Consider the following 72,089-nt stretch of genomic DNA (forward strand, 5'->3'; position numbering starts at 1 on the left):
TGGAAAAATTCTACAAATTGTTTGCTTAAGGCCACTCAATTTTCTCATTAAATTTATAAACAAGTTTAGTTAAAAGAAACACTAAACCATTTGTGAAATAGAAATATGTGTTTGAACCATTTAATCCTCCAACATTTTTTCAGGGTATGAATACCTGATTTAGAAATTAAGATAATCTCTGTGGTGTGTCTTCTCTCCCTGGGTACAAGTGAGACAAATGAAAAACCCTATGTTTCTTACAGAAAGCATGCTAGTTTAGCTCCAAAGAGATACAATAGCACATTTCTGTATTGAAGTAAATATGTTTTTTATTATGAAAGAACTGACCATTTGTGGCCCGCTGATGCAGTTCTCAGTTTTGCACTGGAGGTCTCGCTGATGTTTAATGGGCCTGGTCCTCTTGGGTGTCAGGATGCTGTGCCTGGGTTGTAACCAGCTCAGCCTCTCTCTCCTTCTGCCTACTGGAATTCTTCAGGAAGAAACAGCAGCTAATATGGAACATACCCTGAGGAGAGGGATAAGTCCCACCTCTGGAGGATCCTGGGAAGATTTGTGGTTATGTAATCAATGGTGAGGAGCAGATTCCCTGCAGGATGGTACTTGATGAGAGATTTTGTGGCTGGTTCTCTGGTAGAGGAGCCCTGTGGAGAAACACAATGTGCCCCATGGCATTTTAATGTTTCAGAAGTTCTTGATATTTCTCAAAACCTAAGTTGCAGTGGCACAGTCATATATCTGGAAAGCAGAGATGCTTCTTGATATTTTTGCCTCCATACTGTCTGATGTAAGTGGATATTGTGAAATAAGTCTATGTACAGACTGAGGTACATCAGGGCTGCTGCAGTGACAAGCACAGGAAACTTACATGTCAGTTTGGAAGTCTGTGTTTGACAGGTTTGAGGTAGAAAAGGCCTGGGTTGAATGCTAATTAAAAGTGGAGGGAAAAAAACAAAACAAAAGCCTCCCCATCAAACTACCAAAAAGCTTGTTTTTCTGCAAGTATACCTATGTATCACTCTTTTGTGAAGGGGAGAAAAACCAAAGCTCCTCTCCAACACAGATTTAATGTCCTGCCCATTTACCTCTACTTTCTGTGTTCTTGAGCATCCTGTTGGTCTGGTAGCAGCTGCCCTGCAGTGAAGTGGGTTGTTGCTTCCTCTGGAGGGAAATGGCTGTCAGGGTAATAAAGCAAAACATGTTCCTGTTTTCTCAGAGATGCTGCAAAATATCTTCCCTTCAGAGCAGTGAGTCACAAGATAAATCTTGTCCTGTTGGTGAGTTACCCTTTTCTTTTCCTACTAAATTTAAATTAATGCCTGGAAACTTAGTTGAATACAACTGACTGGTGAACTTCATACTTCACTGAATCTGGACTGATTGACAAAATGAGTTTGGGGCACCTCTTCTGGGATAGCTGAAAAACTTTGATCATTCCTTCCCAGTTTGCTTCAAATTTCTAAATGACAAGGACTTTGTAATTTGCATCTAATGACTTGTAATGTGGCTTGCATTTTCCATTTATTAATGTATATAAAAATTTTAATAAGGTATTAATATACATATATTTAATTAATATAGAGTCTACTTCCTATCTGATTCTTTAGGTGCTGTGTGCCTCTTTTAATACCACCCATGTCCATTTATTTCAAGAAGAGCTGTATGATATTTGCATGAGGTCATTGTATTGTGTTTTTATTGCCATGAATTCTCTTTGCATGTCTCATCAAATTATTTTGTTCTTTTTGTAATCTTCTGTTATTCCGAGAAACTCTGGTGGATAGTACTCTACCACTGACTGAAAAAATTGTGTTCCCTCCTGGGTAAGAGAAACACAGGTGAGATGAGTATTTTTCATGACATTATCTAATAGAGCTTTTCCTGTGGGCACAGACAGCTGTTTGCTTTTGGGTTTGGGAGGGCTGAAGCATCATGAGGGCTGGGTGTCAAAAGCCAAGTCAAAAACAATCAAAAAAGACTGGCTTATATCTTTCCTGTGAAATTGCAAATTGCTTTCTGATTTTTCAGAAATATTTCCTTAAAAATGTCTTTAAGCATTACCAAGAATGAGGTCAGAAAGGTAATTTTAGTTTATGTGAAGCTGCACAAAGATTTAAAAAAGGAAATGCTGTGAAGAAGACAAACTTGGATTGTTTTTTTTCATTATTTGCTCTTTGCCAAGCTGAATACAAAGAAAAAGCACAACAATTCTATACCTAACTTTTTGAAATCAAGTCAAATAAAATTTCTTCCAGTTTCAAACCTAGTAAACATGAACTCGTCTGAAGCCTGAGTCAGAGCAAGTGCCATACTCTGTAGAAGAGTTTAAAACTCAGTCTTGGCACTGATATGTCATTTCAGTTGTTCCTTAAAAAAAAAAAAATAGTAGTAATCCCCTAAAATAAGAGATCATTTGATAAGGAAGATAAAAAAACCCAAAAACTGCCCGAGGAGGAGGATATAAATTCTCTCAAACAATTCTAAGGTTTGAGCTGTGGATAAAGACACAAATGACTCCATTCTTCACAAGATACTCTTTTTAATATGATACAGCCTGTGAGGTTAGAACACATTACTAGCAGTCACATGACGCTAGCTAGACAACATTTGAAAAACGTTATCCAAGGTGGTGTGGTTCCTAGGGCATTCCTGCAGAGAGCTCCCAAGGCCCCAGGAGGGCTTCTGCTCACTACCAGGGAGCAGCAGCGCCAGAGGCCCAAACAGTGCCTGGCTCCTTTCTGGCTTTTCTTGCCTTGGCAACTGCTGTTTGCACAGCAGTTAATTTAGAACAAATGAAATTTCAAAGTGCAAATTTCTTGTTCTCCCCCTTCTGCCATGTAAAGGGCTAGAGTAAGAGGAAATGATTGATAGAGGAGAGACCCTCTGGAAGAGGGGAAAAGCATGAAAATTCTCTCCACTGTTCCCAGACAAGGTAATACTCATACAAGAAAAGCAAGACTGCTGTTCCCTTCACCATCTTTTGTTCCCTCCACCCTACTTTCGCATGTCCAGGGGAAGGACAAGAGCTTTTAGCTGCTCCATGGCAGTAACCAAGTGCTTCATGGTGATGTTCTCTGCTTCATTCTAGATCTTTTGCAGGGAAAAGTTAAGAGCTGTGCCGTTCTGCTGATTTTATGCTCTGTGTCCCTGTATACCTTCCTGTTTCTGAAACACACCGTTTTGGTGGTGCAGCGAGGTGATGCGTTGGATGGTGTGGGTGTAGTTCGTAGCACTGGGCGTTTTATTACAGTTGGATTTGTGCTCACGTCAAGGAAAATGGAGAGGGTGGATGCGGAGAACGTGTCTTGGGTTGATGGTGGCACTCTGGCACTGAGAAGGGTCAGGTGTGGGAGAGTGCAGCGCAGCCTTCTCGACTGGACGTGCCTTTAACTTGGGCGGCGGACATCGCTGGCTCGGGCAGCAGGTTCGGCAGGATTCGATGGCCGGCCCCACGCCCTCCGAGCTCTGCAGGAATGACGGACTTTGCCCGTCCGAGCGTTTCGGAGAGCTGGAGCACCTCGACAGCACCTCCCAGTGCGGCAGCCCGGTGTGGGGAGGGGGCACGGTGGGGCTGAACCCCCGAGCGGGGCTGGGCACGGCAGGAGCCGCAGCCGGGAGCGGCGCACGCCCGGGCCGGGCTGACCCCACCCGAGAGAGGGGGAACCTGCCAGGCTGGGGGGAAGCGGGGACGGAGGGGACGGAACTCTGCGCGCCGTGTGGCCCCCGGGGATGGGGATTGCGGGCTGCGGAGGGGCCAGCGAGAGACTTAGAGATCACCGAGTGCGAGGGGCAGCAGCGCAGGAAGCCCGACGGGGGCTCTGCCTACCTCGCGGATCTCGGCGCTCCCGCCGCCAGAGGGGCCGGTCCGGGGCTCCCCCGCCGCCAGATGCCCGGAACCCCTCGCCCCACATCGGCCGGGCTGCAGGAGGAGGAGAGGAGGAGGAGGAGGAGGAAGAGTAGGAGGAGACCAGGCGCTTTCACTCCTGCTGACTGTAGACGCTAAGGCAAAAGACAGAAAAAGGAGGAGGGGAATAAAAAGTAAAGAGGGGGGAGAGAGAGTGAAAGAAAACTAAGCCCAGCTTTTGCCGGTGCTGCTTGGATTGGATCTGGTTTGAGTTTCCTCTCTGCTGGCTTGAGCAGCAAGAGAAGGAGGAGTGGGGGGCAGTAACTCGCTCACTCTTCCTCTGAAACTTTAGCAAACGTGCCGGTGCCTGGACTGGCGGGGAGCTGCCTGGGTGCAGTTTCCTCGCAGCTTATTGCTCTCAGTTTCTAGAGAACTGCCTGGACTTCTCGAGGACCTGGAGGAAAGACATCACAGACCGGACAGTTGCTCACTGCCTATAGACTTGACACTTTTTTTTTTTTCCTCCTAGGGGATTCTTTTTTAAAAATATTTTTCTCCCTTGTCTCAGAACAGCAGTTCCTTGAGTGGCTTTGAAATCCATTGCTTCCTTAACACCTTCAGGAGATATTTTTAAAACTTTTCCCCCCTCTCTTCTGTTTTCATTGCCAAAAAAAAAAAAAAAAAAAAAAAAGAAGAAAAAGGAGAAAAAAGATAATCCTTTTGGGGGAGGGGAGATGATTGTGGTGATGTGGAATAAGTGCTCCTGCTGTCTCCTCTTACTAGCCGCGGTCCTGATCGTGGAGAGCTCCCAGCTAGACAGCTCCAGCTCCAAGGTGAACTCCATCAAGTCCACCCTGATGGGGGAGGCTCCAACTCAGGCAACCAACAGATCTGCAGGCATCCACCAGGGACTGATGCTTGCTAGCAGTAAGAAGGGCAAAATGCTAGAGCAGATGGGAAAACCTCCCAAGCACTATCACCGGCAAGGAGAGGTAGGACATCGCTTCATTGCTCGAGTGTCTGTCCATCTGTGTGCTGTGTGTAAATAACTGCTAGTCCTCTCTCTCACATTGTTTTCAGAGCTTTAATGTGCTGAATTCATTTATTTACTTCATTTGGCTTGCCTGAGACAATATCATCTCATAATAGGTGTTAAGAACTGGGCAAGTAAGAGGTTTAAACCATTCATTTTTTTCTGTAGGGTTAATAACTGATGAAAGAAAGAGCAATCTAAAAAACTATCATCTTCAGCATTTCTTTGTTTGACTCCTTCAAAAGGCTGTGAGAAGCAAATGAAATTTCTTATTAACTCTCAAGACAGTAAATGAGTTTAATTTGAATAGGTGAGGAAAACATGAAGTAAAAGTTCACAGCAGTTTAACAAACTTGGTTTTAGAAATCACACCTCACAAGTTGATCTCTGGTATCTTGATCCTTGGTGAGAATAAAAAAGCATGCTATCCCTGTGATATAGTTTAAGGTACAGTCATTTGTTTAAGAAGACAGAAAACAAATTCTAGGTTCCTTGTCCATAATATGCTCCAGTGGTTGTGGAAGTTTTGTTTGGCTATGAGAGTATGTAATGAAGATAGAAAAGGTTATAGAAAAAAAAAGGTTAAGGGAAAAAAAAAAGACCCTGACTTGCTTATGCACTCTTCTTTCCTCTCTACCCTGGCTGGGAACTTGGAAGTCTGATGGAAAATAATATTCATTTGACTATCTTTTTGCTAAAGTCTAAAGCAGAATTTTAAGCCATCAGTCCTGTTCTTCCCTCTCAAGTCTTAACTTGGATGGTAAGAATGTTGTGTGTTGTGATGTTGAAAGACGTAGACTTCTTCAGAAAATATAGATTTTATTGGGTATTATTAGTATCTCTAAATACAGCTGCTTTTCATAAGCAACAGTGTAGCAGCAAGAGAGCTGCCAACATTCATCGCTAAAAAGGCAAAATACTCAATGCCTGAAGGGTCTGTATTTGCTTAAATTTTCCTTATAGCAGCAGAGAAGCTGAAAATTCAAGTAATCCACTGAATTTGCTAAAGTGTTTCACATCAGCTTCTTAATCATTGAATGTTATAATTTGGTTTTGTGTGCTGGCATGTTAACAGTAGTGGTAAGTTTTGTTTTCTGTGTGTGAGAAATTTGTTTTTAAACTCCTCCAAGCTTTCATTCCCTAGCCACTCAACTGCTTTATAATTTACACAGAATTTGGTTGCCTCTCCTTACCTCTAAGCAAAGTTTAGCAGGAGATGCTGTGATGATTATAAATTATATTATTAATATAATTTATTATATAATTTAATATTAATAAAGTGCTGTGCTCTTCTCTAGTTCACATTTTACTAATTACTATTACATTACAATGTTGAATCATCTTGAGGAGATAGAGGTGCCCGATGCACCTTCTTTTGTGTTCTCCTTGGATTATTTTTTTGTTTCCAATGTATTTGCAGAATGTCAAAATACAGGTCCTATTTTCCCACTGAGTATTATCAGTCTCGTGAGTTTTGTGAGTCTGTGCTGCCCAGCCCTTGTCTTTTGGGGAAGTCTTGCCACCTTCCACTATGTACAACATCCTCAGTGCTTCACTGTTTACTCAGAGCAATGTTGAAAATAATTGATTGTAATTCACCCAGTTCCTGAAAAATAACTTGTGCTGCCCACCAGTTGTATTTGCAAGATTTGCCCCTAACATGCCAGCCTGGACTGGGATTTCTGGATGCTTCTAGTTACTGGCATGAACTCACAAGGCACACTTCAAGCGAGATACAGCACTGTAAGTATCTGTAGTAGCAGAGGATGCATCATGCATGTTAAGATTTCATGTTTGTAGCATAAGCAAAGACCCCTGGAGAATTGGTGGCTGTGACTCCCAGGGAGTGAAGCCTGACCTCTCATCAAGGGCTGTCAGCGCTGAATTTACCCTCTCTCCCTGAGATTCTGTCCCCAGATCCTGCATGACCTCACACAGATGTATGTGAAAATGACACAGATTCGCTCCCAGTAATTCTAGATACTACTACTGGCCATCCCCCTGAAGCAACACAGTTAATTTAGAATTGCTATAAAAAGAAGAAAATAAGGGAAAAGACAAGGAAAAGAAAATGAAAGAGAGAAAAAAAAATGAGAGGAGAAGAAAAGAGAGGAAAGAAAAAAGGAAAATAATAAAGTAAAGAAAAAAGAAAAGAAAACAAGGGAAGAAAAGAGAAAAAGGAGTATCTTCTGTGAAAATATTTTCTCTTTGGTGATACTTCCAGCTGTTGGGCTGGTAAACCGCTGTGTTTTTTAACAGCAGTGTCACGCATATCAACCAATTAAGACATGACCTTTTCATATTCTTTTTTAAAGTACTCTCTTATTAGGGTAGTGCCTAATTTGTTTAGATTATGGGACTTTGCACTGAAGTTTACCATGCCACTTGCAAAATAGCAGGCCTATGCTTTTCTTTCTAGAACAATCTGTTGAATTAGTGGAATTTGTAATGTCTCAAAAGTAAGAGTATCTTTTATATCTTGGCAACATTAGATGGTGAGTTGAATGTCTTGTTTACAACTGGGAAATAGTTTTAGTAAGGACCAAGGATATGCAAGTTAAAGAAAAATTTATAGAATTTTGCTGTTGTGAGGGCTCTGAGCTGTGTTGTCAGCTCTGCACGTACACATGGTGGAAATCACCAAAACTTATGAAAGGACCATCAGCCTACAACCTATTTGCTTTTCAATTATGTTAATTCTCAGGACTAGGAGCAACTTGGGAGTGTTTAATCAGCAATAAATCAACCGATACAATAGTTCATGGCTTATCTGGAGTGTTGATGTTTTTCAGCTGGTAGTTACAGTGCTTCTGCCCAGAAAGGGAAGATCCAGCACTTTTGTCAGGCAAAGTTCCAGTTTAAATTAATGAAAATACTCACATGAGCAAAGCAGGCTGATCCAACTTGAAGAGAGAGTGGCGGGGCAAATGTGGATTTCAGTAAGACTTAACATTTTTATGTCTTTCTGAGGAATATTATTTATTTTCTGTTCTTATTCCCTTTACTGCCTTGGATCAGCAGACAATGAGAAGCACTGATGTGCTAAATCGGTGAGATTTCATTCTCTTCACTGTTCTTTACTGTCACTGTAGCTTTTCCTTTTCTGTGAACTGTTAATGTTTCCCCAATTTCACAGAGAATCAGAAAGTATCTACAACATTTGCTCAAGGGAAAAATATACTGAAAAATAGTACTGTGCAGTGCATGCTAATCTAGGTTACTTTGGGGGGATCAAAATTATATACTGTCAGCTATTTGTTTCCTTTCAAAATTGGATTTAGATAAATGTTTCTAGGGACATCCAACACCTCAGTCCCGTGACCTGTCTGTGAAAGTGTTCTGGATATATACCCTCTCCAGGTAAAATGATACAGCGAACAGGGTCATAACTGACAGTGAAGATAAATTAACTTTTCTCTGTGCTAGCTATAGCTTCCACTGTGGGCAAGGTCTCCCATGTGAGTGGGAGCACTCTAGCTCAACCATAGAAATGCAACCTGAAAGGAAAAATACAACATATTGTACAGTGCTTGAAAAGCATAGCCATTCCACTGATTTCTGGCTGATGACTTTGTAGTTTCTTTAATTCACTTCATCACCCTTTAGACTTCTTTCCTCTGGGTTTTAGTTCCCTCTCTCTTCTGAGACGTGTCTCCTCCATCAATGCTGGGTTTTGCACGCCTTCACACTCAACCACCTTTAATGATCTGGTAGGCTGTGACCTACCAAGCTTTATTTCCAGCTGTTTTCCTTTTTTAGTCTATGGGTGCTATTATCTTCTCCCCTTCCCACCTCCTGGCCACAAGCTGTTTTTTCAGCTTATTCCCCAGTAAGATGTGTCTCTCATTCCCTTTGTCCCTTTGCTGCTGCATAGCTGTTTGAGACTGTCCCTTCCCCATGAACATGATGGGAGCAGTAGCAATGAAGGGAAGAAATGGGACATCCAGCAGAGGGAACCGGCACATCTGTGTGGCTGACAAAGAGATAATGAGGTCTGGAAAAGGGAGAGAGGAGTGAAAAGCTGGGATGAGTTTTAGTGCTGTAGAGGCATAACAGAGAGCTCTCAGATAAGCCTTAGTATTCGAAATGCACTTTGTTTAATGTTAAAGAGGTGCTTATTTTTTTAAATTCTATTGCAGCTTGAGCTACGAGTTTTGAGACCACAGAAGCCAAACCAAAGAGGCATTTATTCAAATTGATTCTAATTTGATACTGATCTCATACCTATTAACACATGGACATACATGTGTTTCTTGGACAGGACGTAGTTACCCACAAGGACTTGCTAGAAAATGTTTCGATGATGCTTTGTAGCAAGTAAAACAGCATGAGATGTAGTAATTGAATGCAGTGCCCTGACAATGTTACAATAAAATGTACAAAAGACACCAAAAATGTAACCACAATATCTTAAATAGCTAGCAACCAAGACTGTAAAAAAAATTTCTTCATGGGATTAAAAATAAATTAATTAAAATAACTAGAAATTACATCCAGAAATAGCTGTCTTTTATTTTTTTTTTAATTAAAAATAAATACAGAATTGCTAAATCTGCACAGGCCACCAGAGAATTAATTCTTTGCTTTTGCTGTTTGGTGTTAGAAATCTGGGTGACATACTGGTTTACTGGCACCAGTCTTGCTAAATAACCTACTGGCTTCTCTCTTAATTGCAAAAAATGGAGTCCAGAGTATTATCTCCTTCCTGGGTCCTTAGTGTCCCCTTCAAATTGTATTATTAACTGATGTCATAATATAGAGCAAAAGCTCCTTTGAAGTAGCTTTACTATAAATATTTTCTATTAGCTTTGCAGCAACGCCTAGAAAATTTCTAGAACTCTGATGTGCTGCTGGGTGTGCAAGTACTTAGGAAGAGTCAGTTCTGTATGGAAAATCTGTCAGAGCTTAATGACAACACAGAAGATGATGAAGCATGATCACATTTTCCCCTCAGAAAAGTGAGTCTGATTAACTCATTATGTTTGATTAACTGATGCTTTGCAGATGCAAATATAGCACAAGTTTAATTTTGATCTTAATTATCTCAACACCGGATGTATCTTGCAAGCACCTCGTATCTCATGGCTTGTCAATAGAGCCTTTGGTCCTTTTACACTTGTACTGACAAATGCCTCACCCTGGAAATGTCATTCAGGAGGAATTTAGCTCTGCAGAGGAGGAGTCCCATGAAGCTTCTGCTTCTGTTTGGTTTTCCAGCATGGCTTTCCTCTTCAGGTTTTGCATATGTGCTAATTTTTGAAGTATGTCCAAACAAGTTTTATATATATGCAAAAATATTAATTTGGAGAACACCTTCAAAGCAGAGAGCTTCCCCTCCTGCGTGTGCTTGCCAAGGTCCCTACCAAGTTCATGCTACCGCCTGCATGCATGCACTGGTTGTGGCTGGCAGGAATCAGGGTGTGGTGGGACACACCTGGAGCCAGCAGCCCCTGCTTGGCCCATCATTGCTATGGGGCTTGTCACCATGTCCTGTCCTGGTGCTGCAGAGCTTTGTGTTGGTTTTGGCACAGCAGTTGTGAAATGTTTATGGGCACCGCAGTCGTGAAATGTTTATGATGGATTTAAGGAGCTGAAGTTTGCGTGACACTGCAGACATGGTGGAGAAAGCTAGAAGCCACCATTCTGCTTTTCCTGCACTGGTAAAATTCCAAGTGTATTAGGAATTTTTTTTTTTTTTTTTTTTTTTTTTTTTTTTCTTCTTCTAGTGAACTGAAGATAATTCTTTTGAAATCTTCGTCTTTTACTGCTGTGTTCTAGGTAGTGTTTCTGGTACTTTTAGGTTGAAACCTATAGGAATCTACTATGAGCCTTGTATCCATGGATGTGAAAAGCCAATACAGAAGCTAAGAAGATCAAAAGGTTTGCTTTGCTACTCTTCTTAAATGAATTTTGCCTGCAAAAGTTTTTATTTTTATTAGAGACCATGAACTTTATCTCGTCTTTTTTTCACCAAGTATAGGATGTGCATTGGCAGTGTGTGTCCCCATCACTTTTCTTCAGTGTAAGTTTTTTCCTTTTTGGTTGAAAGTCAGATTTATTCTAATGGAAATTGTAATGAACATCAAGTAATTTTCAAATTGTAATGAAATGTGAAAATAGATTATTTATGGTTCTTCCAAGCTAATTGCAGAATCCTTTGCTATAGAATGGGCTACAGAAAGTTGTGTTAGAGAGAGAGCAGGATGGCTTAGAAGGATACATATGTTTGTACTAAAGGACAGCATAATACTAAATCACAGCAATCTTCAAATAAAATAATGAGGTTTTTTTCATCTTGGTTACATTTTTTTGGGGATTGGCCTTAAATCCATCTAAGTTTTATATATTTGTGTTCACACAAACAGAACTTGAGTTATGAAAATAAATGGATATAAACTCACAGTGGGAACATGGAGTTCACTCATTCAGCAGCTATTTTGTTCTTACTAACGGAAAGAGCAGAGCAGTGCTAGAAAAAAGGAAAAAAGCTTAAAAGTTGTTGGGTTTTCCCCCCTCAAAGCACATAAGCACACGGTTCAGCCCCTTGGGACTTTCTTAAAGCTAAGCTTTGATATGATTGAATTTTCATATGCATAGTAATGAATCTTTGAGACATGCATGTTGCACATGTGTAGTGCAAATGGCACTGGTTTAGCATTTTTAGCAGTAAGCAAAGGCAGACTGCTCTGCACATGCTTGGGAATGAGGTGTTGCTTCACTCTGCAAGCCCTCTGCCTCATTCTCTGTGCATCATGTAAGTGTGAACCAGGCTGTGCATGCTTTTAAAACCATATTTATCGGTCCAGTGAATGAGAGGACAGGGTTCAGTTCTGCATGTTTTGGCAGCTTGCCTTGGGTAAAGCAGTGACTTGCTGTCAGCATGATCTCCTCTCTACAATCTAAAATGACTACAGTGGAGATCTCTTAAAGGAACTGTGAACACAATACATTGTTGTTGCAGCAGGAAACTTTTTTTCTTGGAATCTCATTCTTAACTGGAACAGCATCAGGGAAAGAAGTGCATCTGATGGGGGAAGATCTTTACTTTTCCTTTTGCATAGAGCAAGGTAGCTTCCTGAACCGGGTTTGTTTTTGGAGTTTTTTGCTATATGTTCCTACAGAAAGTGGTGCATCTCTTCTTGATAGTAGGAAAAGATACTAAACTGGACATTCTGCTATGGCCTGACCTGTCAGAATTAGTACATACTGCAGTGTACTTGCCATATTTCTTTGCTTCTTTTCTTTTGGGTTGAAAATGAGAGTGCAGAGCCCTCCTAACCAGTTTGTTGTGGACTCAGGATGCTGTTTTCTACCTCAAAAAATAAAAGTTTGTGTTTCTCTCTTCTAGGATTTTAGGTTTTAGGTTGCCCACACAGTGACTGAGCTATGAGTCTTTTAGTCTCCCCTTGGTAGGAGTACTGGGTGTGTGCTTCCTTTCTTTCTTTTTCAAACATCATCTCCTGTCATTCTTGAGGAGGGAGAGAAAACAGGACATGTCAATGGTCACATTTTGCCAGACCTGCCTGATTCTTAAATTTCAGTTTATCATCCACTCAGGTAGCAATAATGGCATCATCTGACTCACATAACCAGCCACTCTGTGTGAGCTGAACACCATGGGGTTGCCCAGCAAGACTGAAAGTTGTTCTTTCAAACCAATTGCTGTTACTTCCAACAAAACTAAACTTCCATTTGTATGTTATTCATAGCCAATTCCTGTGGTAGGGTGAGAGAGTGAGTGTAGGTCAAATTGAGGAATGGAAATTTTGAGAACCAAGGAGGGACCATGAGAACAGGAGGTTGACATCCACTGTCCACACTTTCTCTGTGTGGAGCCAAATATTGATACTGTCTCATATCATCTTACAGGTAAAGAGGAAAACTGCCTGGGCTTAAAAGTCTAATTATAGTTTGGTGGTAGTACTAAACTGCTGAGCTGCATACAATGTTTTGTAATTGTTTAAATAAATACAGAGTTTTTAAAATGCTCTGTAGGAATGCTTGTAAACTTCTGTGCTTGGATTTGTCCCCATTGCTATCATCCAGACATCCCACTCCTCGCCAGGAAAATGGCTTTTTAACAAGTAGAATCCTCTGGAAATTACTTTCTGAGGGGGTCCTGGCCACAGCAGCTGCAACAAATTGCCACTGAACTGCAGTCCCACTTGTTTTTTATTGCTAAAAGGATAAGTGACCAAGTGAATACTTGTATTGTAGCTTCACAGCACTTTATTAAGTATCAAATTGAAGTGTGTGATGTTGTCTAACCAGAAGATTAAGGTTTTCTCTGCAGAAAAAAATCTCTCTCAGACTTTCTACCGATGCTTAAGCTGCAAGAGGGTGGGAAAGTCCTGCCAGTCCCAAACTATTCTGTGGTTAGGCTGGCTTGGGGTTTTCCTCTGCTGGGGCTGGTCAGTGATGTCAGCACAAGCAGAGCTATAACAGCATGAGGCAGCTGAGAAGTCACGGCACTGCAATCCATTGCGTGTTGGTCCACCTCCTGCTGAGGAAACAAGTCCATGGGGGGCATTTCCTGAGCAAGAGGGTTTTGAGTAGCAGCACAGCTTCATCATTGCTCAGATTATGGTAACTGGGAAGCATTTTTGGCATGGTTTTTCAAATAAGCAACACTGAGCCCAGGAAGGTCACTAAAGGATGGAGCAAAACCTTGAGATAGTACAGGAGGTGTGCTTGTGTCTCTGAGCAGGATTTGCCACCTGGAAAGGAGATGCAGGTCTGCTTGCCCTCCTCTTAGCCTCTCTGCTCTAACTCTGAGGATCTCTCCTTCCCCAGACATGCTGGCCTCACTGTCACTGCTGTGGTTTTGGTTTTGTCCTTTGTTACAAGGATGATGCCTTTTCTTAAGCACTATACTCTCAAGTTATCAGTGAAGAATAGATAAGAGAATCTTTATTTCAGGCACACATGTGCACTGCAGGTGTGAAGAGAACTCTTAAACTGTTTATGAGTGCACAAAGCCCCACGAACAAAGAGGGCAGAAAAGAACGTTGTCGTTTTAAGGAAAAATATGTTTTAAGGCCCTATTAAAAAATAAAGCCAAAACAGAACAGCAAATGGGCTGCAGATTGTCTGTGTAAGAGGGATTAGCACTCTGAAAATCTCTGACTTTTCTGAACAAGCTTGTGCCACAGACAGTCCCAGTTAGCCAAGATGCCATTTGACAATGGAGATGGAATCCACTGTCCGGCTCTTGTCTTAGAGAATTACCCAAAAACCCTCTTCCAGTAGGCACACACAGGCGAGTGGGATAGCGCTGCTTTAAAGGTGCTCCTTAAACTCTATTTTAAAGGTTTTAGATGACTAGAAGTCAATGGAGACGTTGTATAAACAGGTGTGATAGTGGAGCATGAGTTCCAGATCTGGAGTGCCCTTGTCACTTTTAAGTTTGGTGAGATTGAAGTCTGTTTTACTGTTAAAGGGTCAGAAGGGTCAAGGATGGCTAAAATGAGAGAAAACACATTACTTTCCTTAACAGACATGTGAAGATATCCTAATTTGTTTGGAACAGCTTTCATATACGGTGAGGGTAGAATCCATAATGGTGGTGACAATTCAGTACCCAAGCAAAAGTGATGTAACTCATTCCCCTCCAGCACTGTTTCCCAGCAGATGCACCAAAGAAATTTGCCCATAGCTGCAAGTTCGTGCTGCCCAAAATGCTACACTTCAGTTCTTTGCTCTGCAAAATGTGCTGTTTTATTGCCCTTCTTATCCAAGAAGTGCCGCACACCTCTGCACAGAAAGCCATCTCAAAGCTTGGCCCTGTTTACCGATGAGTCTGAAATGTATTTATGTACCAAATTCCCTGAATGTTTTCAGTGGGAATTAGGCTCTGCATGCATTTAGGGAGTAGGGTCGTGATCTTTTCTAAGAGGAATTCAGAGGAAGTCATTTGTCTGACACTCAGTGCAAGGCATGCTTGAGGACAAGGACCTCTCTTCCCTATCATCACCTATGTAAGGTAGTTCAAGTTTGGTTATCAGAATAATTTTTTATAATTATTATTACAGAAAAGTTTAATCAGAATCATTTATGCTGTTCTCCCAATGATGAAATAATTATATAAAAGATCAGTTACAGATCATATTTAATGCAGCAGACACGGTTAAGCTGGCACTTATCTCTGGGGTTACAGAGTAACTTTTTTTTTTTTTTTTTTTTTTTTTTTTTTTTTTTTTTTTTTTTTTTTCTGTAATACTGGACAAGGACGCAGAGATGTTGCAAGGAGAGCTGTAGTGCTTGTCTTAATGAGCCTCTTCCTGACCCACCCTTTGTAAAGCAGTTGACACATCATGTGTTGTGCAGCTGGGACAGCTACCCTGTCACGTCTCTGATATGTGAACGTATTGACTTTGGCCTTCTGGAAGCACTGGTCCCATGCTGTTCTCCAGAGTCGTGTTTAAGTCATTTCCCAGATACCGTGGATATAGGATTGAGAGGAGCAAAAGCTGAAGAGGAATTCATGAGTTCAGATTTAGCTGATTCTGTGAAAACAGATTGCACAACATAGACTGACATAGTTTCTGGATTTGATTTTCTCTCTTTCCTTGGTTTGACCTCCAGTGCTCCTTCTGTCAGCTGGTCAGTGTTTGGTTCTGAAGTTGTAGAGTTTGTTAGTTTGTGTGTGTATGTATGAATGGGTTCTATTTGTTTCAGGTTTTTTGTGGGGTTGTTGTTTTACTTTTTCAATGTAGCCTTTTAAATTTGAATTTTACCCCTTGATCAAAGGGCAGGCCGGTTTCTGAGACATCAGGTGGAGTGTTTCAAGGATGCTGAGGTGGCGCAGGGGTGAAATTCAGGCAGGGTGATCCACACTGCTGAACAGTCTGAGGAGAGAAGAGCAGCCACAGACAAAGTTCATGACCTGTCAGTGGTACAAGTCCTGTCTCTGTCCCTGCAGCACAGGGAGCTCAGCTACTCCTGATGCTGTTGACTTCACTAGAAATGTTTGTTCTTGTGTGCTTTGACCATTTGCTAGTAAAATGATACCCAGTTTTACTTTTGATCCCCTTCTGCCCTAAGTGACCCCATTGCTGGGATATCAATTCAAAGAGTAGCTACTAGAGGACATTTTGTGAACATCTTCTTTCTCTATAGTTAATTTTAAGGGTATGTTTTACCTGAAGATTTTTCAGAACAAAAAAAATCTCTCGTGCTCTTCTGTCCTGACAACATGTGTGAGGTTGAGGCTTCTTTCTTCATCCCAGCCTACCTTAGAAAACAATCTCTCAATACACAATCTTAATTGTACTTACGAGTACAATATCAAACTTAATCTTCCAAAAAGATTTAACATTTTTTACCTGATTAATGACAGATCAAAAGCAAATTAGCCCTTCTTTGCTCTTCAAATACTTGTGCCAATGGAGCCATAGCTCATGTACAAAAACTTTAAAGAAACGGAATTGCCAAGGTATAACCCACTTCATAACTGATCAGAATAACTGATGATTGATCAAAAATAAGCAGGATTAAACTGCCACATTTCACTATACAGGGAAGCTATGAGCAAAGCTTCACATAAACTTTTCAAGACTGATGCTGTTCAACTTACTGGCAAATGTTCTAGAAAATGGGCACAGAAATTTTTACAAAAATTTATTCACAACAGTAAAAACTTAAGTGGACCAAAAAAAGTTGCAGTAAATGCTAGTATACTGACCACCTGAGATATAGATCCTATGGCTAAAATTCCATTTCTAATAGTGTAAAACAATATATAGGCATAATATGATGGTGGTTTGGCACATACAGTGACAACCTGTAATTTAGAGTCAATCTTTCGTAGTAAAGCAGCAGCAGCAGAGAGACAAAAATTAAATACTAAAAACGTACTAAAAATAAAATCCAAGTGGAGTATCAGGAAGTGAAAAAAAAATCCCCACAGGGCATTTTTATACTGGTTCTAGTCTCATGGTGCTGAATAACTGTTAAAAGATATAAAAACAGTCAGGATTAAATGAGAAGGAGGACAGCAGGGATGATCACAACACCTGAACTGCTTAAACACAGGAGAAGGTAAATAGAATACAAAACCCCAGTTTGGAAAAGGGATGCCCATGGGAGAACAGGACAGAGAGAAATAAAGTAGTGAAGAGTCAGAAGAAGGTAAGTGGGGAGCAATTGCTCAGTGTTTGCTGTAGAAGAAGAGCCAAGAGCAGACAGTGTGAAATTATCGGACAGCCAGGAACTACTTTTTCACTTTGTGGGACTCATTGCCACATGATGCTGTGGGAACCATATGTGGGAACTGCTCAGATGGCGTGGAGACAGACACAGAGATGAGAGATTGAACTGGTAGGTGCCTGAACTTCCAGCCTCAGATGGAGTTACTATTGGCTGGAACTGGGAGAACTGCAACTGGGAGAAGTCCTGTGCTTGCCTATAATCTTACTAATCTTATTCCTCTGCGTATTTGCATTTAGCTGGATGCTGGCCTGGCCACTTTTCTCTGATAGGTTATAGCAACTTGTATGTGCTTATGCAGGTAATAATTTTTAATCAACTTTTCTTTTTTTTTTTTTTTTTTAAATCAGTATCATACGTAGCCCAGCTTGTTGCCTTAATTTAACAGGAAACTTAAGCATATCTGGTTCAATGTAAGCATTTGTGCTTTGTGTACTTCTGTTAGTGTGCATATACAAATATTATGCAAAACCTCAACTTCTCAGCTGAACCTAATCCTTGGGTCTATGATAGTGGGCACTGATTTTCGTATCCTCTCCAGTACTCATGGACATCAGTGTTAACACTCCCATGAATGCCAGTGTGGCTTTGTTATCCGCATTTATTCAACATTCAAAACAGTTCAAGAAGTCCAAAGAGGTTGCTGCAGCAAATGGAAAACATGACTACAATGAAAAGGAAATGGGAAAAAGAAGAAAGAGACAAAGAGGCTTAGAACAGATTTACAAAGTATGTAGGATACACAAGTCAGGGAAGACTTTTCAAAGATTTTTGCTAAAATTTAATGAGCTACAGAAGTAAATACTTTCCAAAAAGGGTAAGATTTTCAAGTCATTCAGAATGAAGATTTGTGGATTTGGAGCTGGAGAGGGTTGGGATTTTTTGCTTGTCTTTCTAGTTTCCTCAAGATTTTGCTAATGAGTAAATCATTCTCTTGCAAATTATCATTATATACAAGACTGAGTATCTTCAAACTTTGTAAAAGTCCAGTGTTTCCAAAGTTGTTACAGTTTTGATGGAAACTACTCTGATGCTGGTGAAGTACAGGGTTGGTTGGCTCTGTCTACAAATAGATACAAAAATCTAAGGACAAAGAGCAACTCAGGATTACAGTCAAACTCCAGTAATCTCCTGTTTTATCTTTGAAGTCAGTTTGACCAGAGATTTCAGGAGCCTAGATAGAATTCATAGTGTTACAAGTGCTGGTATGTGTTTGTGTGCATGTCTTTCCCTGCTTTCACCAGATCCTTCTCTCCATCAGGCAAAAGTTGGAGTTCAAAAAATATTGTGTTCCCTCTGTTGTTTTCCCCTTGCAGCAGTCTCTGGTCACCATCTCTGACTTAATGAGTATTGATAGCATTAAAAATATATATTTTTAAATGCTGCTTTGATCTTCTTTCTCTTCCACCTGCAAACTCTTTCAAAAGAGTTAAAAGCCATGGTTAACACATATGTTTAAGTACTTTGGAATTCAAACTTGGATTCCAACCATCAAGGTTGAGTAAAACACTTGGCAGAGCTGCTGCCCCTCCACTGTGCTTGAGAGCAAGGTGTGACATCTTGCAACCAGTTGATTGATGTGAAGATTCTTGGTGCATTTATGGCTAATGCAGTACATAAATTTTGGTAGATGTGACCAAGTCCAGTCTCTTCCCTTCTCTGAAGCAGATGTGGAAAGGAACTTGGAATCCTGAACTTGTCTGCTTGCTATAATCTCTGACACCTTTTTTTTGCTGGTGAAACAAAATCCCAGCTAATGGTGTGTGTTTGTTCATTCTGCTGTTTTTGTGCATATGGAGTATTAGCTATCTGAGCAGAGCGTTTTCAATGGCTGTGCGAAATAGTATTTACAAGGGCCACAAATGCTTTGTTGGTTGGACTTCAAGCATAATATTTGGTTGGCTCAGGCATCAGTTATGAGAAATTTCTATGGCATTTGTTCCAAAAACCTGTCAGTGTATGCCATCTGAATTTCCCCATCATGTAAAATGCTCCTCTTTGAAACAAATATATGATATTTTAAGGAACTAAAAATGTGTGGAAGATGATAATGTAGATGACCAATCCAAACATTTACACAATGGGAGTATTTTTAGAGAAGAGAAACACAGAAGAAATTAAATGTCATAAAGTTTAATAGGAAGTGCACAGGCTGAATATGATTTTGCTTAAGTCAATATGCCTTTAAAAAGTAGTTTTTCTAAACTTGCCTAGGAATGTTTTTATTTTTAAAGATGCATACCTAACAAAAAATGTCTTGGAATAGAAGGAATCAGGGTTTTTTTTCTTTTTAATTGTTCAGTGTGTAAAAAGGTGCCATTTTCATAATTGGTACAGATTCTAGGCAGAACAATATCATGATTTGTTGCAGAAAAAAGATTATTCGTTTTGGGAGCCTGCATTTACTGTTGAATCAGCAGGTTTTGCTGCATTCATGTTGTATCCTTCTCAGCTTTCATGCTCTCTCATCCATATCTTTCTAATATTATATTAAACTCTTGAGTGTATAGAAATTTAGGTTCCCAGGACTCTGAATTATACTGGAACTCGATTCATCTGACAGACCTTTCAAACTGGGACTGTAATTCCCAGTTCATTTAGATACTTAATGATCATTCAATCTTTTGCCTGAGTTTCTACTTGCTCACTCACTTTTTACGCAGTAGGAGTCAGTCAATCTTCAGATCAGAAGCATATGGTACCCCTCCAGCAGACAAACATTTTCCACCAACATTTTGAAGAGAATGAAAATCTAAATAAATAACCCCCAAGGCTGAAAGCAGCCTATTCACCGAGCAGTAATTCCACAGGAAAAATAAATGTTCAGCAAAGTGATCTTTCATTTGAAAATTGGATCCAGACTCTACAAACTGAGAGGGGTGAGCAACTGTGTCATATGTGATACAAAGCAGTTTGTCTGCAAGGTGTGCTGCCACAAGGTAGCGCACCTTGCAGAAGGTGATGTTCTGCTTATGGGGAAATGCAGTCTGGGCAAAAATTAAACAGTGTGTTTGTCAGCAAATTGTAGAAATCATGGCACCATGGACATTATCCCTCATGAATTATAAATGGTTAATGTGTATGGACCGTCCACCAGCTAGTTCAGAATGATTCAGGACAGATTCATATTTCAACACTTCATTTTGAAAATACAGATTTCTGTTCTTTGAAGATGGTAAAATCATTATATCTGAAAGGCAAACAAAAATTAGTCTTTTAGGAAGGTCAGACACATAGTTCAGTGTTTATCTTTTGCTCCAATATTGTAATTTCTTGGAAAATTAGTCATTGCTGCCTTTTTTTTTTTGGCAAGGCAAAAAATTTGCTTCTTCCATGGAGCTTTCTTTAGTGGTAGTAGCATCTTATTGAGGATGGAGGGAGGAAAAGTAGTGTAAGGACTTAAAGGTCAAAATCCAGTGTTATCCAGTCAAAATGCAGTGTTATAACTCAGCTGCCTCTTCAAGCAACCAAGTGAATTTGAAATCCAAAGGTTCTTTTCTGAAAAGAAAAATCACTGCAAGCTATCATAACTTGGAAAATATAATTTTCCCTGAGTTGCACTGATTTTTTTCTATCTGTGCAAGTCATCTGAATTGAAAAGAAATTTCAACAATACAATAATAGTAAGTTTGTGATATTTAGAAGAGCTAAATCCAGTATGTGCTTCAGGCTAAGGTGAATTTGTGCTTAAATTGATTTAGCAAGTGATCAATCAGAAAAATATTTTAAGAAGATAACTAGCATTTCTACCTTTAAAATACTTAAAAAATATATAAGGACATAATTTTAAGGGTGGTGTAGTAAAGACAATATCTACAATTTTCCTACTGTAATAGCATATGCTGATTTCATATTTATATATGGCATATATAAAAGTACATATGTGCATATATGCTAAGACCATTTCTTGTATGTGGATTAAGCAGGAAGTTTATAATTTATTTTCTGGGGAGTGGTTTACTGATACTGTGTTGTTATTAAAATTGATTTTGTGATCTCTAGTCAGGAAAAGGGAAAACACCATAAAAGAAGTTCATGAAGCATTGATGAAGACCCAAAACTTTGAGTTCTTTTAAGGGGAAAATAATTCTTTTTTTGAAATTAGGTCTTTTGAAAGCAAAATTGTTCATGATTTTAACATTAATTATTCAGTCCTATTTAATGCTCAAAGCATAGCAAATTTCCTTTTCTAAATAGTTTTGAAGTTAAGGTTGGAGTTTGGAAATAAAGTAAAAGTATTATAAAACAGGTTGCTTTAAAAAGGGCATAATGTGCTTTCATGAGTATTGTTTTTCAAAGTTTAAATTTAGTCACTTCACAAACAGGATGAGAATTATTCTATTTCTTGCAGATTAAATCTTTTCTGGGATAGGGCTGTGCACTTTTTCTGGTTCACTCATTACCAACAGTAATAATTTTGTGATTGTCTTTTGGTCAAGAATTTTGCTGTTTATGCACATGCTAGAGAAGGATACTGTCTGAATTCAGGTTAATAGGTGTGATAAATGAGGGGAAATATTTACTGTGTTAAGGAAATTCAAAAAACAGCTGATTTTAGATGGATCTGATGGTACAATATCCCTGATTTCAGGTAGAAAGACTAATTAAGACATTTGTAACTACATTCATAGCTAGTGTTTCTTTGGTTAAAGGAGCATTGTTGAAGCATAAACTAATGCCAGCTTGAAGGGACTGCTTTGACTAAGGTCTCCCCCCAAAAATAGCCACAGTAATAATAAATGTAATATTGATCACATGTAACTGTGCAAGAAATCTGAATTGTTAAGTACAATCTGATTCCTTGCTACTTCTTGTCATCTTCCAGTGGAAATTAGTGGAAAATTACAAATTTCTACCAACAGCAAATCTAGCACTGCAAATAACTTTATATTCTTTTAATTCCTATAATTTTAAACTACAATGGCACAAAACAAACCTGCATTAATTCTTTCCCCTTATAAGTGTGCATCTTGGCTTATCTGAAATCTAGCAGTAGTTAGGAATGTCAGCCAGCCTTCAATGTCTGTTTTTATAAAGTTGTACGTCAGTTGAAACTGCCTTACAAATATGTATTGTCTTTGTCTTACCCCTCAGCTCCGGAGCCACATTTTAAAACATGGCTATAATGCTTGTTTGTTTGTATAGATAGATCTGTTATCTGGTTTTTCTGTCTCGTGTTTATCACAAAAACTCATTGGAAAACTCCATTTCATCAAATTATTTCTAAACCACTTCCTACTTGGTAAGGTAAGGATGGGATTGATAAAACAAAGAAGTGTTCATTTGATGTGCGGTTTTGTGACTCACTGGGTAAAACTATTTATGCTGTGTGACTCCAGTAGGTTTTCAAACAACATCAAGGAGATATTTATTGGCACCGCTGTTTTTGTGGCACTGAGAAAAGAATAAATAAGTGTAACGGAACAGCTGTTTGAAGTTCTTCTAGCAGAATTTAAATCCCATATTTTCCAACAATTGGAATGAGTCTGCATTTGAATGCTAAACCAGAAAGGTTTATAGTGCATATGGTACCTATTTGAATTTTTTAAATGTCTAATTTCTGCTGTGGAAATGGAGGCCAGCTTGAGTTATTTATTGTGGGATGCAGAAGGAAATCACGACCCTTTGCAGGGACACGTTAGAATCCCTGCACCATTCAGCCAGTTTTCTCCTGTCACACCTACTTAAATTTTCAAAAAGAAGCTTTAATGTATTGTGTGTGCTCTGGATCTTACTAGTTCAGAGCACTTATGACAGCTTTCAGAGATTGCTGGTGGCTCCCAGTAGATTGTAATTCTAGAAACAGGAGCCTGATGCTAAGCATCACCACCTGCTCCCCATTATTTTCCTTCAGAAGAAAACAATGCAAGTATAAGATTACATACTAATGGAACCCATTTTCACTAAATAGTACATTTGGTCACATGTTATTTGGTGGCCCATAAAAGAAAAAGAGGAAAATAGTATGCTGTTTTCAAAAGGGAGAAGCAAATAAAACTTAAATTAAGAGTTTCCTAACTAGGATAGCGAAACCAAATTCTTCCACGGCAGGTATACCAATATGTAAGTACATACAGATTGCTTGTTGGCATAGCTGTGTTTTCAATTTGATTTGTTGACATATCCTAAAAGACTTTGGACTTCATTCATCTCTTTGTAAATCCACTATAGAGCTAGATTTGAACTTTTTTGGCATTTGCACTGAATTCCTATTTCTGCTTTGCTTACAACAATGCAGGTCTCATCTCTAACAAGGTGTCTCCACTGGCCCTCCCTAGAAAAAAATATAAGCAGATATAACACAGTTATAATGATACTTGCAAATTAAGTAGTTATATTCTGTTATCATTTGCCATACCACCAGCATGGTCCCATGTTCTAGCTCTGCTATATAGTCATGTGACATATATCTAGGTAAATGAAGGAATGTTTAAAATGAACTCATCACTGCTTTTCTTATGGGTGTTAGCATGTGCATGTAGGCAGTACATTTTTCGAGCATGGAAACCTGTGTATGTCTCCCTCCCTTGGAATCCTGAACACCTCAGTGTTCACATAGAACCTATGATAGCCTGGCCTGCTCAGGCTACTTACCTGATTTTGGGTGCAGACTGGCCTCTAAATCTATATATCTGCTTCTTAGCACTTCTTCTTGCTGTTTTTCCTTTTGTTAATATCTTATTCCCAAGACCATTCTAAAAAAAGGCTTTTTTTTTTTTTTTAAGGAAGTTTTTTCCTGCTTGTGTTGCTTGGTGATTCTTCTCTGAGAATCCATGTCAGACTGTTGGTAGCCTTTCAATAGTCCTGCTTCTTGCAAACTCTTCAATAAAAATTTTTTGAGATAACATACTTTTTGAGGCATGTTATTTCTTGATTTTTGCAAATAAGGTTCAACAGTTAATTGAATGACAAAAAGTTAAGGGTGACTTTACCTACTTCTTGCACCTTTGGGGAGGTCTTATTAGCAGTGTTTCTTTGCTGTGTTCCTGCTTGGGAGACAAACCCTTCCATCAGCAATCCCATCAGAATGAATGGGATCATGTGTGTGGCTAATTTGTAGCTACCTAAAGTCATTTTTGGAGTAGGTTTGGTGGCTGTATGAGGCAGCCTAAATGGAAGCACTGTCTCAGCCATAATTACCAGTGGAGAAAGACTTAGGATCAAGCCTTTGATCTGGTTTATTCTCTCAGATGTGTTTGTTCTGTACTATTGGATTAGAATCTGAACTCTGAAACTGGAATGGAGGTTTTGCACAGAGGAAGCAGAAGTAGATTTATGGAGTGCTCTATAGCTGGTTTTTTTTCTGAATGAAGTACTGTTCTGACATATATTCTTATGACTAGTTTTGTCTGCAAATCAGATTATATAAGTTTTGTAAGAGTTTCATTTCAGATGTAGCAAATGGATTTTGGTGAACATTGTTAGACCATGACATTACTCAGTACATAAATGAGTGGATGTAGTGTTTCAGAAAAAACTGACAGACGTTGTCTTAGCTTTGCTGTGATCAAAACAAAGCATTTCTATGCCTCTTTTCAAAAGTGTGTCCAAGTGGCTTTAAAATAACTGAAAGTGAATGCTTCCAACTAGCAGAAAATTTACATTCCATCATTTTTCTTCTGTCGTGTATTGATGACCAGCTCCTCAAATATTTTCTCAGGAGCAAAGTCTGTAATGAGTAAATCTATTGTGAAGCTCAGTGACACCATGGGATTACAAGATCATGGCTTTTTAGCCTTTTGATTTACCAAATAACTTTAAAGCGTCACTCTGATTTTGGCTGGGAAAGCCCCTTTGTTGGCCAGACGCAGAATTTCCATTTGTTTACATCAGGTTTTTTTCTCACAGAGCAGATAACAGCAGTGCTGGACTCAACATCTAAGAGTTCTCTGGCAGGATGGGTGCCTGCACCCAGCCTAGTGAGTGCTGTACAAATAGCTTTACTGTTATTCATGTTGCTTGCTAACAAAAACAGTAATCTAGGAGAGTCATGAGCAGAGTTCTGCCTAATGGAGCCTCATTTAAACCGCAGCTTGCTGATTTTCTTTTGAACTTCTCAAAAGTCTTTCTTGAGTTACACTCGATAGGAATGATAAGGGTACTACTGCACGTTCCTCAGCAAATCTGTAACACACAGGGTGTTTTTCCACTTAGAAGTGTGTGTATCTACATGGAAGTTGGGCCTAAGACAGTCTTGTTTCCAGACCAGATGTACTTTGACTTGAAGACTCTAAGATCATTAACTTTGATTTTTGGTGTATTGTAAAAAACTGTGGCTTGGCCATGAGTAAAAAGCAGCTGACACTGAAAAGAAATGAGAAAAGGAAGTCAGCAAATGCTTGTATGAAATAGCTGAAAGAGGTGCTGAGGAGGATCCAGGCATTTGTATTTTGCTCTTAGCATGCACTCTCTACTGGCCATTGCTCTACAAATGGCTGGGTCTTAGTGGTGTGACAAATGGTTTCACTGCTGATAATGCTGATAGTTGTCAGTGGTTTCCATCTGCCTTCACTAAGATGAAGAGTTAAAACTGCAGCAGAGAAATAGCTCAGTGATTGCAAGGGAGTGTGTGCAGACCAACTTTGTCCTCTGTTTAAAGAAAAATGGACTAACTGCACTAGGATGTTCTTCCTTTTTTTTCCAGGTCTCATGATCAAACATGGCAAGTGTTGTCAATACAAGATATGGAAAAGTAAGAAGATACTTGAAATGGGATGTTTTGTAGAAGAATGATTATGTTCTCTCAGAATGTGTTAGAAAAACATCAAAATAGCAATCTTGTTGTATTTTATGTTCAAGAGATATTCTGGATATATGTCCATCAGTTATGGCCGTATACACAGCCATAACTGATGGACAGTACACTAATGACATGTTTTACTGAGGGATTTCAGTCCGCCTGTAGGCTTCAGCCTGATTGCATTGTTTTGACTGAGGAAAAAAATCTTTTATTGAATAAACCTGGACAAATTACAAAAACCTTACATTAGGTTAAATCTTTATAAGAGCTATATGAGCTTTACTATGAGCTATCTAAATCTTGGGCTAAGTATTGAATAATTAATATACCCTATTGTTGCAGCTGAAGACAGCCTGACACCCTCAAACCAAGAATTTTGACTGATCATTTATTTATACTGACAAAGTTTACCTCTCTAAAATATATTACCTCCTGGCTGTTAACCCTTTAAGTTAAGCACTGACTTGCCTTCAGGCTGGGTCCTGAAGTGGCATGCTTAAGTGAGGTTCTTTTGATTTAAAATGAGAACAGTGCACCAAAATGACCAATTATGGGTTTTCAGGCAGAAAGTAGCAGCAAGCCTGTGCCCCAGTGCCTCAGTTTACAGAAGTCCTCTGAGTGGGCAAAGTACTGGTTGTTCTTATCTCATGTGAACCTTTGAGTTGGTTTCAAGGAAAATCCATTAGATTTAGAAAACACTCTAACTTTTAAACAGTGGTACTTAACTGCTTTATGACCTGATTTTCCTACTTGGAAGAAACTTCTTAAGGCAATGGGAATCGTGCCTGTTTGGAGAATGAGTGGCCTTTGGAAAAGGGGTCTTTTTCTGTTCTGTTTTGAGGTTTTTTTCCCTCCGTGTTTTTTCACAAAACATGCAAGCACTCAGGTGAGTGCAGTCACTTGAGCATGCAAAGAGCTGCCTAGTGGGTTTTGCAGCTCTTTCAGCAGAGCAGATGTGTAACCACCACTGATGTAAGCATTGGTTCAGTGCAGGTGGAGAGAGATCCCCAGGGCCAAGTGCTCATCAGAGCTAAAGAAATGGCCCAAAGGGAAGTGTGCTGTCTTGTTTTAATTCCAGTATATTCTGAGCAGTCCTGTCTCCTGGAGATTTAGAAGAGTGGGAAATGGAAAGGGAATTGCTTGACTTGGGAAATACCCTTCTCATGACTAAGGAAAGCCACCTAATGTTCATTAATTTTCTGTGATGCGGTACTTTTAATTCATGTCAGTCTAGTCTTTTTCTGCCTCGTTGTCATGTAGGAAAATAATCTGTTGCCCAATAGGTGAATCACACTTTGTGTACAGTAAACTATTACAAATGTGCATATATTATCAGAAATATAAACATGTAAGTAACATCAAGCATCTGAATAACTTCACTACTACTACCCAAGACTTAATTATAAATATTTTTATCTGTCTAATTAAAATTCGGGTTTTTTTCCCCTTAGTGTCATGTGAAGTATAGGGAAACAATAAGTTGTATCTCCACATCTTCCAGCAAACACTGTAGCAAAAAGTAGGAACAAAATCTTCTTTTGCCATAATCACATAGCCATGGTCAATGTTTGGTTTCAGCATGAAGTTTAAGGAGAGCTCTGCACATAGCCACCCTCTAAAAGATTTTTGCCAGTTGTTAAATAGACTAAGTTTGTCTGTAATGTATCCTTTAAAAAATCAAGTTATTTCTCTAAAATATGCTACCATGGGTATCACTAAAAAGTAGGATACATTTTTTCCTACTTGGCTGGTAAATGTGGCCATCTTGATTTGTGTTTGTGTCTCTCTGTAAAGGAGATAATTGTTACTGTCACTACTGCTTATATTTAGCACACCTGAAAAGAAGGGTACAAATTCAGACAAAAAAGAAATAATCATCCAGTTTATTACAGAATTATTTCTGTACTGTGTTCTTCTTAGGTGGCCTTTGCAAAGCAAGCCCTTTATACCCCACTACTTTGGGTCCATCTGCTTAAAAGAAAGAAGAAAGAAAAAAGAGAAGGCAGACAAAACCAATGAAGTAAAACACTTGAAATCTTTTCTGCCCTTGTTGGTTTTGCTGTGTAGGCTCTCTAGCAGGTAAAGAACTGATCATGTACAATTTTGAGAAGGCGTAGCACCTCTGGGTGAGGTTACAATGCCAACAAGAGGAGTTCACATATAGGATGACTCTGTGTTTGCAGTCCAGGACATATAGATGTGAAAAATGCATGCTAATGAAGCGTGCAGTACCCTGGGGAATGCAGCTCGTGCAGAATAGAAGTTGTCAAGAAGGTGGTGCAATATTACCATGGTTCCTGCTTCTTTGCCTTTCCTAACAAGAATCAGATATACACGGAAGTTTTCGCTACAATAAAGTTGTAAAGCTAAAAAGTAGTATCAGGTTGCTGCATCTGGCTTAGCTTCAGAAGTGGAAATATAGTAATGGGATAAATGAAAGGGCCACCCACTATAAAGTGTGGGTGACCAATATAAGGAAAAAGCACCCTCCCTTTAATGCTTGTTTATTCCAAAGGCTGTTGCAAAGAAATTGCTCTCAGTCTGATGTAGTGCCAAACACAGGGGATTAAACTTTTTAATGGCTTTTTGTTGACCAACATCCAAGACATCTAGGAACAAAAGAGATTCTATAACTCCACATAAAGAATATTGTTTTCAGACAAGAGGAAAACAAGACTTTCAAGACTTGCAAACATAAGTTCAGAAGATAGTACAAAAGGTATCAGGGAAGAGGATAAATGCATGTCTCAGCAGCAGAACAGTTTATTTTGAGGGTGGAGAATATAGATTTAGAGCTAAATCTATATTAAATGCCAGAATTCTAGGTAGTTGCTTGCTGACAATGACTGGAATAGGACAATGTCCATTTTGGCTTGATTCAGAAATTGTGTAGGATTACTCTTCTTTCCTTTTTCCCCTCTCTTTTTTCTTTCATTTCTCTCAGATTAGGTGTGGTTTTTTTCCTTAAAAACTAGATATTTTCTAAAATCCTACTGTTCTGTCTCTTTTGTGTTATGGTTCCTAGCACTGAAGGGAGTCTTGCTTGAAAATGGAAAGGGTCCCATAGGATTGAGAAGAGGGTGTAGCCAGAGTACAGTGTCTGGAATGAAAGATGGTCCCCCAGTGACTATTGCAGACTGAAACTAAGAGCAGTCTCTCCTAACTCAGGGGCTGTAGACATAAATGTAGTCTGAAGCCACCCTGTTCTTGCCTCCTGGACTGCATGTGCTTGCTCTCTCTTCTGAGAATTGGGGTCTGGGTTTGTTTGAATTAATAGTGAAGTCATTACACTATGTAAATATGTTAGTCTTCATCTGGTTTTACTCACAAGCTATTCTTGCTTTGCTGGGCTGTTCCTGTTTTCTTGTTTGTGCAAAATTAACCAGGAGCATTTAAAAGGAAAGGGGGAAAAAGGGTGAATAGTGTTGAAACCTTGGTTGCTACGTTATTTACCACAAGCTGAGGTTTGGTAGGCAGTTCCAACTTAATGATATAATAAGAGTACAATGGCATTTTTAATGAAGCTTTTAGGGATCCTTTCTCTTTGTCATCTTTGGCCTTCTTTGAGTAAACTGATAATTTGTCTTAATAGCCTAGTATTATAATTTTTCATTTTACTTTTCATGAGGAGTCATTGGAAGTATGAGCCTAAGCACTTCACAGAGGTTGCCTGTGCCCTCAGGGGGCTGTGACCAAGTGTTTTCCCAGGACAGCTGGTTTTTTGCAGGTAGTCCCACTGCATAAGCACTGCTGGCTCCTCATCCAAGCACAACTGCTCCTAGAATGAGTCAGGATGAGGAGCTGCACTCTCATACTCTAATTCTTCCTGTTGTTATGAAAAGGAAAGCCTCAAGCTGCATTATTGACTTGTCCTGCTTCTCAGTCTCACTCGTACAGACCAATTGTAAAAACTGAAGAAATACTAACTTTATTCCTTTCATTCTTTTCCCTTAAAACTCATGGACCTCTGTGGCAATGCCTCTGATACAAGAGACTGGAAAGTGGGAGCTGGTGGAGGTGCCCCAAACTTGGTTGGTTGTTTTGACGTTAAAGCTGGACTGATGGATTTTTGATGACTGATTTCAATTGTCTGTAGATGCTTTGGCATTCTCAATTCGCCCCACAATGGAGCTGTCACAGCCATCACATTGCAGAGGGTCTCACGTAGAACAGGAAAAGAGGGAAGGTGTTTGGAATATCAGATGACAATGGTGATTTCTGGGACACAGAAAGAACTGAGGCTTGAAAGAAGCATATGAGCCAGGTGTTCTCACATAAATGACCATCAGAGAAGGAGACAATAATGCTGACATTTGGTAATGATACTAGATTGTGGTCAGCAGTCTGCTGAGGTGGAGACTGCAGTTCATCCTTTTCAGACATATGGCATCTGGCTGTCTCTCCAGCTGCCACAAACTCGTGTTTTCAGGGCTGTCCTTTTAAATATGAGAACCAGAGAGAGTGCATTTTGAAAAATGGTATCTTAAATGCTTTGTATTCTGCAATGTAAAGTATATTCTGTAAGGAATACTAAAGAGCCATTTCCAGGGTGAGGATTGCAGATGCTGCACAAATGTTTATAACCTGAAAGCATTCTCTCTCCAGGCAGTGTTGCAGACAAAGGAGAGTTTTTGCACTAACTTCAATAAGACAGGTTTTCCCCCTTGTTTTTCTAGAATTAGTGAATGTTTGAAAGCAAAGGCAGTTTATTCACTTAGCAAGAATACGACAGAAGGTAAAGCTGTCATCTTATTTTTCTTCTCTGTACACATGCTCACAATAAAAGCTCCACCTTGACAGTGTGCCATGATTTGTGGATGTTTAGACGCAGGTGTTGAACAGTAACTTGCTGCCAGTTCCCAGCAGTGTTATTTTACACCCAACCACATCATCTGAGTATTTCCCTCTGGTTGAATGCCTGGTACTTTAGGAGCCATAGGGTCTGCTAGTTGTTATCATCTGGATAGTATTCTTAGTATTCCAACTGCTCATCCTTTGCAGTAAACGTGTTGATCAAAAAGCCAGAAGAGTCTCGTGCTGAAATGGATGATAAATAGCCAATCAGAGACGAAACTAAAAAGAAAAACCATCAGAAAATGGGTGGGGAAAAGGCACAGATGAAAGGGCAAGAACAGTCTGCTGAAAAGACTGGACATAGAACAAAGCACATGGTAACAAACCTTCATTCTTTGAGCAGCCTTTGGTGATGCATTTGAAAATGACGTAAAATCAAGACCTGGAGGCTTCCTGTCACATTGATTTAGAACTACACTGTTGACTTCAAAGATTACCTAACATTGTTTTGATGCTCTGTTATGATGCTGCTGCTGGTATTTCATCAGACAATATGAATCAGACACATTGAGACAGAGTCTGTAAGATTTGGGATCAAATGGAATGTTCCCCAAATTTTTTGTATCTTCTTAATTCATGTCTTCTGTAAGGTCCCAGTTCTACAGAGCAGGAAGCCACCTTCAAAATCAAGAAGAGTAGGTGGCTCATGATCTCTCTGAATGTTGAGGAGGAAACACTGCTATGAAATATCATGCTCACAATATGAGGTAGACAGGGAAAAGCTGAGCACCTCTGTATGTACACTGTACCTGAGGCAGAAAACATAGTTTGCTTCCTTGCAGAAGACAGGATTCAGCAGAGTGACGCCAATATTGACCTAAGGGTCGTAATTTGTCTTAAAGATGGGACAGAATAGGAAGACGCGTAGCTATTCCTGCCTCAGGGACAACAATTGCTGTATTCTGGAGCAAGTTTGCTGCTGTTCTGTGATAAACAATGTACATCTATGCATACTTTGAGCATATTGTGCTGCCCTTTAAGTTACCTGGAAATGTAACTAATTTCTGGTTTTACCTAGATGACAGATTGAAAGTGAATTAAGTTGAATAAAATTTTAAGGTGGATTATCCTAAGTGCATTAAATATTTGGGTTTATACTTTCGCCAAGGCCAGCTTTAAACAAACACCGCCTTCTCCCAGTAGGACACAAAGTGTAGGTATGGAAACTTCTGTAAGAGAAAGTGTAGATTTATAAGTTGTGGAATAACAGGTTGCAATAAGCTAGATAGTCTAGACCTAAAATACTTGTTGAAATTAATTATGTGGGCTGAGACACCCATAGGGTCACAGTGGGAGTGAGATCTCATTCAGGAGGAGTATTTGGAGGTTTTTTCTCTCTGTACTGGGAGAGTCGCTGCTCACACTGAGTAGTGCTGTGTGAAATAGGGCAACACAGCTCCCCTGTTTATTTCGAGGTGTTTGACTCTCTTTCCACCAGATGCAGCTACAAACTCCCCCTGAGCACAGCTCTCTGAACAACTACCTAGTGCTTGCAGAATAGGATGTTGTTTTCCATGGCATTATTGTTTGGACATGGAAGACTTACGAGAGGACCCCTGTGATTCCTGCCTGTTGGTTCAGAGGGACCTCGGTGGGGCTTGTTAAGATCTGAGTTTTCTTTGGGTCTAGCAAATCATGAGAGCTGGACTACTGCAGGTCATAGAAATGTTCTTTCCCTGGTGGTCTAGCACTGGATTAAGAATTCCTTTGAAACATGAATATTTATTGTTTAATAATGCAGGCTTCTGGGACCAATATCTACACAGTTTGAAGGAATGGTCTTTGGAAGCTGCAGTATATGTATCCATAGTGTAGCACTGTGTGAATCAGACCTCATGTAACAGCAGTTTTGTGTTAAATTGAAGAGTTAAAAATTAATTATCTCTAGAAGAAAGTGCTTGTAGTTAATCTAGAGGCTGAAGATGACACTTTTCTCTTTAGGTTTGGCAGAGAAATGGGTGACAGTTACATTATTTTAACAAGAAGGAGATTTGGTAAGAAAAATTGAATCATTAAACTTGCTATGGCAAGTGAAAAAAGCAAATCTGATTCATTGCAACTACTGTAAGTTTTTCTTTTAGGAAGGATCTGTGCCACAGCAGTCACTGAGAGTTGAGAGTTTCTGGTTTCTCAGTCTGAGACAGGATTCATGTCTGGATCTGTCTGAGAGCACAGCGTGATTTCCTCAGTGGGATAAATTAACCATGGCTTTGTGCTTGCACACAGTGAGATGCTCACTATCATCTATGCCTCTGCTGAGCTAAGAATAGAAAAAAGCAACATCAGCAGTGCTGTGGGAAAACTACATCACTCCAGATGGCTGTTGATAAACTCTTTTCTTGTTTGGGATTAATAATAAAGTAGTAGTAAATAATGGTCATTTCTCATCTACATCTTTAATCTACATGTCTGCTTAGCAGCTAGGAGAAAGTTAGGCTGAAGTCAAATGTGGATTTTTCTGGATATACCTGAGAAGCTATCAGTAAATAGTTCAGTTGCCTTGCAGAGAAAAGACAGCCCACAAAGAGCTGGGAGTTTGCTTTGCTTGTTGGTTATTAAAAAGCTTTACCTCTTACCCCCTTCATTCTGCTTTATCACATTCATGTGGTACTGAATAAAGAGCTTTTATTTCCATTGTTACTAAGGTTTGTATCCTGTGAGATCATGTTAGTATTTCTCTCAGACTTCATAGGAAGGATCTTCACTCTGTCTCCAAAGAGGCGGGTGAGACGAATCCCACATGTGATGTATTCATTTAGCTCTACAGGCCACATGTTGCATACAACTGTCCCACCAATGCTGATCTGTTAAAAGCCAAAACAAATTTGAGATCCCAGCTCAGAATCAGGCCCAACTGGGGAGCCAAACAATGACTTGCATTCTTTGTAGTTAGTCTTGACAGCAGGCTATTTGGTTAAAGCATATGTTTGTATTTCCTAATTTATTGGCACGCTTTTAATTTGGATTACTAATTCTTCAGAGAAAGAGAAAAGAAAAAGAAAACATGGCACCCCTGTGGCTATTTCATATGTTTGCTCCATGGGGATCAAGTCCTTGCTCTGAAAGATAATTTTGTCCTGTCCAAAGCAGGCTGGGAAGGAGAGACTCTCACCATGATTGAGCCAGTTGGTTGCTTCATTGTGCCTGATGGCTCTGGAATATTATGCAATATGCCCAAGACTAAAGGCAAACAAGCTCTTTTGTTCGTCTCTCAAGTGGAGGTTGGAAACTCTGTCCTCTTGTCTATAGTTCAGGACAGTTTTGATCATCTAGTCAGTATATTGTCTATGGAGAGGTCAGCTTCCACCTCCTTCACAGTCATTACTTTAAAATTTACAGAAGTATGATTAACTGAAATAAAGAAAACAATCTTTTTTCCTTAAGTAACAAGTGAGTAATAAACTGAGTTGCAGTACCAATTAATTTGTGGTAACCTGTCTCACAGACGTTGTATGAATATAAAAGATGGTGTAGATGTGATATAGAAGAGATTTTGACAGCAAGAGTATTCTGTAGTATGTGGTAGCACAGCCTAGTGGCACAGCTATTTGCACAGGATATTAATAAATATGGATAGTATGTACAAGACTGAGTAAGAGCCTAAATTTGTTTTCTAACATATGGGTACCTAGCAAGCAAGGGCATTCCTGGGATAACATGTATGTGCATTTCCATGAGTCCCTTGTCTCACCTTTGCAATGTAGCTACTGCCTCTTTGCCAAGTGAGAGAGGATGATGAAGGACTGACCTGGTAGCTCTGGAGAGCTCTCACCTTCTGGCTGTACAACTGGTTGTGGCTTTTCTCCTCTTCACCCTCTCAGTCCCCGCTGTCATCAGGGGATGACCAAATCTGGCAGAGTGTGCAGAACAGTAAGTGCAGTGGTACTGTCATTTTGTGGTACAAGAAACTTCATCTGTCTTACTGAGTGCTGCTTGGCATCTGCAGTGAAAGGTTAATGGACAACCTCCATGCTGCTTCTTCTGCTGGGAGTGGTAGTATCCATGATTTTCTGCCAGGACTGACTCTGGACTTGGACTTTATGATGTGTTAAAAAAAAAAAGTTAATTGCTTCTGGGGGAATCACTACTGGCGTCTGTTCCATCAAAACACCTATTTAGGCACAGCTCCTCTCAGTGTTGAAGGTGGGTCTGAAGCCAGCAGTGTCTTGACTGCTTGTGCTGGATAAGTGATGACAGCCTGGGTAAAAATGCCAGTGAATCTTCTTGCCTTTCACTGACCTGGTTAGCTAGTACAGCATGGGGTACTTCAGCATAAAAACAAATGAGACATCATAATATGAACAGAGCTTGGTGACTAAGACGCTGGCAGGGAATATTGTCTTCAAATATTTTCTGGAGGCCATGCTGAAATTCAAGACATTATCTCCCAAAGCCCAGCAAAATATGTTTGCCATCAGTCTGCTCACCCTTCAGCACATTACAGCGTCTATCTTACTGTCCCCCTAGAGTGCTTCTCCATTACATTTTATAGTGACAGACAGACACACTCAAACTGTTTGACTTCTTAACACAACAGTCTCACCACTTAATATTGCTACAGCTTTCAGTGAAACTCTGTGGTGCCTATAAAATATGTGTGATAGCAAATGACTCCAGCAAAAATACCAAGAAAGTGTCATTGCACCGAGGAAAGGGGCTAAGAGCTCCTCTGTCAAAAGGGGAAGACACAGGTAAACATAAACCTCACTGCTGCATGATTCTCAAATCATGAGAATGACATTGCTCACTCAGTCACAAAATGTAGACAGTCAGTTCCTTATGCAGACTTCCTGGGAATTTAATAAATAAAGTAAGATCTTCGGTGCTTGGAAGGACTTGTTCATAAAAATCCCCAACTTTTCTACTCTATCCTCTGCATAGTTTTCCTTCCTATTTGTATCATGCATTCATGGAATTTTGAATATAAATTCAGAAGGGAATGAATATTCTCTCTCTCCAAGAGAAAAGTTTAACATCTCTGTGTTTTTGTGACCTGACTGGTAAAGGTTGGTAAAGTCTTGGTGGTGATACAGGTGACATTTTGGTGCAGCACAAGCAACACCCATGTCAACATCTAGCCTCTAACATTGTAAAAATCCCTTTGTTGTACAGTTTTGGACAAGTACTCAACAGTATCTTTTATACAAGGATACAAAACTAATTGGAATGGCTGAGGAAAAAACATGTCAGCAAACAATGCTCTTAATCAGACAACACATTCTGAAAATGTGACTCATTATCACAGGAAAATCTAGTTTATGTCATGCTACGGGTGACTTAATTGCCTGTAACTGAGATAAAAAATAAGATTGTTTAAATGCAGCTTCAGGGAGTGCTACATATTTTATCTCAGTTTCATCTGGTTTCCCATGATATCAAAGCTGTGTTTAGTGGATGGAGATTTACAACCAGAAAATGATATGTATAGCTGAAGAATGTGAAGGGATGATGTAGAATAGAATAGAATTAGTTATCATTGCTGGGGAAGTAGAGCTGGTTTACAGCTTGCTTCTTCCCTCTCCATCTGGGACTGATCTGTGTCTTTGTGTTGTATATAGGAAATGTTTTCTACAATTCTCTGAACATAAAGGCAATGTGGTGTAGGAGATTTTGAAAACCTTGACTTATGTATAGATAATGGTTAACATTCACATTTTTACAAGTATGTTTTCTTTACCCTGTATTTTAAAGAATAAGTATACCTATATTGACTCAAATGACAACAAAGGAACATTTATGGATGCATTTCCCTCTTGCTAGCCAAGGCTAAGTACACAATATATTGTTTTGCTTTATTTCTATGTTTCTATAATGAATGCTACACAGTAATAGAAATTATTCTGCTGAGAGCAGGAATTTTGCCTATCCTAATGAATGTCTAGTGACTAGGGAACAGACACAAGGACATATAGGCATTTTTGTTTCAAGGTCCCTGTGATTGATAGCCAGGCTATCAATGGATAGTGATTTTGGCAGATCAAAATAGTTGATGGCAAGCAGGCATTTGCAAGAGGGCTTCTTTTATGGCTGGCTGGTAGCTGTTTATGGTCTAAGCTACATGTAACAGACTTATTTTTTGATGTGCTGTAGTCATTTCCCTTAGGTAGGTCAGTTTTGGCTTATTGTAATTCAAAAGTATCATCTTTTATTTAGAAATGGGCTCTAGATTGGGAAGAAAGACTGGGTTCAGTTTTTGAAATTCTCTTTTGTTACTTTTACCATTCTGGAGGACAGAGCTTAGAGCTGAAAAATAGATGCATATCTTAAAATGTCTTTTCCATGTCACTCAGCTTAAAAGCCAAAAGTAAAACAATCACTAGATATGGTATGCAAGAGCATTCATTAGCACCATTTGAGATCAGGGAACTCTCTTTTTTTAAGAAGCTATTTGAGGAACCAAATTAAAACTGCTAGTAGGCTTCTTGCTGACAAGTTGCAGGTGTATGCCACATGCCCATATTGGAAAAAAGATGCGGTTATGAAGGTCTTGATGACAGACAAGGGTCTAAAATGCCTTCATCTCCAGGCTTTAGCCAGTCCATCTGTTTTTTATTTGTATTTCCTCTGGCTAGTTGAGTTAGAGTTTTCCCAACTCAGTATAACCAGGCAAAAGTCTATATAAAATTGCTCTTTTTTTACACTCTAAGATCCTTAAGTTAGTAAGGTATCATTTAAATCATGGAAGTCTTACTTTTATGGTAACTATATAATAATTTTAAAGTCAGTTTTATTTGTTATTTTGGGAAAAATATGATGACAGGAGTGGACAGGAGGGATGAGATTGAGGAAAGAGCACTTTAACTCCACTTTGCTAGTGTAAGTAGAATGTGCTTATGCCTTAAGAGTATCAAAAAGGTATTTCTATTTGTCTCTTATTGGTACTTCTGTCTTAAAAGATCTGGCCTTCTTTGATTTCATCCTCTTGAGGACATGTTCATTCTTAAGGCTAAAAGACTTCCACATACTTCGGATTACTCCAAACAGCTGCACCCTGGATAAATTCTCAAAGGCACATATTCAGAGGGCAGAAGTAATGGGGCAACAGCATTTGGGAAATATCCAGCCAGCACCTTTGGTACTGTAAAGTAAATTTTGACAAAGAAAACAACTCATTAAGTCACATGAGAAATGGCATTCTTTCCCCTCCCACTTCTGACATGAGAGAAATTTGTTTGGTTTTCTTAGAAGACATGTTGTTTCTTATGTGATTCTCAACAGAATGGCATGAAGCTAGATAACAGTTTCTCCATGTAAAGAAACAATTTTCCAAGTGAATTCTCAAAGGCTCAAAGTTTTTCTTTTCTGAGAGCAATGTAAGTCTTGATTTCAAATATGATTACAGAAAACTAATCATTCTACACTGGAAATTAGTCATTTGAGCTTTTTGTTTGTGGTGAACAATTAATTGCAAAATTGTTTTGAAAAGCAATAGTTTAATTTATTTGCGATACTGGAGAAAATTAGTTGAGGAAGTGTAAACATAATTTTCCAGAAAGTGCACAAAATTTATTGTCACCTTTTTTTATTTAAACAAATTCCTCAAGAATAATTTTGAGGAATAGAAAAAAAAATCTGTAATTAATTTAATAGACAGTAAAATTAGATTCAAACAGATAGCATAGTTGTAGCTGTGTGGGAGTCAGCAAAAAACATCCTGGAATGTAGCAGTGTATGCTGTTTTGTCTCTTTCAAGAATTCTCTCTTTTCCTTTTGTAGGAACAAAATTTTCTTTATCTTTATGGGAGAATTCAGTGCTTTCCTTTTTTTTTTTTTCTTTAAAGTCTGTTTTTCTGTGAGGTAATGCTGGTTTTGAGAAATATAGAAGAATTGTATACCCTTGTATCTGCTTGCAGAGGATCATATCTGCAAGATATTTTGTGCTCTATAGTATGTTCAGTGCTGCATACCATAGGATGTTGTTTAGCAGGTGGCAAGTTTAAGGAATATACTAAGACTGTAAGGGAATGAAAGGTTATCAAAGTGAAATGCTGACCAGTGATGTTTGTTCACTTTCAAGGAGCCCCACTGGTGTGGGCCAAGGATGAGTGGTGCAGTTACAGATATTTGAATGAGTGTGATACAGATACTCACTGTGACAACACTGAGCTTATTGATAATAAACCAGTGTGTCTGACAACTCTCAAAGTAAAAATGCCTCATCTTAGTTTAAAATGAAATGTTACCTATCGGAGGGTGTTTTTCAGTATTTTTACTGGCTTTCATGACTATGTTGATTGTTCGTTGTTGAGTTTTAAGCTCTTGCCTATGAATCAGATCCCTGAATCCAGGAAAATATGAAATCTCTTGTGCCCATGTACATTTGAGGTAAGGAAAGATGAAACCGTGAGGTTTAATCTCTTATTTTTTAAGCAATGACCAGTAGTTGTGTGAGCTTGAAGATTGTTGTGCGGCTGCAGTGGAGTATCCCTAGTTGCTTTTCCTAGCCCTGTGAATTGTTACCTCAGCTATTGTTTTGTTTTGGAGGTTTCAGTGGCAGTCTGTTTTCCTATTTTTTGTTTGTTTTGTGTTGTTGTTGTGTTGTTGTTGTTGTTGTTTTGTGGGGTCTTTTGGTTTTTTTGGTGGGCTGCACCCATTCCTTGTGCAAAGGAGTGCCTCACTGTGAGCCTTTCTCTTCCCCACCAGGCCTATCCTTGCGCTAACGACAAGGAATGCGAAGTTGGGCGGTACTGCCACAGCCCTCACCAGGCCACGTCTGCGTGCATGATGTGCCGGAGGAAGAAGAAGCGCTGCCACCGGGACGGGATGTGCTGCCCTGGGAACCGCTGCAACAATGGTATGGCTGCCAGCTCTGGGCTGTCCTGCAGAAAATCAGCCTTCTGACACCATCTGTTTCTATGAGTCTGCCCAGCAACAGTATTCTTTCCTGGGTGGTGGCAGTTCTTTTTCTAAGCCAAGAAAACTGAATTGTCTACTTCATTCCTCTGCCTAATTATCTCTTATAGTAGTTTTATGTTTAGGGCTCAGGTACTACCAGTCTTACAGTTTGTAGTGGAGAAACACAAAAATGCTGCTGCCTAAAATCACAGCTCTACATTCACTGTGGTTTGATTCACTGGAAGACTGCACAGAAGTCATATTTTAAGGAAGCAACAGAGACTTAATGAATCCTGAATCTCCTATCCCTGGGGAAGGTTATAGCCAGACTGTTTGCACTCCCATGGAGACTGGAGAGAGATGTCTGTAAGGAGCTCTCCAGAGGTTCAGACCATAAAGCCAGAGTGACAGAGAGACTGTCTGACAGGGAGCAAGGCAGAGCTGTGGTGAGGTCAAGTGCCAGGATCCAGAGGTGAATGTGTGATTGGAGCTGAGCATCACTGAGGCCAAACCCCAGTGCTTTCATTGTCCTGACCTGGTTGGTGCATGTCTCTCAGCTGCTTTTCCTCTTACTCAAATCTTTGAGTGACTGTCTTTTCCTTGCAGGTATTTGCATACCAGTAACTGAAAGCATCCTTACTCCTCACATCCCTGCTCTAGAAGGGCCACGCAACAAGAAGAATGGTCATTATTCCAGCAAGGATTTGGGGTGGCACAGCCTGGGGAGGTCCCGCTCCAAGCTGTCACACATAAAAGGTAATGTCACATTCGAACTGGGCTGCTCTGTTCCTTCATGTCATGAATCACCTTAGTGCTGTTAAGATGGAGCAGTGGAAACCAGAAATAGGCAGTAATTTCACAGGCAATGAATGTCTAACGTGAGAGTTCACAGCATGACTCAGAAAGTGTTGCAATGTCAACTGACAGTTCCTGTGATTGAAACAGCATCTGCTTTCTTCTCTGTATCAGATGTGGACTGACAATCATTTTATCAGTTGTGCAAGATTGCAGACATCCTTCTCTTGTAACAGCTTGTAATTCTGCTTACAATCCTGTAGAAGAATTTCTCCTCACTAATTCTTATGACAAGTCTTATGCATTACCTCCTTGAACCTTCCTAATTAATATCTTCTCTTGTGTTTACATCCTTCAGACAAGTCACAGGTAGAAACATCACTTGACCTTTTTCTCATTTTCATTTGCATAAGTCTGCATTGAATCTGTACTTTCATGTTTTCCCATGAGATAAAATAATTTGGCTGCTCTTTTTAGGACACGAAGGCGACCCCTGCCTACGGTCATCAGACTGTATTGAGGGACATTGCTGTGCTCGCCATTTCTGGACCAAAATTTGCAAGCCTGTGTTGCATCAGGGAGAGGTGTGCACCAAACAGCGCAAGAAAGGGTCCCATGGACTGGAGATTTTCCAACGATGTGACTGTGCCAAGGGTTTGTCTTGCAAAGTATGGAAAGATGCGACCTCCTCCTCTAAATCAAGACTTCATGTGTGCCAGAAGATCTGAATGACAATTGGGAAGATAGTTTTAAGTGACTGTGGCTTTATGTGTTTAATGTATTATGGCATGGTGGAAAAAGGGGAATGCAAATGAAATTGGAATAGCTAAAGTAACAGTTAGAGTATGAGTAGAAGTCACACAAAATGCGTTTCTTTTTGAGCTGGTGGTAAACACAAGTGTAGCTGGAGTTCACCCACCGCACAGTTCTCCTGTAAATAATTCTACAGTTTGTGGAAAATGCTAGTATGCAAAAAATTAGAGTGGAAATGAATGTCACTTGCCTTGCTGTGTTGTCCCATGATGTTTCAGGGGTTCAGTGTTAGGGCTACAGTGGGTCTCCAGCATGGTAAGGATTTTCTGCAGAAATTGTATACATTATACTCCTGTAGGAAGCAGTGCATGCCAGGAAGACTCATCTATCAATACATTATTGGCCACATTGCAGGTGTGAGGAATGGAAATAAAGTTACTGTGAATGTCCACATGCCCTTGTTATTCAGGGCTGACACTTCAGCAAGGAAGCACTCCTGCAGGACAAGAGTGCTGTGTTTTGCAGGCCCTTACGAAGAAGGTGAAAACTGTCCATCTCAAAATTTCAAGAGAGTAGCAGTTTATCTAAGAGGAGGCATTTAAACAGGATTTTGTTTCCTATATATGGGTAAATTGAAATGCTTTATGTAGTTCAGTGTCATAGTAAGGCATTTAATCACTTGTATTTGCCTCGGTTTACTGCTAAAGATACGTTGGGTTGAACAGATGAAGCAAATATGTGTGCATGCTGAATCCAGAATTATATACAGGCAGTTCCTCATTAGTCTTAAATATACTTTCCTTGCCTAAGCATTCTTGCATTATAGACATTTCCAAAAGAAATAGCAGAGTGTAGAAGAGCTTTGAAGTTGTTTCTCGGTTGCTGTTGTAATATATATAACACCAGCATTTGTTGATGTATTTCGAGCATACTGCTACAAACTCAAATTTTTACATTTTATGGCACTCTGCAGCAGTATAATGGATTTGTTCTTGATATAGCAAAGAAAGAGGAGTTGGGTCTTGGGAGCGCCTTGTCTCCTACAGAAGAAGATGTAAGAAGATGGCATAACCACAACTGACTTGTTAAACATCATGTGATGTCACAGCATATCAGCCTCCAGCATGTATTTGGCCTGAAAATGATGTCCTCTCACTCTGGAGTGTTCTGCCAGGAATGACAGAAGTATATAGACTGTGGAAACAGCTGCCAACCCTACGTTGTTTGTGTACTGGTTAAAAAAAAGGACAGCCTCTGTCCCTTGACTTGTCTCCCAGGTCTTTTCAAACTTTTTAGATTTTACTTTTTTGCAAATATTTCTTTGTATAAACTTTGGTAAAGAGACTGATATTACTTTAAACAAGTCTGATTCTATAATTGACCTACTGCTAAGTTGTAATTACCCATTTATAATTACCCGTTTTCATGTCCTATAATACAAGAGAATTCTCTGTTTATTCAGTTCTGCACAACATGGGTAGGCCACTATATAGTTTAACTTTGAAGACCATACCACCATTACCTGACAGATTTTTCTGCCAAGGGGATATTTTAAAGCTTTAGCTTAGCTACACCACTTGACTCAGCCTTCCTAACCAGAACACAGACCCCAGCTTCATTGCTCTTATTTTTCATTAGAGTCTAAATCAGAAGACACGTCTTTCCCTACTGGAGATAACTCTTCTTACTCCAGCATTTTCCCATGTCACTGGGGCAGGAACAAGGCTCAGAAATTTCAAGATACTAAAAAAATCTAGGAAACAATTTTTCAAGTTTTATTTACACTGACACAGCACGTACTCAGAAGAACTCAAGTGCTCTCATTGCCGTTACACATAAAAGAAAATTATACCCAGCATTAGCAGGAGGGTTGCAGAAATGGCATCCCAACATTTTTTAGCTCTTTTTATTGGCCTACTCACCATTTTGCTCTTGCAGAACATAGTTATTTGGGATAATTTATTTACAGGAAATGTTTAATGAGATGTATTTTCTTATAGAGATATTTCTTACACAAAGCTTTGTAGCAAAATATATTTGCAGCCTGTTGACTTTAATGTAGAAAAATGTATAATAAGATTAAATATATTAAATTTCCTTTCACATTCCTCCCCAAATATTTTACCCATATTCTTTCCCTTACCTGCTGCTTAAGAATAGTTCTTTACAGAAAGACATGCAAATCAATTGGAAAAAAAATAGTATATCTTAGCTATGCAAGTAAAAAGATCTGATTGTACTTGTGCCCGTGTGTAGGCTGAGTTTTGGTAAAAAACATGAAGGTCATCTTACAATCCCCATACAATATTTCTACAAAACTGGTTTAAATGACAACTACCTGTATCCTCCTCTTGGGTCGTTTTGCACCTAAACACTCAAGAATACCTTTTGAAAATAATCCACCTGGTTGTGTAATGTAAAATCAACCAGGTTAAGTAGGAAAGGTATCCAGATACATTTCCTGGATAGTGATACATACCAGAGGGACTCATGATGAATAATGGTGGTATTCAAATTACACAGCATTTTGTTAGAGGCTACAGCATGCAAATGCACTCCTGCAAAATCTATAACTAGCAATCCTGAAATGGCCACCAACAGCATTCAGCTCTAATAACTTGAAACAGTCTATGTGACATAACTGCGAATACTGTTAATAAAACCAGCCAAGTTTTGATCCCAGGAAAACTCCTGCAGAGCACAATAAATATTGCAAAATAATGGCTGTGCTTATTGAGCAATGGTCTTGATACTCCTGTTAGTTGTTTCTGGCAAACCTTTGCTCCAACAGATGTACATTTGAGGGATGGAATGGTCTCCACACGAGTAATTGTATTTAATGAAAAAGTTTAGCTACTGTCATTTGCAATATTTGGTTGGTAGGCCTTTGAAAATTCCAACACTTTTAACATCAACATAATAGTGTTGTGAGCATTTTCAGAGCCCAATGACTTCAACAGAGACTGCCAAAGCCTTCAGAGATTTAGTCTGGGAACAAAAACAATAGGCAGAGGCAGTTCCTTGCACATCACAAATACTGAGCCACACAGCTGAACAGAGTAGCATGCAAGCAGTTTTGTAAGACTAAACTTTGGTTGTTTAGAGGACAGTCAGTCAGTGTTTTGTGGAAATATACATCAGTTTGAGAATAAAAGGACTGCTAAATTTGGGGATAATTGCTCTCACTCACTGTGTCACTCATCACAGGAATTAAGAATGAGTTTGGTTCAGTAACATTTCAGAAATCTGCTGTCATGACAAAAGTACACAAGATGTTATTGCTGAAAAATTCAAGTAATTTTCCTATTAGCCTAGAATAGCCTCAGCAATGCAACATCTCCTTGGAAATACTTACTAACTTTTCTAAAAATAATGGATTTCTACTTTATAACTACGTGTATTTGATTTACAGTATAAATGTGTGTGTGTATCTATTACTGTACTATTTGCTTTGTCTCATGTTGTTTGCAACCTTAGTATTTATGTTTTTAAACAGTTTTTTAATGAAAACTATTAAAATAGATTTATCTGCTTCTATAACAACACTTTCAACAGCATCTGACAACAATACATCCAGCACTGACACCTAAGACAGAATTCACTGAAATTTAGGCCATCTTCTGCATATTCTGGCTTTCCAGCTCATTGTCTCAGCAACAGCAAAAAAGCCCTCACCAAACTCCATAAAAGATCTTGGGCAGAGGGTGCGAAGAGACATTCCTAAATGATTGCTTTTCACCAGCTCTTCTGCTTTCACTTTAGAGCTCTGCATGATCACCCCCACTAGCAAAAGTAAGTGCTATCAAAGAAAATTTATATTTTTCATCCCTTCTAGTTTGCTTTCCTTCTAGTAAAGGCATTTAAGAAAGAGGTCCTGGAGTTCCAAACCAGGAGAAGCTCATGTAACAGTGTCTAAGCTCAGGCTTTTAGGAGTTTAGAGATCTATCCTCTAACTTTCAAAAACTTAATTGCTAAGAAAATTATATAATATCGAGACCATGTTTCTAAAAAATAAAGAAACCTTGTTCTTTAGATTGTCAGTCACATGTTCTGAAAATAACTGCCCACAGTGAGGGAGGAAAAACAAACACTTCCTTCTCACCCAAGCAACCTTACCTGTAGTCCCTGATAAAGGGAAAGCAGTTGTTCTGGATTTCTTTTGCTTTGGGCACAGTGTACACAAAGGAATCATTAATTTTGTTTTTAAATCACACTAACAATAAAGTTATGGTTTCTTGCCTTGCTCACCAGTCTGAGGTATGATATCTCTCTTTTGCTGCATTACACAGGAGTGAAGAAATAGAGATAGCTTCACGGTCTGTTCTCCCTCATTTAAATCCTAGTGTTTCACTGAGATAAAGATTTTCAGCTCAAGTGCCTTATCAGCTAATACAGTTTTTCACATGCTTACCACTACCAAAAGGTGCTTACAGTACGACACAGACCCTGTATGTGTTCTTACCATTTGTTCAAGTTCAACTTTACATGGCTTCTGTGAGTTACTGAGAAGCCCCAGATGTCAGCTGGAGCCCTCTCATGGCTCTGCCAGCTTTACACAGCCCTGCTTGTGGCAAAAAATGCAGGAGGTAAGGGGAAAGCTCAGAAAAAGCTAAGTGTGGCAAGGATGGGAACCAGGCCAAAGCTTGAAACGGTGGGTACAGGGGGCAAGCTACCTCAAAATGTAGTTAGATGCTATTGCCAACACTGTGAACATTAATGGTATCCCACGCAATAATTAAGAGCAGGGGAAGGGCAAATGCAAAGCCACAACCCCACAATACTGACCCAAAGAGGGGAGGCATGTTTTAGTGACTCAGGTCCCTCAAAAGCTGAAGTGTTGAGCCTATTTCCCCTGGAAATAGTATGCCTCTCACCTTGATCTTCTGTGTATTCAGATCCCAGTATTTCAGACACTTTGGACTCAGGCGCATTGTTTGAATAAAAATGCTATAGCTCAGAGCCTGCCTGTGCCTAGGGATCCCACTGAAAATCTGTGCAGAAGGAGGGAAGAGGCAAAAGCAGGAGGCGACTGCTCTTTACAGAACTCCAGCTGGTCTCAGAGTGTTATTTTGACCACCACTGATGGGACTGACCCTGATGGATATAGCATTGAATAGAGCTCATAACAAATTTGTTTGTTCTGGCAGCTCCCTGTTTTTTTTTTTGGATTGTTTATTGTTATAGCACATGTGTCAATTACTTATTTACAAATGTCTGGTACCAATAAACTCTGCTTTATGCAGTACCAGCTTGCAGCTTGATTTAGAAGTGGTTTGCTGCCTGTCAGCTTCCTGAAGCAGAGGAAATAATATTTAGAGGAAACTAAGATTTTAATAAACACAGGGGTGAATTTTCTTTTCTTTTTAGGAAAAAAAATATTTAGGAAAAAAAAAGAAAGCACCATTAATACACAAAGATTTCTTGACACAAATTGTAGTTTAGGGTCTTTGGCAATGTTTTACTGTAATTCTCCACTGCTGTTGTCAAAGTTGGCTGAAGAGTAGTTAACAAATCAGAAATGTATACCAGTGTGGTTGCTATAGTATGGTTTTTCCAATTTTCTATTCTTCATAAGCCATTTATTTCTGAGACTGTCCTATTCAGCAATATTCACGCAAACTTGCAAACTATTTTTAAAAAAATCGACTATTAAACATTCAATTATTTAGTACAATTTTAATTGTCAGACTCACAAGTATTGTTTCTTTCCTTAGTGACAGTAATTTTTAATGGAGCCATCAAAGTATATAGACACATTAAAAGTACTGAATGACACAAAGAGTTCTGGAAGAAATTTGCCAGGAATTTTGGAATGCAGCACACTAAGGATTCCAATGACCACCCAAAGTTTAGAAAAATCCACCTCAAACTTATTTGGGCAATGTCCTTTTCTCAATATCTGAGCAGTTTCAGATATTGCAACAGTGCTTAAAAGAAAACCCTAGTGTATGTGTTCTCAAAGGAAAATTAACTCTTCTGCTTCAAAAAACATTTAACTCTTCTGTGAAGTTCAGAAGAAGGTGATAACTGTCTTTGCGAATGCAGCACACTCCTAGCTGGTAACACTGTAAATTTGGAGACCTATTGGATTAAGTTGTAAAAACTTTTTAATTACTTTAAAGCCAGTGCTCTTTATCCTGGAGCTTCCTTCCAACCTGTGTAAGATCAGTGGTTATGGAGGGAACTCTGCAGGTCATAGCTGGTCTCCATTAGAAATTCATCAGGATGGCTGTAAGTAACTCTGAAGCAAGAGGTCTTCCCTCTCTATCACAGCTTCCAGTGAGAACTCAAAATATATCAAAACCTGTGAATTTGTCAGATTAATATTGATTTCTCTGCATCTCTGGATTTTTTGTTTTAGCAGAGTCAGATGTGAAAATGCCAAAATACAATTCTCATACTGTCTCCAGCCTGACAACAATTAGAATCTCACAATAGTAAGTGCCATTGCAGAACTTGCTTCCGTGACATTTGCAGCTCAAAACATAGATCCAAAATGCTCAGAAGATTTGAAGCAGAATACAGAATTCCTTATGTTTATTCAATTATCAACTCTTAAACGTATTGAGATTCCCATGTTAAAAGCTCTTGTAGAAATGTATACTTGAGTGATTGCATTTGAATGCCATATTGTGCAATGCACAAAGTACATACTCAAAAAGCAGAAAAGATCAAATTAAGATATTTTCTTTCCAAATTTGATGCTGAAAACTAAAAGTCACCCATAAGAGAGTGCAATTATTTAGCATGCAGCTTGTATTGTACAGAGATTGTATTAATAATTCAAAACAAAAATAAAGAAGTGTGTTAGTGAGGCTCACCTGAGTGCTACAGTGACACCAAGACTGTAGGGATATTATATGTAATATAAAAACATAAATATATGTCATAACTAATGTAAAAAATCATAAAATCTTCCTGTCCCCCTCACTAACTAATTGTCGCACTGCAATATGCCTATCAGCATTTACAGCAACAGGATTTCACCCACGTGAAAATTACTTACGAAAAATATTTGATTGTAAACAGGCAATTCCCATCGTGGTGCTGTAAACCTGTCCATACAATTTGTGTGTTGACAGTCATTACCATCATGAGTGACAGTTTCTCTAATTAGGCAAACAGGAAGACACTCATATGAAGAAATGTTGCTCTGCATGCATTCATTTTAACAAAAGATAGAATTACTTACCTATAATAAGGGTCAACTTCCCTGGTGTTGCCTTTCCCATCTGGACAAAGAGGTTCACTTTTACATGACCAAACATATTTAATGAGCTTTTCAGTTGTGTTATCAGAGCAATTTTACATACCCTAAAAACAACACAGGAAATTAGTTTTAATCTATGAGTTCAAATATAGTTTTATTTTTGATTATTAATTCATATAACTGCATTTTTAAAAAAGATAATCTGTTAAAATTTTCAGACTGTTTCAGGTTTATTCTGCCTCTAACACAGTTTCAGAATTTAAATCAAAGTAACTGCGTGGAATGTAGAAGTAAACAGAACAGAATGATCATTTCTACTTTCTACTGAGCACTAAAAAAATCAGGTAAACAATCTGTTAGGGAAATGTGAGATGAAGCCTCAGTTATTTCAGTACATTCTAAAAGTTACCTTAAATACATCTCTGATATACAAACACTTTGAGTATATAGAGACTGATTTGGCAATGATCCAGAGGGCAGAAAGTCCTACAGAGGTCAGTTGCAGCAGCTGAGGTGCATCACTTCAGTAATGTTATCAAGTGTCCTTGTGTCACCTGTGAAAAATAAAAGCAAACCCAGCAAAAACTCAATGCAGAACTGAAAGGACTTCAGTAACCAGAAGTAACAACATAACTGGAATAGAAAATAGTTGCAGGAAAAGATTCATGGAGGGGAATAAGGAGGTTTGGTTCAAGGTTTAAGGGTTTTTTGACTTTTTAGAAAGTAAATTACTGTGAAGATGAAGTGCTATAAAATAAAGAGAGGTTGAAAAAAGGTAACCAGATGCAATAATTAAAAATTCTTCACGTTAGAAAGAAGCAGTAAGTCATCATAATACTCATGTGCATAATGAGCTACTGTGTTTTACCTACTTAGCCCATTCAAATAGCCAAGCATACTGTCCTAAAACACAGCTCACACATGATATAAATTAATATTTCCCTCAAAGTCTTTCACTTTGAAATCACTAAGATAGAAGGCAGCTTGTTTCATGATTAAATACAATTGTCTTATCTCCATTTGGTTCTAATTGGATTTTTTTTTCTAGATGAAAAAAAGATGTCTAGATGAAGAAGACACATCTAGCCACTCAGATGTCACTGCATCTAGGGAAATTGTTGAGACTGAAACATTCACAGAAATTGCTAAAATTATCAACAGATCAAATCAGCTTCATTGACACTTAAATTAGTGGAGACACTCAAATACTGTAGTTTAAAGCTCATCAGAACTAAAACTGGTGTAAACTAGAACTAGAATCTATAGAAAACATTTTTTTTTTACTCTTTTACTGCTTCTATTTGAGGCTAGAAAGTAGTGATTTTTATTTTTGGACAGCTCCAGATAAAAATCCCATTTGAGTACTCCGTCCAGCTCTGGGATCTCAACACAAGAAGCCCATGGACCTGTTGGAGTGAGTCAAGTGGAGACCATGAAGATGGTCAGAGGGCTGAAGCACTTCTCCTCTGCAGACAGGCTGGGAGAGCTGGAATTGTTTAGCCTAAAAAAGAGAAGGCTCTGGGGAGGCTATACAGCACCTTCCAGTATGTAAAGGGGGCCTACAAGAAAGCTGGAGAGGGACTTTTTACAAGGCCATATAGGGATAGGACAAGGGAGAATGGCTTTAAACTGAAAGAGGACAGGTTTGGTTTAGGTATGAGGAAGAAAGTCCTTCTTATGAGTGTGGTGAGGCATTAGAACAGGTTTACCGAGGGAAGCTGTGGATGCCCCATCCCTGGAGGTGTTCAAGGCTAGATTGGATAGGGCTTTGAGCAAGCAGGATTCATGGAAGTGTTCCTGCCTGTGGCAGGGGAGTTGGAACTAGATGATCTTTAAGGCCCTTTGCAAGCCAAACTTTTTTTTTAATTTTATCCTTAACCAAGTGTTCAATATTGGTGTTGTAACTTTTTTGCAAACAAGCAAACAAAACCCCCCGCTACAACAGTGACATTTAGAAAATTTCCTTACATGATAGCAAGAAATGTAGACTTCAAGCCTCCCTGTCCAAGTCACAGGAATAGTTTCCAGTTCTTAGCAGGGAAATATTAGCAATGAGAAATGGATTGTAACTTCCTTTCTGTTCAATATAAGGTTTGAAAAACACATTTTGTCTAGAAAAAGTAGTTCAGATTATCCCTGGGAACTTTACTGAAAAAGTCTACTAGAAAACTTTTGCATTATGTATTAACAATAACAATAACAACAAAACAACAACAAAATAACAACAGTAATAATAATATCTTTCTAGTTTTCTAGAAAATGTCACGGCATTTTAAAATTTGTTATTTTTAAGGCTTCAAAATATATAGGACATAATAAAGGATTTCGTCAAAGAGAAGACCTGGCACAGGATTTCTTTCAGGAAATTTTAACTGTCTGAAGGTTAAATGTCACAACAAGATTATACAAATAAGAGACACTGAAAAAATAATTCGCTTGCCCCATGTCAGAGCCTGTTTCTGTAGATGACTGCCTGGTGCTTGGTGTTTGCCTCTGTTTCTCCACTGAGTAGAGGGAGAGTTCATAGCACACCTGAACTCAGTTCAACACTGAGTTCATAACACACCTGTAGCTTTCAGATTAGTAAGGAACAGAGAATATGAGTTGTACACTTTGTACACAGGAGTAAATGTTTAAGCAGTGTATGCACAGCAGGAAGAGTGGTCAAATACTGCCTAAGATCAACATTTAGATCTATCACTATCTATGTTTTAACCTTCCCATATCTCATGCTAGCGTGGTGGTTTTTGCACCCACCTAATGACCATTTTATAACTGGCTCTCTTTTCATCTGATTCTTAATTTGTTCTTCAGTCCTCTAACAGAGTACAGTGCTGCCTTGACCCTCGAGGAACATCTATCATGGCCTCCTGAGCATCCTTCCCTCCTTCTGGCTCTGCCTGATAATGCCCCTTTCACTAACTTATCATTAAATTTTCAGCCAGAGTTTTGACTCTCATTAACCCTTTGTTTCTGGAAGAGACTCCCTGTGGAGAAGTAGGACATGCACAAGCACCTTTGACTATGACTGAACAACCAGCATGGCCCTGTTTTTGTTTTACTTATTCCTCCACCAGTCTGCAGCCACCTCTCTGAAGTCTAAATCCTTTGGTGCCAGGACTGAATTTTTCTTCTCTATTTGTACAGCACTTAGCACAAGAGGATGCAAATTCATAGTTTAAGTTATCATTCCTATTTTTATTACCATATATGATTGGAAACACAAATTTCAAATGAGCTTATTCTGTTAACAGTTCTTAGAGCCAAATAATACACAGCATTGTCCTGTCTCACAGTACAATAGTTTTAAAGTTGTGGTCCATGAAACATGTTCAGAGGCCTTAAACTAGGAAGTATGCCTGTTATCAGTAAGAATGAGGAGTTTCCAAAACAAAAAAGGCTAGAAAAGTACTGTAACAAAAAAAAAAAAAAAGAAAGGGAAACTTCATAGTCTGCATAAAAGTGATCCTGTTACAGGTTCTGGGAAGCTGTTCCACCTTTTCTGTAAGAATGTGAATCAAGCAGTGGGTATCCTGGAAGACAGGCTGCAAACACAAGCAAGCTGACGGCAGTTCCTCACAGGAGTGTGTTCTCCCACGGAGATGGAACTGCTGGTTCTGCAACTGGTTCTGCTGGTTCTGAACATTTTAATCTACAACCAAAATACTTTAAAGTATCTTGCCATTGCACTTGATATCATGCTAGCTGCAGAAACTCTTACTATCTGCTGTTCCCATCCCATGAAAAACATGACTTCACTATACTGGGATTACAAACTGCTCCTAAAGCAATGTGGTAATTTAAATTCCATTTCCCATATGGACAAGGCAAACAAGCTGTAGACAGACCTTCCAGCTATTCTTTCTTTTTAGTAACTGATGCATGATGGTCATATGCTAAACTCATTCGTCAATCTTATTTTTTTATCTATTGCCTGGAAAATACAGCAACGTAACCCTGGACGGATGGAAAGGAGACTTCAGGGCTGTGAATTAGAAACAGCCTGCTTGGACAAGTGAGGGCAGGTGGCGGCTTTGGCCAGCTAAGCAGGTGGAGGAGTTGATTGTGAGAAGGAAGGGTCCAGACAGATTCACTAATTAGGAGGGTGATAAGAACAGGGCACCTTCTATAGCCAGTTTCAAACCCCACAACCTTTCCACTGAAGCACCCTGGTCCCAGTCCAGCCATGACCAAGGGACTCCCCCTTGCCCTGATGATGTGCTGGTAAAGGCTCTGCACACCTGGTGGTCAGGGGTCTTGGACCTGCTCCAAGAGAAGTCGAGCTCTCAGTTTTGGTCCAACAAGCAGTCTTAGTTTTGCTATAACGAGACCCAAGGTGGAAATAAGCTGGAGAGGTGCATTCCTTCTTTCCTCCTGACAAGTGGCTCTCAACTCAAAGGAGTTGCTTGCATGCTGGTGTGGCCATGGGAGCTGAGCCATCAGCTCCAGCCACCCTGGGATGAGGAAAGTGACACAACCCAGCCATCGCATAGCACATGGGGAGGGGTCTCCTCAGGAAAGGAAGAAGCCATGTGCACCTGTGGTTTTATTAGGAAAAAAAAGTCTTAAAGACCACGTTTCTATATAACTTTTAAAAAATCAACCTCTTTTAGATATTTTCAAACACTGACATCATGGTTCTAACAAAAAAAATATGGTTCTACATGTATTAGTTTTGTCCCTCAGAGGACAAACCTTTTTGTTGTATTTCAGACACATCTGAGCTAGGAAAACCAAAGACAAATTTAAAAGATCTGTATTTAGAGACACAAATTTGGAAACAATATTTTGGGAATGTTTTTGATTGGTGAAAGGAAAGACAGCCACTTTAACACAATACGTAAAAATGGTTTTGAAATATATCAGACAATAAACAGGGTGAAGAAAACACTACTTAGCTGTTCTAAAGCAAGGCATGTTCTTAGCCAGGGTTTAAAACCACAGATCCAACATTCTAATATATATATTTTGAGCTTAATAAAAGAGGCTAAAGTTTTAAATTACTTTAATCTTACATTAAAAATTTCAAGAGCTAGATTTCCATTATGTTTTTTTCCTGTATATGCAGTAAGTTGAACTAATTTTGTCTTTGAATGAGATCACATTTAAAATGGTTATAATGATTTGGTTGAATTTACAATTCTAGGAAAACAAACAAACTTTGCAGTGCTTGTTTATACAAGGTAAGTGTTTGGCAGAGACAAAACACTTAATTTAGTATTCATAAGTCCTAAGATACCAGTCCTGAAATGGGGGCCATTTTTGATTTGTCTAAGATATCTGACGATTTTGAATGAAGAGAGACTTTCAGAAACATTATCCTTTTACTAATTCTCCTGGCTTTTAAGCTGAATTTTTCAAAAATTTACATTAAATATGTTTTTCTTATGACTGCTGTAATTGTTACATTGCTGCTGCTACCCTTGTGCCTGTCATATCACTAGCAGACATACCTTCAGAATTGTAACTTGAATTTAAATCCTATTGATGAACTTCTAACAATCTAGGTGTAAAAAGAGGCCTTTTACTTTTGTAGCACTTATAAATCCTGCATATCATGATACATTTCTTACTCAAATGCAAGATACACTCTGCATGCCTAAAAGCCTTACTCAGGCTGGGAGAGCAGCATCTCAAGGGCTCAGTCTGGAGGAAAGGAGAGAAGGGAAGTCCTGGTGCCACAGCCCATTCCCCACCCACAGCACACCATGCCAGGGGCTTGGACACCCTCTGTCAAGGGCAATGTGTTCCCCTCAGACAGGATTTCCTCTGACTCAAGCCACAGAAACTTTGCAAAAGAAACTGCATGGAGTCAATAGCCAGGCTGAGACCAACAAAGAAACTGTAGAAAAACTAAAGCAGGAACTGAAAATATTTTCTCTGTTCAGGCTGGTCTTAAGCCATTTTGATGCTTGATCCTAGCTTGTTCTAATCTCGTCTCAGTCCTTCCACCTCTGCAGTGCTCCACAGCCCTTCTTATCTTCTGCTCTTCCCCTATTTACTACAAATTTCCCCTATTCCTTGGCTTTCTAATCTCTTAACAATATTCCTCTGCCAAAAAGAGATAATTAATATGTCATTTATCATCACAACATTAATAGCTTTGTATTACCACTCTCCCCCTTTTGTCCTTTACTATACTACTCTTCAAGGCAGGAAGATTGATTCTTACCCTAGCATTTTTCCACCAAAATGTGCCTGGTTTTGGTTGGTCCATAAATAACACAATAAGTAAAACCTCTGCAAGAAGGAAAGCAAAGAAACTTCCTCAATCAGGATTTTTGATGGTGATGAGATATTTTCTCAAGCTGCACTCTGACAGAAAGTACAATGGTCTCACTAAGTAGAAAATTGTATTTTTAGTCATTTGACTTAAATGGGATAGTTGTCTGTACTCACAGCACAGGCTATAATTCTTCACTCACGGCCTAATAAATGCTTCAGTTTCTGAAGTGTACCACCTTTTCTCTTTGAATTTCTCTTAACTGCTCAGATAATACAGCTACAATACTTTGTTTCTTGAAAACCTAAAAACTAAAACAACCCAAGACTTCCATTTGTCCCAAACTCCTGCATGTCATTTTTCTACAACATTTTTAAACAGAATAATTAACCCAAGAGCCAGATAATCTACGTACAGTAATGAGAAATCAGACAGTATGAGAAGAGTGCAGCATTCTGGAAACATGTGAAACTTGTTTCAAGAAAGCTGTAAAAATAAACTGCCAGCAGTGTTTGCTGGGTTTCCTAATGTTCTTACCCATCAGCTTTCTCAACAGGCACTCACGGCTCCTCGGGGCTCCCGTGTGCCCCGAGCATCGCTCCTGTGCACGGTCCTGCGCAGCGGGGACTGAGACCCCCCTGTGGGCACGGCTCACTGCAGATCCACTGCTCAGCCTCTGTGCCTTCCCTAAGCCATGGCTGGAATGCGCAGCAGAGATCATCTCCTCAGCCTTCTGCCTTCTTGACTTGCCCTTCCCTGGACAGTCTCTCTTACCCTCCTATGGACACTGTCCCTTTGTTATTACCTGCAATAGCCACAAGCCCTGTGGGTTTTATGCTCTTGGCCAGGCTTCAAGTTCCAGCGCTTCCCTTGCTTCTCACCCTCCACACACTAATCAGAGGTTCCCTAGTGGGGTCTGGGATGTAGATGCCTGTTTAACTTCTGTCCTCAGCATTTCAAAACCATTAGTCAGGGCCTGGACTGTGGCCATCAGAATACGAGTACTGTAAGGTAAACAGTAACTCCCATATTTTCCTCACCCCCTGCATCTGGAAGACAAATAATGAGTCCCACAGTGTATTGTTTATTCTCATCCCATATTAATTTTAGTTATAATGGTCAGCTAATAGCCATTTCCTTGATATTAGGTGGAGCACGGCAAGGCACCACAAGGCATGGAGATGGGTACCCTGAGATGGGAGGATGGCTGACTTGTGCTTTCACACACTTCACCATATTCTGAACTTTATCTCCAGTTAGCAATCCTGGTCATTGTCCCTCTAAGGAGTTACCTGTGACAGACTGTATTACCTGCAAAACAAATGCTTGATCCAGACCAACCTGTGGTCAGAACAAGCTTCTCTAAGTTAAACCCCATGAAATCCCGGGTGATCATGCCTCTACCTGCATTGCTATAAATAACATCCATGCTGTGAAGTATCCCAACTGTTAAACTCATCTGCAAGCACTGTGCCTTCAGCTCATCACTGTTAATTCATTCAGTTTCCCCTCTTCTTCATTTTAGGTAATGTCAGGTTGCTTCTCCCTTGGGTGAGATAATATTGTGCTTAATAATTCCCAGCTTATGGGAAGGACAGAAGGCAATGGGAGCTGGTAGAAGACAGAGACAGTCAGAGAAAACTTAAAGACATTCTGCAGTTCTCCTGCCAGTCTAAGGCTTGAGATGATTTGGGTCTATTAGCTTGCTCAAATTTTCTTTTGGCAACAGCCCTTTCCTAAAATGTCCTTCATTTCTCTGATCATTTACCAAATCACTTCACTTCTATATGTGCAAGTTACAATGTTTTTCTTCATTTTAACTTGTTCCTTTTCTTACCAGTTATTAAGTGTTATTGAAGATCTGCTTTTGAAATGTGCTTACATTTGTATTATGTAACTTGGATAAAATATACTATACTTTAATGAACTATGTTAAAATATAGACTGGTCAAATTACATAAATCTTAATAAACATCCACCCCAAAGTTTTAGGGTCTCTTGTACTCACATCTTTTCAACTAACAGACCCACTCACTGTCTTTATCCTAATAATAAATCCTGGTCCTCAACAAGTGCCAGTGAGACTTAAGTGCATGCAAATTGATTTGTTTTCATCAATGCAATACCTAATCAAGTCCTGGTAAATATTAATGGTGGTCTTCACCATAATAAAAAAAAAAAAAAAATAGTGAATATGTAAAAATGGAAACAGATGTTTTCCTAACTACCATAATCAAGAAGCCCAATTTACAGAGTAGAAATAGTTATTTGCATGGTCAACAGTGATGGAAAAAATCATGTATCTTCTGCTACATGTTCTAACAAAAACCTCATTTTTTGCCTTAGGATAAAGGATAAGGCTCTTATCCAAATAGGCTGGAGAAAGACCAGTGAAGGAATAGTACAAAAGCATATTTTTTTTCAGTTTTATGCTGCCATTATTTTTAATATTGCAATTTTTGTCATTTACTGGTAAAGAAAAAAATAGAAAAATCTTATAAAGGATTAAATGGTAATTTTGACACAATCTATTGCTGTTAAAAAGGTATAAATTATAAAAGCACTGGATCTTGATTTGTGCCCATACTACACGCAAAAAAATTACTTTGAATATAATGGAAATCAATCCTTTCTTAGAATAATATTTTTTATAGACTATATGTTCATTTGAATCGTGATATGACACTTGAGGGTATGAAATTTTTATGGAAAATCAAAGAAACAAGAATTGAAAAGAGCTGAGAACCGTAGCTGCATCTAATATTTCAACAAGAGGCAAGATAAAGAATAAAGACTTATGCCTCAAGACTCTATGGTCTAAACTACTGTCACATCTCACTCACTAGATAAAACACACACTCTCTCCCTGTTCCCAAAGAAGCAGGAACATAAGATCACAGACAAAACCAGTTTTACTAGGCGAGATTTGCACAGAGAAAAGTTGTTCCAAAGAGAGGCTTGAATGACACAAAGAGAGATCCTTGGTGCTTGACAAATGAGAGATCCTTGGTGCTTGGGAAGTGGGACAGCATTGTAAAGATGTTCAGCTATGACAGAGAGAAAATAATAAAATCAGAAAGAAGTTACTGGTGGTCAGCAGGGAATAGCGAGTAAGTGCTCTCTGGGGATGTGCACCCCAAGCCCCTAGAAGTTAACAGGAGATTAAATTCATCTTTGTGTAACTGGAATATAGACTGAAGCCAAATAATTTTGCCCTTAGCTTCAGCGCTGTCAGGATTTCCACTTACTTCAATGCATCATAAGCATAAAAGCACATTTAGCCTTGGTGCTAAACTGCAGTCCACACGAGGAAATGTCATCCAGAATCAAACTTGATACTGAGCTATGCTGATTTATGGCATGTATAGATCCAAAATTTTCAGAAACAAACCTTCAGCTCAGAAATAGTAGAGGAACATATAATTCCTGTAAAGCATCTAAATCAAGGGCTTACACGAGGAAGCCAGCCTCCTGACAGCACTGGGGGGAGGCTAAATCCTTAATTCAGGTGGTCTGAATCATCACCTGGCAGGTCCTCTCCACTCTGCAGGAAGCACCAACGCTGAGGCTTGACAGCCCCTCTGCCACGTCCTCGGAATGTCCTTTGTCCAGATAAAGAGGTAGCAGAGCATTGCACAGATCCTCAGGTTTTGCTGAGTGCTTTGCTTTTCCTCTGAAGATTACTTTCTCACTCTCACACAATAAAGTTTAAACATATTAATGAAGAAACATACATAGGTTAATATGAATAGAACTGCAGTCAGCTCTCAATTACACAGTTTGAGGGTTACATACTTTGTGCACGGAGCACAGAATAGCTCTGGCACAAGTATTTCACTGGATTTGCTTCCCTAAGGAGCAGATTCACTCTCTCTCCCTACTCCCCACAAACGGATGTAGTAATGAAATAAGCTATCCCAGGCCAGAAAATGCAGATGTGCTGCTCTGCGTGCTGTTGACACCCAATGCCGCGTCCAGCAAGGATGGAGCCAGAAATGTCCACCACACCCAAACCGTCTCTGAAGAATCAGACACATATGCCCTAAGAATTACACATTTTATTAATGGCTTTCTCCATTCTTTTTCTTCTTGCCCATTCACTTGAATGAAGGCCACACTGAACAGTGTTCCTAACAAAAAACTTCTTCTCAGAGTTACTTTACATTTTTTCAAAGAATCACACTTGGGCTACTGCATGGTGCACCTTCAGTTTTGCACACTGCTCATCTTAGAGTTCATCAAAAAGCAGTAATGATTGTCTGGAGAGGAATGCTGGAAGAATAATAGGAGGAGAAATGATTTTCAAAAAGTAAAATAATTTCTCAGAGTACAAGTCCTGCTGCTCCTCTTTGCTCCCTCTCCCTCCCTACCTGCTTCTATCTCATGCACAAACACTGTACATTGGATAAGTTACAAAGCTTTGCACAGAATGAAGAGCAGTTATTCTTACTGACAGTACTATATGAAGCCAGTAACTAGGAGTAACTGGGGCCAGGTCCTTTGGGAAAAAGGTCAGCAGAATTCCAAGGTATTTTTTCTGTCAGCACTAAGCAATCTGCAGGGAGTCAAAATTTATCATTATACTGGACTCATGCTTGAACCTATCAACTTTTTCTTCCAGGAACTTTGGTCCATATATAAATATAGACAAAATATATTCTTACATGCTGAAATGCTTGGCTTTTGTTTTTGCCACAGGCATTCAAATATAGTTATAAAACAATGAGCATTCAGATATATATATGGACAAATCAGAAAGAGTGCCTAAGATATTAATCTATGGTTTAAGGAAAACAAGTTTTTCTTTAACCATGTGTAACAGGTTATGAACCTTATTTATTGAGTATTTACTAATTTGACATTTGCACGCAGTATTATAAAATTATTCAAAGTTTTTTAATAAAATAAATATAATAAATATATACAAAATAAATATATATAAATATAAATATATATAAAAATAAATATATATAAAATAAAATAAATATAATTTTTCATCATATGATTCTGTGAAAACAGATTTTATGGGGACACATGGAACAAAAAAGATTAAAACTTTGTGCATAACTGCACATGGTCAAAAACCTACAAATTGTATATGGGGCTTCATTGCTAATAAAATAATGGGACAATAATGCTAGCCTGTCCTTCCCTTCGCACAGAAGAGCAGCAGAAAAAGCAATTCTTTGCAAAAACTTTTGCTGAAACATTCAGAAAACCACCTCTATGGCCCTGTGCTGGGCTAGAGTTAATTTTCTTCACAGTGGCTGGTATGGGGCTGTGTTTTGGATTTGTGCTGAACACAGAGTTGATAACATAAAGATGTTTTTGTCATTGGTGCGCAGGGCTTACACAGAGTCAAGGCCTTTTTGTACAGCCACTCTGGCAAGGGGACTGGGGGTGCATATGGGTCTGGGAGGAGACACAGCCAGGACACGTGGCCCCAGCTGACCAAAGGGATATTCCAGACCACATGACATCAGGCTGGGTGTATAATGTGGGAGGAAGAAATAGAAAGGGAAGGGTGTTTGGAATGATGGCGTTTGTCTTCCCAAGTAACCGCTGCACGGGATGGGGCCCTGCTCTCCTGGAGATGGCCGAACACCTGCCTGCCCATGGGAAGCACTGAATTAATCCCTCATTTTGCTCTGCTTGTGTGTGCGGCTTTTGCTTTCCCTGTTGAACTGTCTTTATCTCAACCCACAAGGGCTTGACCTTTTATCCTTCCAAGTCTCTCTCTAATCCCACCGGCAGGGGAATGAGCGAGCGGCTGTGTGGGGCCTGGCTGGTGGCGGGGGTTAAACCACGACAAATCCATACATTCCCATGGCATAAGGCAACCAGTTTCCCTGTATACAACTTCCCCTAAAATTCACTCTGTAATTCCTTTTTCTCCCAAAATGATAAAAACTTCAGCCTAGAGAAGTGGAGGCTGAGGGGAGACCTCATTTTGTTTTTTAATGTCTCCATATGGAGAAACAGGCCCTGATGTCTTCACTCTTGTGACCAGTGACAGGACCTGAGGGGATGGCCTCAGGATGGAACTGAGCCAGGGGAGGTTTGGGTTGGATACCAGGAAAAGTTTCTTCCCCCAGAGGGTGGTTGGCCAATGGAACAGGCTCCCCAGGGAGGTGGTCATAGCACCAGCCTGACAGAGTTCAAGAAGTTTGGACAGTGCTCTCAGGGACATGGTGTGCTTCTTGGGATGTCCTGTGCAGGGCCAGGAGTTGGACTCGATGATCTTTGTGGATCCCTTCCAACTCAATTTATTCTGTGATCCTATGACTGAGTAGCTAGAAACATGGGAACTCAAGGATAGGTAATACATCCTCTTCCATTTTAAAACCAAATCAATAGCCACAAACTTTCTCAGGTTCTCAAGCACTTGCTCTGAGCCACGGGCCAGTCATGTACTTCTAGTTCGGCATCAGTCCAGCAAAGCACTTACACATGCTCTCAACTTTGAGCACACGAGCAGTCCCATGGATTTCAGTGGGACTTCTCACAAGTTTGATGTTAAGCAAGGGCAAAAGTGACTTACCTGGACCAGTGCCATAAACTGGAAAGCCTTCGCTGCTGAGACTGAATATTTTTGTGTGTGAAGTGCCTGTCCTATTTTGTGGGAATGGATACTTAAAGATAATGCTAATAATCACAAGAACCTCTCTTATTTCAGGTACAGGAGGGAATGGAAGACTTTTTTAGACAGAAAAGAAAATAAACATCCCTCCGAACTGGTACAACAACCACTATCAGGTGTTGCATCTCTGTTTCCTAGGACAACGAAAATAATATTATTGTGTTTCCACAGCAACACAAATGTGTATGCCATGATGCAAAATACATTCACAGTATGGAAAGGAAAAAAGGTCTTATATATAGCAACAAAACAGATGAAAGATCCCTATCCCACTCAAGGACAGTTTTTCCTCCCAGTAACCTGCATAAAATAAAACCAATCTGGAATTTACATTTTCCTGTTTCTGTGCTGTGCACTGCCACAGATCCACATTTTTTTTGAATTTTGAGCCCAGTAAGTACTTCACTTTGTATGGTTAATCAAGGATATCAGCCCTAAACTTTTTCCTCTGTTTCCAGATGTAGATTGAAAATGCTTCTCTAACCCTTTCATTATTTTTCATTTGATAATTGTGGAACACTTTTGCATGGACAAATAAATAGCACTATCAGCAAAAGAATGAAGATTGAAACTGTAGGCACAGTGATGACTGACTGGCTCTTGGCTGTCAGACAGCCCTGGAGGATTCAGCATTGCTCAGGTACAGACCAGCACTGTGATTCACAGACAAGAAACTGGCAAGCTGGGAGGGGTGCATCACACACCAGGTTTTCCAAGAACCAACCCCCTGTGGTGTGCAATAGACTCAGTCCTGGGCTGGATTTGTTGGTCTCATTAGAACAACCTTACAGGGAAGATTTACCTGCACAAAGGCACATGCATATGCAATAACTCCTAAACACATTATGTACACAGAGGTTGCTGTCCATATCCCATGCACCACAGGAACCTACAATTCTCTTCAGGATGACTCTGGCAGACTGTAAAATCTTTATCCATTACCTATGAAAAATTCCAAACAAAACTGTCACTCAGTCCTTAGCAGCGATGCCAGTAACTGAAAGGTATGGACATGAAAGAAGTGATTTCCCCTACAAAACCATCTTTCTGATGGTGCATGATGAGTCAATCTAAAATTTGTGAAGAAAAGGAGAAATTGTTTTCATTACTACCAGACTACCCACTGTTGAACCTGTGCACCTACAGGATCTTATCAAGTGTGAATGGGATATAGCTGAACCAAATTTATTTCTGCTTTCAAAAAGCCGTAGCTAGGATCTTCTAGGAGTCAATTCCTCATAGCTCTGTTCCTGATTTTACTATGAAATGTCAGCCTCAGGTTACAAAACAGAACTGTGGGACAACATAGCAAAAGTTGGCTGGCTGAACTATTTGTGAAATATAATTATTTCATTTTTGATGAGAAAAGAGTGATCAGGGTCACAGATACAAGTATTTACAAGTGCAAGCTATTATCCTAAGAACTCTAGGATTTACCCAGGGAAAAATACATTTACTGGAATGAACACTGACAAGTAAAATATTTAATCCCTAAAGTTTTATTTCCCCCTAACATAAAATAATATTACTTTGAATGGTCCATAAATAACATTAATGGAGAGATTTTGAATGGTAAATCTCTAATGATATACGAGAGAGGACTTAAATAGGTTTAACTGGGCTCTTTCTCAAGCTTGGCAACAAATGATTCTAGGTTTTTTTAAGCAGCATTATAATATGTTATCTTTTTGGATCAAATCCTAAAAAAGCTTTTTGTTCCAAATTTGCAAACATGACCAATTCAGAATCAACTAGAGGAAAAGCAATTTTTAGTACCCTTACCAAGTTCAGAGAAAACATCACTTTAGTGCTCTGTGGTGTGATGGGAGCTCTCTACAGATGCCCATGAGTGGTTGTGCAAAGCCTCAATTGAGTATGTAAAGGGAAGCTTTGTAGGAAAGTTCTGCCAACAGAGCTGCTACCCAGGTCCACATCTAGAGCGCAAATGCTGTTTTAAAAATAGTGCTCCAATACAGAGTTACTCAGACCTAGCGGGATAGCCAAGGGCTATTGATCACATTTTTGTAAGTTAAATAAGAGAAGCTGAAAGATAGAGAAGACTTTGTCCAAATTAGCATAGGAATGCTTTCCTTTCCGCCCTCAGCTGAGGCCCTTCTAGTCCTCAACTCTGTGCCTCAAGCAAAATTAGTTACACTGGGACATAAACCACAGGTCAGAATTGAGGGTCATGTGAATTGACAATATTCCCCCCACACGATAATTTTAAGCAAAATAAAAATTCCATCAATAGTGAGTCATCAACAGAGGTTCAGTCTAAGATCAGAAACAGGACTAAAGCTGTGGCTGGAGTAGGAAACAGCCCAAAGCGCTGTCTTAGAAAGCGTGCAATGAATTTATGTGGAAAGGACTTCAGTCGCACACATTAGCAGCAAAATTGTGCATTAATACATAACCTTCTCTGGGTTACATGCTAGCAATTTTGAATGTAATAAAATAAGAGTTCAATTTACTGAACTGATGATATATGTATGCCACAGCTTACCCCATGAAAATATAAAACTGTATCTAATATGGTTTAGACAAACAATTCCAAAAAAGCATGTTGTATATAAAAAACAAGTCAAAATCCCAATAACTAGCAAATATTTAAGCATATACAAGAAGAGAATTGTTATAACAATTGTTATAAGAGTATAATTATAGAGGGAAGTTTATTTTTTATTTTTGTTTTGATATTTGATTTATGTGTCACAAGAAATATGAAAAATTATTAAAATTTGTATTTAGCATGCATTACCTTGGTTAAAATGCCATACAGAGGATATTACTAACCCAACATTAAGACACCTTAATTTCAGCATTAGTAAGAAAAACTATCTAAAATTACGAGATTTCCACTCTGCTGTAAATTTTCTGAGCTACCTAGATGTTACGCTTCTACAAATATTTCTACATCGTGAATACAAATTAAGAAAAAAATCTCCACACGCAGAATTTCCACCTCTCTCCCTTCCTATAACATACACTTCCAAAGTAACTTTCTTCATTTTTATTAGTGTTTGTATCTAAATATTTTTTTCCAAAAGGTTTCCACTGTATGACTCCCTAAATTGTGCATTAATCTCCTACAGATCACATTTTCAGTGAGATATTGAAATAAAAGCATTTTTGACTACTTAAAATTATAGTCAACTGAAGTCCATGGTTTTAGTGCAAATAAGGATGAGTATTACACTAAGTAAAATTTATGCCTTTCAAAATTCAATGAAAGAGGTATATATTCAGAATTTAAATTGCACATTTCTATACAAATAAAACTCCTGGCCAAGGTATTCTAAAACAACAACAATAATAATAGTCAGCTCAAGTGAGATCAGCTTGTACTTTCTCTACCTCAATCAATAGGATTTATTCCTTTTTTTTTCTGTGTAATTAATCATCTAGATAAACTAAACTCTGTCATCAATGAAGTCAGCTCTAGAAAAGTCGTAATATTATTCAGTGGAAATTTTTCTCCAGTTTTCTTGTACAAAAATTAGGAATTCCTTCACTGAATAGACTTACCTGGGTACATAGTCAGCATGAAAAAAGAATTCAAGGCCAGTGGCTGAACAGGGTTTTTGCAAACAGGCTATCACTGCTGTTTATTTTTTCCACATCATGAAATGAAATTTGCAAGGCTTGTTTTTCTCTAATGGCCATCGTAGAACAGAATACCTTCAGCATCACATTTTTTTCCTTATATTTAAGCACAGTATGGAAGAAAAACAATACTGAGGCTGAATTACATCTGTTAGCGATCATATAATTTCATATTCATATATAATCTTCACTACCCAAGATGTCATCGGTGGCTGTGCTTCATATAATAAGGACAGCTAAGAGAGTTTTAACACCGCTCCCAAAATCAAAAATCTCTTTCAAAAGCCAAATTAGATACATTAGAAATAATGTATGCTACAAATCTTTTATCAAAAGGAAAAAACTTTTTACACAAGTTTTCATATAGCTTCTCTATCTACTTTTCACAGTACTTTTCACTTTTGTATTTTCTGTGCTTTGACCAAAATTCTCCCACTGATCTTGCAGCATGTAATGATTTCTTTGCTTTCAGATAAGGAAAAGAATTCAGTATTTTTGGCAAATTTAGGTGTCTAAATAAAAAAGGCAGGCACATGTCCAATCAGTCAAGGAAAAAGTACGCAAAAAGCCACTCAAGTAAAAAAGAGAGAGTCATGTATGGTAACACATGGAATAACTGAGAAGGAATTAAAAAGAATGAGATTGTGTATCTTTTAGACAGGGTATGAAGAATGCAGACAGGAAAAGACAGCAGGCAGCATACTATGTTGAATGAAAGACTCAGAGCTACTGAAAAAAGTCACCTTCCATATTTCTCTTTCAGTCGAGGAACCTATGCATCCTATATTTAAGGTCATCAGTTTTGCTTCAAAGGTCAATCTATTAAACAAATATTCTCTCCTACTTAGGAGAACTTGTATTTTTTACTAACTCAAAAGAAATGAAGTTTCTTTCCTCTTCAGTCTCTTTGGTGAAAAATACAGATACTTTGTTCAGCTATTCAAGTGACCTTAAAGCTAAATACAATACCTTATTTTTTGTTACTGTTTCAGTTAAAATATTTCAGCAGAAAGAAACTATGAAAAAATAGCTATACCCAAATGCTGCCATTTAAACCTTTTTGAACCACACTAAGTTGTTATCCCACAAGTCCCCTGAGTTACATTTGTATGATTCTCTGCAATAATATCTGGTATGATTGAAGCAGTCCCAAGCCATTTAGTAGAAAAATTAATGTCTCGGATTTAATGCTGAGAAAAAAAACAACGAAAAAACCCAAACAAACGTCTCTCCAACAACAACAAAAAAGAAACAAACCCCCAACCAAACAAAAAACAAATAAACAAACAAACCCATTGTTTCATGTGTAATTTTTGATTGAATTTGTAAGACATTGCCATAATCCTGATGTTATTACCTCTCTCTATTGAAAGTCCCAATGAAGTAACTTTCCATGGAATAAAGAAAATTTTTCTGTCAGAGGAAAAATATCAGAATATAGCTTTCTTCTCCCAGTTCAAAGTCACTCAAGGTTTGATTTTGCAACACCTTGAGCCTGATCCAGTTGGTGCCAAATTCCATGGAACTATACCTCTTCCTCCAGTTAACTATTGGATCATATCCCATCACAATACTAACTGTTCCCTGTGATTAACACTTGGGAAACACTCTCAGTGCCACAAAACATTTGTAGAAAGGATTGAAATGCTTTCAAGATGTGAGAAGTAAAATTAAAAAATGACGTTTCAAACAGGACATGGCTACTTTTAATCAAATACATCATGCAGATAAAACCTGATTTTTATGTATTTGTTTTGTTTAATCAGAAATACTGATCTGGTATTCCAGAAGATTAAAGTTTCCTTACATCTAACTATGGCAATAAATCATCTGTATTTTTAACACATTTAAAAGTGTTGAATTCCCTGTGCCTCGGTCACACAAGTTCAGAATTTTCCTACATTTAAATTAAGATCTTTGTCATTTCCAGATTCTTCAGGAATCTTTCCTCACAGGTCAGATTACGATGTTTCTAGTGTGCCAGAATCATCATCTTTTTCTGTTTGTTTGTTTAAATGAGGATTCCTGCAGGAATTCTGTGAAATGTCAGTATAAAAATACCTTTATTCTGTCCTTTGACTGGAGTAGGAAAGCTTGAAAATTCCTAAATCCAGCCACAACTAGCACTTCTCGTCCTGCAGGGATTCCTGCAGTTCCTGTATTCCTGCTTTCACTTCATTTTTAATCTGTTACAGATACCTTTTTATGAACTGATATATTTTCACAACTACTTTGCAGGCATTTTGTGTTTCAGAGTATTTTGCAGATTGAGTCTTCATTTTTTGCTCAAGCTAAGAAGTTTATCATGTCTCCTTGCATATCTCTTTGTTTAGTTTCCCAAATATATTTTTTAACTATTTAACCGGAAAAAATCCCGAACACCACACCTCACAATGACCAGAGTGTGACTTTACTCACACCATATAGATTATTAATAGGGATACCAAAAACCCCAATATAAATTAAATTAGATAAAAATGGACTCTCTTCAAATACTTAGATGTAGTAACTCTCTTTGTTTTTCTAGGTCTTGCCTGTTAGTTGATGCTTCAAATCTTGCTTTGCTGCTGCCTTGTCTTTGAAGAAATCCTCCTTTGCTTGCTTTAGCTCTATTTTCATTCCTCTGCCAACCTATGAAGCACACTGTAATTTCTGGTATCTTCTGAGTGTGCTGGTGAAGCAAAGCCTGGAGGCCACACTGTGTGAGAGAAGCAGGGCTGATAATCCCAAATTGAGGGACCTACATTCAACGGAAGTGGTCTGCTAGTCCTGCTGATTTTTCACATTGTTCCCAAAATCAACTACTACAGCACAAGAGGTGTACTTTCCTCCAAATAAGAACTTTTTCCTCCTGGCTCAGATCTGAGGACTGAAACTGTGATAAAAAAGAGAAAAGAAAGAAGAAAGGGGAAAAGAAAAGAGGAAAAATATGGAAGCCAGGGAAAGAAAGAAGGAAAGAGAAAACAAAAAGAAATGAGAAAAGGAAAAAAAAAAAAAGAAAAGAAAAATTGAAAGAAAGGAAAAAAGGAAAACAATAGAAAAGTAAAGATGCTCCAGGAGAGTTTCTCTCCCTGTTTAATTGCCACATCTTGATAACCACTTGCATTTAAGGGAATGAATCTCCCTTTGCAAAGCTATAAGAATCTTTCCAACTACACCAACAGGATTTCAGTCAGCACCTTTATGAGGATAACTACTAGAATTGCTAAAAACATCCTAAATTCTATCTCTAAATGAAAGTACTCTAAATTAAGGTACTTTTGCTGCCTAACAAAAGACTTGCTTAAACTTGTGTAAATCAGTACAGTCCTTGGCTCACACAATTTTATAAGACCCATGTGTATTAAAACAGATTATATGACACATGTTAAGGTTCATGTTTGATATCAAATTAAGTATATGGATGATTTATGGAAAAGAGCTCACCTCCCTTTCCCCCATGTGAGGTTTAAAGACTAATCTTCAACCAGATCTTCCAACACTTTCTGCATTTAGGCCTTTCCCTCTTGAAACCCTCAATGTTGTTTTTATTATCACAAGAGAGCGAAACCCAGCCTAGCATCTGTTATTATTCCCTTACCTTCTCTCCCTGGGAGAATACATGAACCTAGCATATATCACTGTGGTTGCTGGATGCTGCTAAATTCCTAGAAAAAGAGCAGCATTTCTTTCCTTGTAGAAGGGTTTGATTGTACTATTACTCTATGCACTAATGTGCTGCTTGGCTATAAAGGGAATTGTTGAGTAGTTTCTTTTAAAAATATCCAACATACCAATAAAACAAGTTCCATAAAATAAATGAACACCCACCATTAGTTCTTACCCACAAGGATCAGCATGACAGATGTATTGATAATGACAGACATTTGGCTGGAATAACTTTGGGAGGCAAAAATGTGAGTTAACGCCTCTCGCTCTCCAACGAGATGCTGTGCTTTAGCATCTGCTATCAAAAGCAGACAGGTGATGCTATAGGTCATTCACCCCCTCTTGTCATTTCCACTAACAGAGAAGCTTCACCATTCACCAGAGACATTAACCAAAATTACCTCGTCAGACAGAAACAGGAATTCACTGCTCCACCACATAACCCTTGGGGTTTCACTTCTACTCTTTCCAGGCAATCAGTGCCATGCTTTGGAGTGCATTTGGTCGTTGTGACCCTAAAAAATCCATTTCCATTTGTTCTTTTTTTATTTTTTTGGATACAGGAATGTAATTCCTGGTGCCTATATTTGGGGCTTCCTACTCACAGCCCTGATCCTTTCCTCCCAATTACTTCTTATTTTTGCTTGCCAAGTGGTTTTTTTGGTTGTTTTTTGTTTTGTTTTGTGTGTGGGGTTTTTTGTTGTTTTGTTTTGTTTGGTTTGGTTTTGGTTTTGGTTTTGGTTTTGGTTTTTTTTAAAAAAAGAAACACTTCTGTAGATATTTAGTCAATACTATAATGAAATCTGGTTTTGTTTTTATAACATAGGCATAATTTTTTCTTACTGCTTACCATCTTTCTTCAGAAGGGAAACTAACTTGGTGCGGACCGTGATGCAAAAATTTCCTTCTTCTTTAGGACATGGTGTAAATGGGTACAGTCAGGTATGTTGCAAGCTCCTATAGGCAATTATGCTATTCAGAGAAAAAATTTCAAAACAGTAAATACTTCTGAATGTAATACAGATGTATTCATGTTTATATATGATATCATGTGATTAATTGGAATCAATGCATAGACCTGGAATTAATTAACTCGGTGTTGTTACTTTCAACAGACTCTGTCCTCTGCAATGGACAGCAATCTCTAGTTCTGCTTAGGGCCTGAGATATTATAGGCCAAAAAAGATATCCCTGTAAGATTTACTGCCTGAATAGCCAGGCTGCACTGAAACCTTGGTATTTAGACAGGATTTCAGAATATGCATATCACAAGGCTCATATCTCCCTTTTACAGATGGCTCTTCCAAAATAATCTGACAAGGGTTAAGTTCCTTGCATGCTGAGACCACTTGCTGTCCTGTAGGCAAATATAATTTTATTACTTTCCTTTACTGTGTACACAGGGTTTCTCTGCAAAGATGATATATTCATAGCGCAGATTATCTTTTTGTGCTGCACTTTGCTGCACTTCAAGCAATCGGAACACACTGTATAAAAAAGGTGAACAGACTAACCAAATTATTAATAAATAGAAAATTCAAATTACTTGACAAAAAACACACAGAAAAACCTAATGAAAATGCTGTGACAGCAAAATACCTTTTTTCTGTGTTATATGCATAAACTGCTTCTTTCCACCATGTACCTCAGAAATGTGTGTCCTTTGTTCATTATCTTTGGTCACAGACTGATTATACAGAAATTGTTTACTCCGTAAGATATCAGTAGTGTTTCAACCTACAGGACCACTTAAGTGGAATCCTAAACCTTTAGGTTTATCTATTCTACAGTGTCTATAAATTCATTGGCTTAAGAAAAGCTAGGAACAGCCCAACAACATTTTAGGAACATTCATTATGTGAGTTTTGCTCACATATCTCTATTAAAAGCAGATGCAAGTTAAATAAAGGACCTTTCCTTGTCCTGCCTTTCATTTGACTGACAAAGCCATTTTAGAACAATGTCTTTTTAGTGGCAGCAATTTTATTCTACATGCTTTACTGATAAGACCTTAAACAGAGTATGACAGTGCATATATCCAAAGAATTACAGATGACGTTTTATCTGTTCGCGGAATGCCGTGCACGTTGCTTTAAACTATCTCTGAGAATCTAGTGGTCATCATCCAAATATTTTTCAAAATCTTATTTTAATGAAACACATTTAGAACCTTGTTTTAATGAAACACATTTTACCTTCTCATACACTGAAATGAAGCGAGAGTTTTCCATACTGCCTGTTCCCCTTTAAGGAATCAAAGGCACAAGACAGTTTCATCACAAAACCAGTAGAACCACCTGCAGTTCCAGTTTTCTGTCTCATCCCTCTTTCATTTCCTCTGCCTGACAGCAGGCCACTTGATATGCCCCCAGCTGAAAAATAAAGGTAAACTGTTTTTATCCTTAGAGATCAAGGCTTGATTTTGCCCTCACTCCTATGAACTGAACTCTCAAAGCCTGGCCAGACAGATGAAGTTTGCCTTTTGCACTGCTGCCCTTCTAGCAAACAGAGTAGCTGTAGGAGTTTAAAAATCATAATCACAGCTATGATGAAGCCATCTGTCTCCTTCTGTCATGGTTTAGGAATGGTATTCCCCAGTTTAGTGTTCCCACTCAAACACTCCAAGCCACGTGCTGCTCACTCACTTCCTCCCGCAGTGGGCTGGAACGGAGAATTGGAGGCACAAAAGGCAAAGAGGACAGGTTAAGATAAAACCAATTTACTGGAAACAGCACTGAAATAAGAAAGCTATCAGTGACAGCAAGAGTGTTAATAATAAAGTGTACAAGAGAGAGAAGTCATCCACATGCTGTTTGTTTACCACACAAAGCCCTACAACAACCAATTGCTCACTTCCCACTAAGCGACTGGAAGGGCACCCTTTCCCCACCCCCAGAAAATAAATTTAGCTGCTATGGAATAACACCCATGTTCTAACCATGCCCCCTCTACTGCAAAATTAATCCTGTTCAAGCCTGTCAGCCATTGAAGAGATGCCGAGCACGTCTCCTCCATGAAAGGTGTGATGGGGAGGAAGGTGGCTGTCCTTGTCATTGGGGACCTCACACTCACACTCTAAACCCACACACAAATGCAAGAAAGACAAGCATGACAGCAGGCTCTAACTCTGCAAATGCTTTAGCACTTGTCTAACTAAGCAAAGGCAACTCTAGTTTTTGCAGAGCGTGCAGGTTACAGTAAAAATGAGATCACAATCTTCCTACAAGTGGCATAAAGAGGACCAAGCCTACCACAGTGTGAACAACATACAGCCACTTAATTTCTCCCGGCTCATACCCAAAATACAGACATGACTTGGAGGACCCACACTGTCTCTCCCTTTATAGAGCCTGATTAATCTGAAATGAAGTAACAATAACATATTTGAAACTTTCTTGTTCCAGTAAAATTCCTTCCTGTTCAATCTCCAGTTTATTACACTTGAAGATGAGAAAACTCTAAACAAAAGTAACAAGAGGATTTAAAAGACACAAAAAAGGAAAATTAAAAAAAAACAAAACAGTATCAGACATAAATTCTTTTGCAAACACTCTTCCAAAACACTTTTTACAAATACTTTGTAAAATCCCCACTGCCATGGGGACATCATTCAATGTCCACATTGAATAAGTCTATTAAAAGATAAAACTTAGTTAAAAAATTAAAATTAAAAAAGATAAAATAATGACAAATAGGAACTTCACAGA

The 72,089-nt window shown here is 38.9% G+C and overlaps 1 protein-coding gene across 1 annotated transcript; it reads left to right on the forward strand.

Moving 5' to 3' along the window:
• Positions 1–4,568: 4,568 nt before the first annotated feature.
• Positions 4,569–45,308, forward strand: DKK2 (dickkopf WNT signaling pathway inhibitor 2). Its single transcript, XM_063421412.1, has 4 exons — positions 4,569–4,833; positions 39,319–39,469; positions 40,117–40,266; positions 40,783–45,308. The coding sequence occupies exons 1-4, from the start codon at positions 4,576–4,578 to the stop codon at positions 41,031–41,033; spliced, it is 810 nt and encodes a 269-aa protein (XP_063277482.1). The 5' UTR covers positions 4,569–4,575; the 3' UTR covers positions 41,034–45,308.
• The last annotated feature ends 26,781 nt before the right edge of the window (positions 45,309–72,089 follow it).

Source organism: Prinia subflava, chromosome Z, assembly GCF_021018805.1.
Source record: "Prinia subflava isolate CZ2003 ecotype Zambia chromosome Z, Cam_Psub_1.2, whole genome shotgun sequence".
Lineage (NCBI taxonomy): Eukaryota > Metazoa > Chordata > Aves > Passeriformes > Cisticolidae > Prinia > Prinia subflava.

What these genes read in the sequence shown, in the direction of transcription:
- DKK2 (XM_063421412.1), top strand. Translation starts at nt 4,576, where the DNA reads ATGATTGTGGTGATGTGGAATAAGTGCTCCTGCTGTCTCCTCTTACTA. An exon ending in TGGGAACCGCTGCAACAATG is followed by an intron (nt 39,470 to 40,116) that starts GTATGGCTGCCA and finishes TTTTCCTTGCAG; the next exon opens with GTATTTGCATACCAGTAACT. An exon ending in CAAGCTGTCACACATAAAAG is followed by an intron (nt 40,267 to 40,782) that starts GTAATGTCACAT and finishes TGCTCTTTTTAG; the next exon opens with GACACGAAGGCGACCCCTGC.